General features: G+C 39.5%; 4 protein-coding genes across 4 annotated transcripts in view; 1 reads left to right on the top strand and 3 right to left on the bottom strand.

The window, feature by feature from the left end:
• Positions 1 to 28,848: 28,848 nt before the first annotated feature.
• Positions 28,849 to 29,166, bottom strand: LOC124310237 (secreted RxLR effector protein 161-like). Its single transcript, XM_046774049.1, has one exon. The coding sequence runs from the start codon at positions 29,164 to 29,166 to the stop codon at positions 28,849 to 28,851; it is 318 nt and encodes a 105-aa protein (XP_046630005.1).
• A 1,274-nt stretch (positions 29,167 to 30,440) lies between these two features.
• On the bottom strand, positions 30,441 to 31,103 carry LOC124310236 (dentin sialophosphoprotein-like). Its single transcript, XM_046774048.1, has 2 exons — positions 30,962 to 31,103; positions 30,441 to 30,898 (listed from the first exon to the last, which is right to left on the bottom strand). The coding sequence occupies exons 1-2, from the start codon at positions 31,101 to 31,103 to the stop codon at positions 30,441 to 30,443; spliced, it is 600 nt and encodes a 199-aa protein (XP_046630004.1).
• Positions 31,104 to 46,588: 15,485 nt separating this feature from the next.
• On the bottom strand, positions 46,589 to 48,368 carry LOC124310235 (KRAB-A domain-containing protein 2-like). The gene is made up of 2 exons (XM_046774047.1): positions 47,505 to 48,368; positions 46,589 to 47,446 (listed from the first exon to the last, which is right to left on the bottom strand). The coding sequence occupies exons 1-2, from the start codon at positions 48,366 to 48,368 to the stop codon at positions 46,589 to 46,591; spliced, it is 1,722 nt and encodes a 573-aa protein (XP_046630003.1).
• An 18,169-nt stretch (positions 48,369 to 66,537) lies between these two features.
• LOC124300699 (transcription factor SPT20 homolog) overlaps positions 66,538 to 72,089 on the top strand; it is an 8,131-nt gene continuing 2,579 nt past the window's right edge. The window contains exons 1-6 of the mRNA XM_046755025.1: positions 66,538 to 67,680; positions 67,842 to 68,110; positions 69,323 to 69,740; positions 70,516 to 71,022; positions 71,294 to 71,544; positions 72,067 to 72,089. The exon at positions 72,067 to 72,089 is cut by the window's right edge and continues 222 nt beyond it. Of these exons, the coding sequence (XP_046610981.1) occupies positions 67,567 to 67,680; positions 67,842 to 68,110; positions 69,323 to 69,740; positions 70,516 to 71,022; positions 71,294 to 71,544; positions 72,067 to 72,089 (1,582 nt within the window). The 5' untranslated portion in view covers positions 66,538 to 67,566. The remainder of the gene's footprint in view (positions 67,681 to 67,841; positions 68,111 to 69,322; positions 69,741 to 70,515; positions 71,023 to 71,293; positions 71,545 to 72,066) is intronic.

Here is a 72,089-nt window from a genome sequence, read left to right as displayed (position 1 = left end):
GTTGTAAATGACGCGGACAAGAATAATTATATAAAAATTGTAACGACGACAAATGCGCATCGAAAACGTTACCAAGCCGATGGAAGCCTTCGAGATGATTTAAAAAGTGCAAAGTATAGAAATTTCATTGCACAACACGTTGGCTCGCCGAAAAAATCAGGTAAAGGCTTACCCGACTATAAGATTGCGCGAAAGGAGGAGCAAGATGTCGATTACGTCTACTGGGATGATCCAAATGAAATTGTAGATCGTCTCCGGCTGCTTATGGCGTCACAGGCTGCAGGCAATACCAGCCATTCCAACGAAATAGTCTCCATTATTGAGGAGTTGCGTGAGGCTGGAATCGTTTATTAGCGGCGTGTAAACATAAAATCATCATTTGTTCAGCGACCGTCCAGTGATGAGCATAGACATATTCGGGCGACACTCGGAGCGTGGTGGGGGTAAAAAATTTATTCGAGGGCCTCCGGGTGTTGGATTCAAAATCACCAGCGACAATCAGTATGATTTGGACGGTAAACGATTGTGTAACATAGCTGATCCGCAGCACTCCACCGACGCCGTTTCCTTAAAAGTTCTCAATACTGCTTTACAGTCTATGGCTGTGGATATTGTGGATACTTTTCAATCAAATTTTGAGAGTTTCGCGCATAATCACAACGAGGAGTTGAAACAGCTACGCATAAATAACAAAATCATTGAAAATACGTTGAATCGCATCAAACATATTGGGGAGCAGGCAACACCAACGTTGGGACAGACCAGCGGGGAATTAGTATCGATTGAGGAACCAGAGTGGTTGGACAGCACTTCGAAAAATTGATAGGTGAAGAGTTGGGAACAATGAAGACTGTAATAGCTACCGAACTTCACAGACAGGCTCGACGCAACTATCCGCGCCGATTCGTAGATGTACGCGGACTGGATGAGACCTGGCAAGCTGATCTCGTCGATATGACCGCATACAGCTCGTGCAACAAGGGATACAAATACCTACTAACAATCATCGATATATTTTCCAAGTACGCGTGGGCGGTGCCGATAAAGTCCAAGAGTGGGAAAGATGTTGCCGCTGCCATGAAATCTGTACTGATCCAGAGTCGTATACCCACACATCTGCACGTTGATCGAGGCAAAGAATTTTACAACAGCGAATTCAAAGCCCTCATGAAGCATCACAATATCAACATGTATTCGACATTTAGCAACTTAAAGGCGTCGATATGCGAACGTTTCAATCGAACATTGAAGAATAAAATGTGGAAGCGGTTTACTCTCCAAGGATCGTACGAGTGGATTAATATTTTGGATGATTTAATGAAGTCCTACAACAACACCAAACATCGCACGATTCGGATGAAACCGGTGGATGTTAGCACGGAGAATGAAAAACAGCTGTATCGTAGCGTGTACAAGCCTCGGCAAATCAAACGAAGTGATCGAGCGCGGAAATTCAGTGTAGGCGATCGAGTTCGAATCAGCAAGTACAAGAATGTATTTGAAAAAGGCTATACACCCAATTGGACGACTGAAATATTCACTGTGAGTGAGGTGAAAAATACCAATCCACCCACCTACAAACTTACCGATTATCAAGATCATCCCATCGAGGGGGGCTTCTACGAGGAAGAGCTCGCCAAAGTGAAATATCCCAACGGCTACCTTGTGGAGAAAGTATTACGCAAGCGGGGGAATCTGTTCTATGTGAAATGGTTGGGTTTTGATAATTCGCACAATAGTTGGATAAATAAAACAGACATGTAACATAATTTGTATGTATTTTCCGAATTACAATAAAAGATTTTGAATATACAAATATTTCCACATTTTATCTCCTTTGTGCGCACATGTGCCATACTCTGTACTACGAAAATAATGATAATAATAATAATGATAATAATAATGATAATAATAATGATAATAATAATAGTGATAATAATAATAATGATAATATGCAATTTTGCCATACGATTATTACACATTTTATTTTTTGGAAAACTTTTTTTCATTTTGTGAAAACTTTTTTTCGTTTTCTGAAAAGTTTTTTTCGTTTCCTGAAAACTTTTTTTCATTTTCTGAAAACTTTTTTTCATTTTCTGAAAACTTTTTTTACGTGTTAATCAAATGGGAATAAAATTTTCTGAAAACTTTTTTTCATTTTCTGAAAACTTTTTTTCGTTTTCTGAAAAGTTTTTTTCATTTTCTGAAAACTTTTTTTCGTTTTCTGAAAAGTTTTTTTCATTTTCTGAAAAGTTTTCTCGTGGTAAACGAATAAATATGAATAATTGCTTGATATATCAATAATAAATGAATAAACAATTGTTGAGTATATGAATTCGCATTTTGAAACTTCAAATCCATTAAATATCGTATTGATCATGAAACGTTTCCGCCCGATGGTGGATCGTTCGAGGCGTCAAACATCAAATATTTACTCGTACATCAATTCTATGTTTAAAGTTTATCCTATAGCTATTGGGGGGCTGGGACAAACCCCCAAGGTACGGTGTCGGTCTGTCCAGGTATCAATTGTCGCTTGTCATCCTGCCAACTCAGAGCCAATTTTTTTTGTACGATCGTGCTTACTTCGTGTTTTTTGCTGCGTATTAAACACTGTGGAAGAGTCAACTCTCGGTAAGCCGTCAGACAGCGCTTATAATCATCAAACGTGATGCTATTTATCGTTGAATTTCTTACACCCTTGGCACGCTTACTCACTTTTACGCCACTGTCATATTTTTCCCCATCCTCACCCATCGTAGTAAATGTGTACAGCTTTGCTCGCAGTCCCACAAACTCTGTCATAATTTTACCATTATTTTCATCCTTCATTAGCCCTAGTTGTTTTTTGTTTTTAAGGGGAATACCATACACATTGTCGGGCGGATAGTCAGAGGTGTCAAACATTGTATCTACATCACGTTTGATGATATCGTAGATATTAGGCACATTGAATTGATAAATAAGGCTGTCTGTGTCGGTATACATCAATTTAGCCTGTTTATTCGAAAAGTTGGTTTTAATATAATTATAGTGGAAATCGTAGAGAAAGATTTTTGACAGATCTAGAATTGATGCGCCGACGTAAATAGGTTTGGCGAAGTGAACTTTGACACGATTCATTTCAATGATAACCATATCAGTGTCAAATACGGTGCAGCTGTGAAAGTTTGCTCGGGCAATAAGCGTTCTCACACCACCTTTTCCCTCCCATTTTGTAACCAATTTAACATCTTTATGATTTCGCACATTCTCCATAGTCTTGCCGAACACAGCGTTATTCATGAGTTTGTAAAAGTTTTTCTCAAATTCATTCCTAGATTGCTTACGCATGTCTGTATTGAGCGTGATGTAAGGCTCGAGCCATGGAGATTGTGCAAACTTCAAAATTCTGTGCACTTTCGTTAATTTCAATCCTAAACTCAAACACTGTTTCAAATTTCTATAGTGCAATATATACTTTGTTTTGGGGTGAAGGGTGGTCGCGAGTTTGGCATTTTTACTACCTGGAGGAGTAAAATGTTCGGGACAAAGAGGTAAGTCTTTGTGATCCTCGTGGAGTTCTACAGGGTAGTCCAAATCCACCTCCAGAAAGTAACCGATCGGCGAATCGTCCGGATGGTTCGTTATATCGATGTGCTGATATTCCCACTCGAACGAACCGATTGGTAAATGCACGCTCATAGCTGCACCGTACAGGTTATTCACATCAAAATACATGAGATACGATTCCGCTTTGTTTGGATCAAAATCTGTTCCCATGAATCTATTATTGGCCCGAGCGTGTCGATTGGAACATTGCGCTACGCCACCTCGAATGGCTCTTTCAATAAATAACACCATTTCAGGGTTGTCTAAAAGTTGCAAATTTACATTAGTATGCTTGAGCATCGCGTCAAAAGCAAGCCCCGGTGCGGTGTAGTAGTGCAACGGATCTAAATTGTATGTTTTGAAGCAGCTAGCGCGGAAATTTTCGAAAATATCGGCAAGCAAAAGAACATCGGTCTTTAAATATAAATCTGAATAGCTCCCCAATGACTCTAAATGGAATTCCCTCCAAACAGTTTTCGCGTGCTCGTAATCGGTGTCTGAAATATTTGCATCGCAGAGGTGCGAGTAGAAATGCTTCTTTGCGGGTAATCGCGGTTCATCGAGTTTCCCCCAACAATCGACGTATTCATAGGGAAAAACGCCTTTGCGGGTCATCAAACTGAACTGAGTCGGGTTATTATAAAATCTGCGTGTTATGTGTTTATCGGTATCAGTCAAATATTTGGAAAGTTTATCGATGCTGCTAGCCATAAATCGGAACGAATCGATGAATCTCAAGTGCATCATTGTTCCATCGACGCGTTTCGTGAAGGATATATATTTTTCCTTATTTATGGGTAGCAGTGTAATTTTACCGGGAAAAGTTGACGCGAGGGATTTTATTAAAAAGTGAGAATCGTAACCGGACAAATTGTGGAAAACTATTGGAATTGAGTGCGACTCTCTGAAATTCAAATTACACCGATTATGAGCAGGACCACGATATTTACCCGTGAAGTGACAGTGATCGTAACACTTTTTCTCCTCAGGGGTAAACGGTTTTTCACAAATATAACAATTCTTTGCGCGCATGTGACGATCGTGTTGCACTTGGGTAAGAGACTTCATCGGAATTATGTTTTTGATGCGTGACTCTACTTGAATTGATAAATCTTTAAGCTGTTTCATAAACCAATCTATGCAATCGACACCGCGTTTACCATGGAACTCCGATAAAGTCTCATCGTACGCGCAATGTACATAGTACGCTACACTGTGCGGGATATGCTTTTGAATTTCACAAGTCTTACGAGTTTCAAATTCTTCTATAGGTTCAGGGATTAATATACATTCGAGATCGGCGTATACGACAAATGGAACGGTGCCTTTGTTTTGAAAATTGGAAAATACTAAATCTTTACACTCGGGAAATTCCATGCGTACTTTATTTAGCATAATACAATCTTGCCGATGATTGTCGTAGGCGTGTTTCACGCTAAAGTGGCACAAACATCTGTCACATAAAAACAGCTGGCCATTATGATCAGACAATTGTTTGCTCACCAATCGGGAAAGATCTTTAATCCAAGCAAAGTGGAATCTCGGTGCAAACTCACCAGTCATATCGTCTTCCGGATTACTCTCAACCATTAGAAGATGAATCGTGTCAATGTTTACGCTATGCAAATTTTTACTCAAATAAATTGGCACGATGACGCTTTTATTTGATTTTGCATGATGCGAAAAAGTTTGAGATTCTATACCATATACATTAATACGCAAATTATTCAATCTCTCAAGCTTTTTCACATCATGTAGAGTAGCAGGGAAATTGATACCTGTACAGTCCAACTCGGAAATATATCGATGATAACGGCTAGTCCTATCGGTGTGGGTGTTGACCGGGTGGAGGGCTGCTGTGACGGACCAGAGAAGGCATCTTTCGTCCTCGTTCCTCACGTTAATCACAGCCTTTTTATGTCGAATGTCTTGGGGTAGGTCGACGAATGTTGAAGCCCCCGCGGCGAGAGGCTGATAGCGATTGATATTTACAGTGAGGTTAAGGATCTCAATCATACTCCAGCCGGAATCGCGTTGCTCGAAATCTTCCACCTTTGACTGCAGATCACCCCGTGCACGTGTAAACCAACCATTTATATCGCTCGATGGGAGGAGAATCGCCACGTTGGAGGTGTTGAAACTCTTAACTTCGGTGGAGATCTCTTCGTGCTTGGCATTTTCGAATTTGCACGATAATATGAGGTTAACCTTCACATTTCCCTCCTCGCGCAGTATCAGCTCCAACTTCTCGGTGACGACGCGCTGCACATCGTCCAGAAAGGCGTCCAAATTTTTATAACGGAGATTTGTGACAACCCCCGTTCTGATTCGGCTGGCAAAAGCGCTATCCACGTCGTCCCATTGTACACCCGCAGGAGTACCGATATTTCCACCCGTCACCACTGTGCGCTGCTGCAACTGCTTGATCTTCGTCACCCAAGATTGCAGGAGTGCGATCGTATGTTGGATCCGTATTTTCGCACCAACGGTTGTTCCTCGTTGCATGGAAATATCGCGCAGAACTTGGATATTCGCAATTCCAATATCAGTCCAATGATTGATGACAGCGTCATTCTCTTCTCCGGGTGGTTGCTCTCTCAGCAAATTGTACGTCCCCTCCATCTGCTCCGCAAGTCCCATATACGCTTCGACTGCCATGACTTTGACGTTGATATACGCTGAACTTTGTATAACTTTTTTGACTTGCACGTATCGTGTAAGACTGACGAGTCTGCATCGGATGCGTTGAGCTTATGTGTATATAGACCGATAGATCGCAAGAACTTGGGAACTGTGCGCACTGCGTTCTGCGCATATCGGAGGGTAAAATGACGTCAGAGATGCGGTGCGCACTGCGTTCTGCGCATATCGGAGGGAAAAATGACGTCAGAGACGACTGGGCCCGCCCTTTATCCGACCCGCCATCCCTAAATTCTTGGGTTTTATCGCTCTCCCGGCTCTGCAGAGATGATGAAATTCATGTAAAAAATGACGTCAGAGGCGACGGGGTCCACAGTCCCCCTCCCACCATCCCTAAATTTTTGGGTTTTATGAGTCGTTAAGCAGCGTGGGCCATGTGGTGGGAAAAATCGGTCAACGAAAAGCGGGTGGCGAACAGTGTTTGGTGTGAGACAAATCTTATCTTGCCCGCTCTTCACCGGATGGTATGTGTACACACAGTTTTGGGTTTTACGACTCTTCACAGCGAGCAAGTCCGAGCCTGCACATCCCCAACCATATTAGCGTGGGGTATGCACAGCCAATATTATATAAATTACGGTGATATATGTATGCAAATAATTGTAGAAAAATGGGCGAACGAAACTATCGTAATAATTATAGATGTCGAAAATAGCGATGATGATGATAATGTTAACGAACAGGATAGCGATAATGATTTTATGGATTATTTCGAGGAATAAACCACGCTAAATTCATAATTATTGATTATATATTTTTCACCAGTAAAAATTCATAACATTTACATTTTGTATGAGGAGAATGGGTAAAAGTTATAAAGATATATATTTGTAATGTATCCTATTTCTAGATTATAATTTTATTGAATAGTAAATTTTTTTAATTCCATGTATAAGCTATGATATAATTGAGATTAATTCTATCGAATATTCTACATATAAACGCGAATATAATTGTATATATCGTAATAAATTCTATTGTTATTTTGGTAAATATTGTCCATATTATCTATACACACGATTGCAAGCTAAACAGTCTTTAATTAGAGGATTCGGTCCATCCACGATATCGCCATCGGGTCCTGGTGTATAATGTATGCTACATCTGCGGAACCTTGCGACGGCGTGGTCCATTTTCATATTCTCTGGTAGTTTATCCCACGCATCATTGATCGAGTTTGATGCGAACGTGCAGATAAATTCTTTTGGTAAAAAAGCTATATCCTCGGACATCATTGCCCTCAAACCGTCCAATTCTTTGTACAGACGGAAGGATTTCTCGAGGGAGCTGGTACACTCCTTCGAATACCAACTCTTTAGTCGCTGCACATTTTCAAAGGCGCAATTGTATGCCGGGATGTATTCAGAGTTGTCATCATACCAAATTGAGCCTGGCGCTGCTGCTTGCTGGAGGTTATTCGCTGGAGAGTATCCATGGTTCACGTCGTGCCACGATGCCGCTTCCATATACCTCAATTTTTCCAGTGCAGGGGGTATGATATGCAAATCTTCCATATTAATAACCCTCGTTGTACCATCGACGATCTCCGTCAGCCATGCTTTCTTCTCCGCCCCTTTGACGTATACGTAACACGCATTTTCAACCATTTTTCTCACAATCTTCGTCACATCCTCGTGAGATTTGTTGCCTGCATTCCATGATATTCCGTGGTGATTGTGCGTCAACCATACATTGGTAGCTCTACATTCAAGTGGTAGGCTTGCCAAATCATAGGGCGGCTTGAAAATGATGTAATCCAGACCCGACCCGTTTACATTCACGACTGCGACTTCCTTGGGTACAAACTTCATGTTATGACCGATAAAACATTGCACGTCTAGGATCATCGCCATGTTGAGGAGTGGGAATGTTGCGCTCGATTATATACTGACGGATTGTATGTGGAAGACTGACTATTCCATCTCCAGCACACCCGCTTTTACCCCCTCGTGGATGAATTTTGTGGAAGTAGAGGGGGATCGCATAGTTCATTTAAGGCGCATAACTGCATGAAAATTCGAACTTGTTGAATTCTCCACCAAGGTATTTCATTTGCAGACGATTTTCTCCGGCCATGCTACACATTTCAGTCAGCTGACTGGAATCTTCTTGTAGAACTCTTGCGATTCTCGGTGGTAAGAAGACGTTGTATTCTCCATCGATTGTCGCCACAACACGTACCCCGAATTTTGTTTTGACCAGTCGTAACCCGATGACGTCATACACTCCCCCAATTTCGAGTTCCGACATCTTCTTGGTTGGCAGATTCTCCAGGCGGCTGACGTGGTTAACTTTTGCTAGATCCATCGCGTTTCGAGGTTATTTCACGAGCGAGAACAGTTCACAATGAGAATACGATGAGAACAGAGTGACGATCACGATAGACGTACGCTTTATATACCACCCACCCCCACTACAATTTTTCCATTGGACAAGTCTCGGCACGCATATTGTGCGAGGAATTTTTATCGGGACCACTCCCCCACTATCCCAGATTGGTTTAAGTGCATTGTCGGTACCATCTCAAAGAGCAATTTCCTGGAATTTTTTCAATAGATCTAGCGGATGTTTACCCTATCCGATTTATGTGCGGCTTTCCGGCGCCAAACAAGTCTCGACAGGAATTATTGTGCGTGCGCGCGCGCGCGCGTGTGTGTGTGTGTGTGTGTGTGTGTGTGTGTGTGTGTGTGTGTGTGTGTGTGTGTGTCAAATCCTATGGAAATAGCCGCCGAAAATGACCGGGGGGAGGGGGGAGCCGCGGGAGGGGGGGCGCGGGGGGGGGGGGGGGGGGGGGGGGCGAGTTGCGGGGGGGGCGCGAGTCGCGGGGGGGGGGGGGTGCGCCGCGAGCCGCGCGGGGGGGGGGGTGCGCCGCGAGTCGCGGGGGGGGGGCTAGGGGGGAGCTAGGGGGGAACTAGGGGGGAACTAGGGGGGGTGGTGGTCCAGAACTCTCATATATACACTACTGTCAATTTTCCTTTTCCGCCCATTTTTTTATCTTTCCTGATGTTTCGGATCCGAGTTCCCATCCTTTTCTGAACATGGCCTATACATTCACTTTTAACAACTTTCAGTTCATTACCGTAGGGATTCAAATTTAGAATTGCTGTGAACGTTTTCGAATCTCCATCACCGTTATAATTACCGTGCGCTTCTTCACAGAACCGACGGGCGCGCGCGGGCGGTCACTTAAGTGCTCATTGCATTCGAACTAATGGGAATTTTGCTTTGAAATTTTGACCACATATTCTTGAATAGTTATACTAACGATTCATGCAATAAAAAAAAGACGATTTTTCGATCGGTCTAAACTGGGTTCCCCCCTTAAGGTAGATGTCTTTTTTTCTTATGAATTTTATAACTCTTCAACAAAAAGTCGTTATAATACGCGCAACTCATATTTTCGTAGGAAATTGAATTCTCTACAAAAAAAGGTCTCTTACAATTTTTTTCTATACCTCACTGTTCAGAAGATATTTACCGTCAAACTTCAATGCACACTATTTTTAACGGTGGCGTTAGTTGCACAAGACAAACAGACGAAGTGATAGGATTCAAAACAAAAATCCTCTCGAGCAAAACATTTTATGTGTAATTTGTGAAAAAAAGTTCTAAAATGTTCTCTGAACCAAGGCCATAAAAATAATTAAGAGAATGATTGGGATTTCAAAATATTAAAAATAAAAATTTGTAAAAATACTAAAAAAAAAGATAAATTACGAGAAGTTTTTGAAACAGAGAACTTCTATAGTACTTACTTCGACGACAGAAACTGAAATTTGTACAAATTTTCCCGAAACTCATGAATTGAATTGAAATTGTTTGAATTATTAACAAAAAACTGTTAAAAATAGTGTGCATTGAAGTTTGACGGTGAATATCTTCTGAACAGTGAGGTATACAAAAAAATTGTAAAAGTTCTTTTTTGTGGAGAATTCAATTTCCTACAAAAATACGATACACGTTTTTTTTTATAAATAGTAAATACCGAGATATGTATTTTTCTTCCTCACCATAAGAATAAAATAGAAAACTGCGAGGCGGAGGACCTTCCTATTAAAATTAAGAGCTCATACTTGGAGAGAATGTTTTTGAGGTCTCTACCAACCAAGTTTTCGGAGTACCAAGTGAAAAAAAAAATAGTCAATTTTTTTGGCCCACCCTAATATGTATGTATAAAATGCGAACATTAATTATGAAACTCAAGACATATGTATAAAAAAGTTAATAAATAGTACTCAATAATCAAAATACTATTCATATTGTAGACAGAAACTCAAACACTTTTTACGCTCCGATGACGTTGTCTGGACCAATCGTCACGTATAACCTACGCAGTACTCACCGGTAAGATGTTCCGTTTTTCTGAGAAAGCATTCAGGTGGGGAGGGTGGTAAGAAATCAAGATGCTATATTTGTGAAGTTTGTCACTTATCTTTTATACTATTGTGTTCAAAAAAACTATTTTTGATGTTTTTCATTTTACGCATACGTTGCACACGAAATGGTATTTACGTCTGTAAACCGAGGCGTAGAGTCGACTTTAATGCAGACATATGTCAAAAAGTCTATTTGATTGAGCGACTATTAGTTGGCCGATAAATAATTTTTCCCACCAAACTCCTTAGTGTTCAGGTTTGATTTTCTTTATAACAAAAGAGTGTTTAATGGAAATGATTAGTTATAATTACATACGTAGAAAACGTAAGATTTGATCTCGAATGTCGATGCGTCATTCATTATGTCGAAGTTACTTTGGTACACGATATTCTCTTTTGTGTAGCATAGTTGATCCATGTCAATCCTTTTTGTACCACAAGCTCGAAGAATACCATTCTATTTTTTAAAGCCAATGCAAAAAAATTCACTATGACATTCGCGTAAGTGGAACCTCGGTCAGCTAGCACAAACAAACGGCTCGAGGGTCGTGTGATCGTGACTGGTGCACGGCTACTGAACCAAGTCACGTTGATAATCTCAAGAATGAGCTTTAAGAGCGGATCAGGGGACGAAATAAAAGTGTGACCCGTAGGTATAATTGATGTTGAATAAAAAGAATTGTTTATTGTCTTGATCATTGCACGGAAAAAAAAATTCAGCTCGTGGAACTAAATATTAGATAGTTACTTGTAAACAGTTCGTCGAACTAAACGTTCTGTTATTGGAAGAGCACTGCATGGTTCGTATAACTGACTGTTAGTCAGCTGTCATAGCTGTACGTTGTTCAGCTCTCTCAGCTAAACAGCTTCGTTCGAAGAGCTAGACCAGAATTTTTCGGCTCCGCTCACAGCGCTTATTATTAAATAGTACAATTATATTGCTATTAGTATTATTTTTCATCATTATTATCATTATTTATTCAGTGTCATTGACATATTTGAATGGACTATTTAAACAATTATCTATCAACTGTATTTAAATCATACTCATGAAATTTGAAGGTTATGAAATATGTCAACGCACCAGAGCACAGCGCAACTTACAGCTCTTAGAGCAAAACCATTCAGCTGTGAGAGCTGAACAACTTGCAGCCATCAGAGCTGACTAATATATAGTTGCTGTAACTACAAGATAGACCGTAGAGTGCGTATAGTTACTGGAGCTGTAGAATACAGCTCGCCGAACAGAATTTTTTTTTCTCGTGTGGTTAATCAATCAAAATCCTATTTATTACTGCGTTCGCCCGCTCGCGTTCACTCACACACTTACACTGATTTGGCCCGCGGACTTGGTGACACATCTTTTGTATTGTAATGGGTCGAAATAAAATCGCTCGTTACACCTCTTACATCCACCACGTTTATTTCTCGTTTTCTTTAAACAGGTAACAACTGCACACACCAAATTCGCTTGCATTTCATAACGCCATCGTACATACACATATACACACAGAATAACCTGATCTGAGAGAGCGTTACAAGTTCTGCGTGCGATTTTGCGAGTAGCAATACAAGGGGGGTTCTGGATAGAAACACCTTCTTTACCGACCAAGCCGACCAGTCCGCCTGTTATCGACGGCAGCCATTTTTTTTTTGATGGCGGCCATTTTGATTTTTTCGATGGGCGGGCAATTTTGGCGATGGCCATTTTGACGGCGGCCATTTTTAATGGCGGTCATGATTTTTTCGATGGCGGCAATTTTGGCGATGGCCATTTTGACGGCGGCCATTTTTGGCAATTTTGACGATGGCCATTTTGACGGCGGCCATTTTTGATGGCGGTCATGATTTTTTCGATGGCGGCCATTTTGACGGCGGCCTTTTTTTTTTTGATATATAACCAATAGTTTGCCTCAGGCGAAAAATAATATTTTCCACGTACTTCGAATACATTCTTTTACGTTAATGGACCGGATGGTGACATCGCGATTAGATAGACACAAAAAAACAATATTTTCCACGTACTTCGAATACATTCTTTTACGTTAATGGACCGGATGGTGACATCGCGATTAGATAGACACAAAAAAATAATATTTTCCACGTACTTCGAATACATTCTTTTACGTTAATGGACCGGATGGTGACATCGCGATTAGATAGACACAAAAAAATAATATTTTCCACGTACTTCGAATACATTCTTTTACGTTAATGGACCGGATGGTGACATCGCGATTAGATAGACACAAAAAAATAATATTTTCCACGTACTTCGAATACATTCTTTTACGTTAATGGACCGGATGGTGACATCGCGATTAGATAGACACAAAAAAAAAAACAATATTTTCCACGTACTTCGAATACATTCTTTTACGCTAATGGACCGGATGGCGTCATCGCAATTAGATTTCGCGCTAATAGTTTGCCTGAGACGAAAAAAATAATATTTTCCACGTACTTCGAATACATTCTTTTACGTTAAACGACCGGATGGTGACATCGCAATTAGCATAAAAGAGACCGGGTCAGCGTAGAGCGGTCATTCTAGAGGAAGCTTCACAACTCTATCTTTGTCAAGTGTGTGCGTGGTCGAAAGAAGAAGAAACATGGATTCCGAAAAGTGTTTGAAATTAATACAAATTATGGAAACGGCGTTCAAGATTTTATCTGAAAAATCGTCACCGGCAGAAATTGCAAAATGGATTCGATTCGGAACCCAAAATACCAGGCTTTTGAATAAAATCTTACGCAACAACGCCTCAACGATCGGGGAGAAGACAAGAATTTTGACTACAATTGGAATTCTGAAATCGTTGACAGTCAAATTTCAACAATTTCAAAAAGTGGGTGACGGATTACGAAGCCGACGAAGAAGCGATCGAGTACGGTGGGAAGATTTGGAGACAGCTTTCGAGAGTCGAATTCGAACGGGAGCCATTATCAATCTGCGGCATAAAGATTTGAACAGGTTTTTGGAAGATGCGAAACACCTCGTCGTTGCAAGACTGAAGAAAATGCTACGAAAAGTGGGAAGTTTAAAGGCAAACTGTGTCTTGTGTTGTAAATTCAATGTAACGAAAAACGCTGAACATGTTGAGGAAATGAAATATTTTAACACCAGAAACCAAATCATCCTCCAGCCAGCTGACATACACGGGTGGTTCGAAGAGAACGTAAAGCAAAAAGTGTTGGCCAAGGTGGAAGATTTTCAAGAGAGAGACTCTGGTTGGTCGCTGACCGAAATAATCAATTTGACTGTAAATATCAACAAGTACGTGCCACTGCGAGGCGGTGTGTTCACATACACACCACTACCCAAAGATATTCAAGATAAGAAGGCTGTCGTCAACATCCGCAACGGAGACGCGTATTGCTTTCTCTGGTCGGTCACCGCAGCCCTCTTTCCAGCCAACAACAATCCCAGCGAAATCACTTCGTATCCGCATTTCAGCTCAGTGCTACAATACGGAGGTTTGCATTTTCCAATGTCTTTAGACCAGATTCCAAAATTTGAGAAACTTAACAAACTCTCAATTAACGTTTACGGTATAGATAGTGCGGAAAAACAAAAGCGTAGTGAAATTGTACCCATTTATTTGAGTCGAAACAAGTCTGATAAGCCTACAATCCATCTTTTAGTAATAGAGTCTGAAAACGACGACGACGACGATGATAGTATGGAAAATATTGAAAAGAATGTAACACATCATTTTGCATGGATTCGGAATTTATCGCGGTTGACAAGTTCCCAAATTTCTAAACATAAATGTCGTACATGGTTGTGCGATAGGTGTCTATCACACTTCCAATCTGAAAGGTGTTTGATCAAGCACAATGTAGATTGCATGAATTTGAATAAAACCAAAGTTATCTTGCCAACAGAAGAGGACAAGATTCTCAAATTTAAAAATTTCAAGCACAAAGAAACCGTTCCGTTCTGCGTTTACGCAGATCTAGAATGTTTACTGCAGCCCACACATGAAAGTTTTGGGGAAAATAGAACAATTTATCAGAAGCATCTTCCGTATAGTATAGCTTACTATCTGCATTGCGCGTTTGACGATTCGCTTTCAGAATTCAAAATTAATCGCGGAGAAACTTGCATCCAATGGTTTGTAAACGAGTTAAAGGAATTGGCACTTTCGTTAGAGGGATATTACAAGACTGTTGTACCGATGGAACCACTAAATTTCAATCAGATCAACGAATTTGATTTGTCGGCGGTCTGTCATATTTGTGAAAAACCGTTTACGCCCACAGACGTGAAACATCGGGATCACTGTCATTTCACGGGAAAGTACCGTGGTGCTGCTCACCGCAGCTGTAATCTAAATTACCAAAATTCGCACACCATCCCAGTGATATTCCACAATCTTTCGGGTTACGATTCGCATTTTCTGATCAAAGCCCTGGGTACGTCATTCGAAGGTACTGTTCAACTATTACCTGTCAACAAAGAAAAGTACATTTCCTTCACTAAATTCGTTAAGGGAACGGATGTAACGTTCCGTTTCATAGATTCATACCGTTTCATGCCTAGCAGTCTCGATAAATTATCATCGTATCTGGACGATTGCCGAAAAACAATAACACGTAAATTCTACAGTAGCTTGAACAAATTTCGGTTATTGACTAGGAAAGGTGTCTTCCCGTACGAATACATAGACAGTTGGGAGAAGCTCGAGGAGAAACATTTACCAGCCAAAGAACAGTTTTATTCAAAATTAAACGACCGGAATATATCAGACGACGATTACGCACACGCGTGCGACGTATGGCAAACTTTTAACGTCCAAACTTTGGGAGAGTATTCGGACTTGTATTTACAGACGGACGTGTTTTTACTGGCTGACGTTTTTCAAAATTTTCGACAGAATTGTTGGACGACGTACAAACTGGACCCGTTACATTACTACACAGCGCCCGGTCTGTCGTTTGATGCAATGTTAAAATGTACAGGCATCGAACTCGAGCTTCTCACCGACATAGACATGGTTATGTTTATCGAAAAAGGTATTCGTGGTGGTGTATCACAGTGTTCGAACAGATATGCAAAGGCCAACAACAGGTACATGGGAGAGGAATTCGATCCTGAGATCGAAGAATCTTATCTCATGTACTTTGACGTTAATAATTTGTACGGTGCTGCTATGAGCTTTGCTCTGCCATACAGTTCCTTCGAATGGGTATCAGACTTCAGACAATGCGACGTTCTTACCATCTCGGACGATGCAGAGTTTGGTTACGTGCTGGAGGTAGATTTGGAATATCCTGCGGAACTGCATGAAACTCATAAGGATTTACCATTGTGTCCGGAGCACTATGTACCTCCGATTTCGACCAATAAACAGCCAAAATTGACGCCCACGCTATTTTCCAAGAAAAACTACGTTGTTCACTACAGCGTTTTGAAACAATGCTTACAATTAGGCTTAAAATTACTTCAAATTCACAGAGTTCTCAAATTCAGGCAAACCCCGTGGCTCAAAAAATATATAGATTTGAATACCGATTTGCGAAAAAAATCCGACAACGAATTTGAGAAAAATTTTTACAAGCTAATGAACAACGCAGTTTTTGGTAAAACTATGGAAAACGTGCGAAAGTACAGAGATGTTCGATTGATCACCGAATGGGATGGACGGTACGGTGCGAGAGCTACCATAGCCAAGCCTAATTTTCACAGCTGCACCGTTTTCGACAAAGAGATGGTTATCGTCGAAATGAATAAGACGAAAATCAAATTGAATAAACCATTGTATGCAGGTTTTTCCATTCTGGATCTATCTAAAACATACATCTATGATTTTCATTACAATTACATTAAGCAGAAATTTGGCAACCGAGCAAAATTAATGTACACGGATACCGACAGTTTGATTTACAATTTTACCGTTCCCGACATATACGAACACATGAAGGAGGACTTGCACAAATTCGACACGTCGGATTATCCTCTGGACAACGTTTACGGAATACCTCAAGCAAACAAAAAAGTTCTCGGCTTGATGAAAGACGAGAATAACGGGAAAATCATGTCGGAATTTGTAGGGTTACGAGCTAAATTGTACGCATTCCGAGTCTTGGGAGATGAAAAAGACAACAAACGTGCCAAAGGTGTTAGAGGATCAGCGTTAAGAAAAATAACCTTCAACGATTATTTGGACTGTGCGTTGAAACGTGAAAATCTATCCTCAAATCAGCATTTGATCATGAATCGAAAGCATGAGGTATATACCGTAGAACAGCAGAAAGTAGCACTGAGCTGGAATGACGACAAGCGGATCGTGTTTCAAAACACGACCGATACGCTTCCGTGGGGTTACAAGCCTGCACCGTAGCTTTATAAATTACCGTAATCTGTGTAAGACTTAATTTATAACTGTACCATGATGTATTATTATGTAGAGCTTAATTTTTTCAACTGTACCATGATGTATAAAATATTATTATTATGCAGGATGGTTAATAAGAACGCTCCGAAGTATAAAAAAAAAATTTGTACAACGATGCATATGTCTGTTGATTGTCTAAAAAAAAAAACAAAGATGTATACTTGTCATGTGTCGGGTATGAAATAAAGAGACACATACCTTTTTTACAAAAAAAATATATTTATTCAAAAGTTACATGTCCGATTCGTTTATCCAACTGTTGTGTGTATTGTCAAAACCTAACCATTTAACGTATATTTTTCTTCCACGCTTCTTGAGCACCTTCTCCACCAGATAGATATCCGGATGCTTAACCTTGAGGAGCTCTTGTTCGTAGAAACCACCAGCGATGGGTTGATCTCGGTAGTCTTTGAGCTTGTACGTCACAGGATGAGTATTTTCCACTCGGCTTATCGTGAATATTTCAGTCGTCCAATTGGGAGTGTAACCTTTCTCGAAGACATTTTTGAATTTGCTGATTCGAACTTTGTCGCCAGATTTGAATTTTGCCGATATGGTAGGTATCGCTCGAAGCCCTCCGTACGCCTGACGTAATAACAACCTCTCGTTTGCAACGGTGACATCCGACGGTTTCATTCTTATGGTTCGGTGTTTGGTGTTGTTGTAAGCCGAAACCAAATCAGATAAGATATCGAGCCACTTGAAGCTTCCTTGCATGCTGAACCGTTTCCACATTTTACCTTTCAGCGTGCGATTGAAACGTTCACAGATCGAAGCCTTCAAATTACTGTACGTGGAGTAAAGTTTGATTCCGTAGCGTATCATAAGCGATTCGAATTTCGAGTTGTAAAATTCCGTTCCTCTGTCGACGTGTAAATTTTTCGGCACCCGTCCTTCGACAAGCACAGATTCCATTGCCTTCGTAACATCATCTCCAGACTTGCTCTTTATCGGTACAGTCCACGCATACTTTGAAAAGATATCAATGACTGTGAGCATGTACTTGTAACCTTTGTTTTGTCCAGCGTACGACGTCATATCAACAAGATCCGCCTGCCAGGTCTCGTCGATGCCGCGCACGTCTACACGTCGACGTGGGTAATTCCGGCGTGCAGGTTTATGCAGTTCCGTCACCAGTGCTTGCTTTTTCTCGTTCATATTCCAACGCTATTAGTCTGGTGTCCAATTTGGAAATGATTTCCGCGTTTCGAGTCGACAAGTCTCTGTCTGTTTTAAGGTCTGTGTAGAAGGCATCCAAGGCTTTCTCCGTGGCGATCTCCAAAGTTTTGATCATTTGATCGAGGTTGTCGATTTGTTTTTGCAGCACGTTGAATTTTCGTCTCAAGATTTTTAAAGTTACAGCACTGTTCGGTGCTGTGGGTTCTGCGACGTTGCACAGTCTCCTGTTCCGTATATCGTAATGCCCATCCGCTGTTATTTGAAACCCGACACCCGGAGGGCCGCGAGTGCTCGCAGCTGTGTTTTTATTCAGCTGACGTCCAAACACGTCGATGCTCATCTCGTAAATGATTGCAGAGTCGACGAGAATTGGCTAATAAATGATTCCGGCTTCCCGCAATTCTTCCAGAATCGACATAATTTCATTGTTGTGACTTGTATTCCCAGCTGCTTGAGATGCCAGGAGTAAACGAAGACGTTCCACCAGCTCGTTAGCGTCATCCCAGAAAATATAATCTGTTTTAACACCTTGTCGAGTAACCCAAGCCTGAGGTAGCAGAACACCTTTGCCCGTACGCTTCGACATCTGTGACGATGGTGATACGTCTTTGCCTGACGTAGAAATATTCAGCAGCTCAGCAATTAAATGTTTGAATTTGACGCTCTGAGCGTTTCGGATAGGCTCGGTGGCGCTATAGTACTTTCTGTGAGCATTTGTTGCGAGAAGGATATTTCTATAATTCTCCCTGTCGTTGAGGCTAACGTGAGCGCTGTTGGGCATCTTTTTAAACAGCAACTCCAGCAGTCCTTGAGTTTTCGGATAGAGCGTGTTGCCTATGCGAACGGAATCGCGCTCGAAACTTATCGGTGAATCACCAACCATCAGCCCGACAGTAGAAAGACTTCGTACCCCGTACACGGTATCCAACTCCTGCTGTCTTTGTTTATCGTTGAGCATCTCAAGATATTCATCCTCTGATCTCACCGTCGATTCCGTGACGGTTTGATTCTCTTCCTCCGCAGTTGCAAAAGAATCTTCCATTTCGTTCTTCGGCTCATCCTTCGTTTCAGTTTTGAGTTCTTCCTTCACCTCTTCCTTGACAAGTTTCGTACCTCGAGAAACATTGACTAATGTCTGCAGCGGGGTTACCACAGGTTTGAAGACATCCTTCATTGTTTCCTGCAGCGACTCTTTTCCCGTCTTGAGGATTCTGTGCTTACGGCGAATCGCATTACTCGCTTGAGCGATACGATGCAAGACTTCTTTTTCCTTACGAATTTCCTGCATGTTGACACACCTAGTTCTGGAAAGCTACTGTTCCGTCGTCTTCGAAGATCGTGTATTTTATTCTTTTGTCATGTTTATGAAATTGTCAAAACCTCTCCTATACCGACCATTACCGAGCTCTCTATCCTTGTCGATCACTACGAAACCATATTTGTCACCGTTCCAGCACGCCGCACACAAGTCTTTAAACTCTACGTACGACATATCGGTGTTTACATGATCGTTGTACACATGTCTCAGATTCATCTCGTCTTGTTTGAATAAGACCAGCAAGTTGGTGTTGTCGCGCACGAGATGCTTAGGGATTCGAGCGTACGTCTGACAAAGATAGAAACAGTCTACGTCGTGATGTCTACCCATACAAAAGTACGCGCGTATGTTATCCTGCTTCTCGCACGCTACGTCATCGAATATCATGATCGAGTTAGGTCGCGTCTCGTTCGGTGCAATGACGTGCTCATGCTCGTTAAAGGGGTAATACTCAACACCGTCGACATTTTCGAGCACTTGACTCAGAAACTTGTATTTCGGCTGATTGAGAGATTTTGAGTAAACGTACAGGTTTTCGAACCTCAAGCCGTTCGGATGCGTTATAAGCGCAAATAATGCGTTGGTTTTGCCGCAGTTGGATGGTCCGCAGAATACCGCACGTACACTACTCGGCAACAATTCGCCATTACGTTTTTTCCGTTTTGTACTCTGCTGTGTAAATTTGTCAAAATTCATCACGGGCAGCTTGGCCGATTGTGTCTCGAACCTCATCTCAAACGTGACTGACTGGATTTTTCCATAAATGCATCGTTTATAACAACTTTCTCTCAGTCGCGGAGCGGACATGATTGTGCACACACGTGATCGTAAGCGATCGTCAAAAAAGCGATCAAGTGGGAAAGGTTTGGTAAATAGCATTATCAACAAACTTCCGATCGAGTTGCATGTTCCCGGTTACCAGTACTGCGGTCCTGGCACCAAGTTGTCGAAAAGACTCGCGAGAGGCGATTCCGGTATCAATCCTCTCGATGCAGCGTGTAAGGAACACGATATAGCGTATTCGAAAAATCGTGAGAACCTTGAAGCTAGAAGCGTTGCGGATAAAATATTAGCTGAAAAAGCTTGGAAACGGGTTCTCGCAACGGACGCAAATTTGGGTGAGAAGGCAGCCGCTTGGGCTGTAGCTAACATGATGAAGGTGAAAACAAAGTTAGGCATGGGGTTTCGAAAACCTAAGAACGTTTTCTTGAACAAAATCATACGAGCGGCAAAACAGTCTATGATTCCAAGCTATGACGCGAAAACGAGCATCAAGTCTGCACTCAAAGGTGCTCGAGAAGCTGTGAAAAAAGAAGGTGGTAAACATAAAGTTCGATCACCGCGCGTTCTACCGGTACCCTCAAAAGTTGGCGGATTTCTACCTTTTCTCATACCTATTTTTGCCAGTCTCAGCGCTACGGGTGCGTTAGCGGGAGGTGCTGCGGGTATAGCAAAGGCTGTAAACGATGCGAGCGCGGCTAAACGAGAATTGGAGGAAAGCAAACGGCATAACAAAACGATGGAAGCGATCGCCTTAGGTAAAGGTCTCCATCTCAAACCTTACAAAAAGGGTCTTAGTCTTCATCTTTCAAAAAACTAAATGTCAAGCTACCACGCCGAGCGTTGACCAATTGGGATTTGCTGAAGTATGCAAAAATCATGAAAATTCCATACTTCCGAGGTGTCTTTATGCGCAACGAAATGCCCAAAACCGGGCCGCGTAAAAACGAAACAGCTGTAGTCAATCTCGACAATAAAGATGGTCCTGGGACACACTGGGTTGCGTATAAGAAACGCGGCAGCGATGTAGTTTACTTCGACAGTTTCGGTCATCTTCAACCGCCGTTAGACCTCGTGAAATATCTCGGTGTTGGTAGCGTTAAGTACAACGACGAAAGGTATCAAGATTACGGTACATTCGATTGCGGACACTTGTGTCTGAAATTTCTAAGCGATAAGCTATATAAACATGACACGTAATTTAATAACGTCAGTCGAGCACTCGCAGTCATGGATGATTCGTTTACATTAACGATATCGGGAACGTCGTCGATTCTCGAAGCGCAATATTTTCCTCCGATCGAACTTGCTCTGAACAAAAATTATGTTCTCGGTCTCGTTGAACTGTTAACCTTCAATTCCATTCCCAACGTCGATGTCGGTCGCAATAAAATTTACGTAGCCGACAAGGTAGTCACTATATCCACTGGCAGCTACGAAATTGAGGATATTGAAAAGTATGTTCAAGACGCGTTAAAAAATACCGACATTGAAATCAGTATAAAGCCTAACAATAATACGTTACGCAGCGAAATCAAATGTAACCATATCGTAGATTTGGAACCTGAGGATTCTATTGGTCAGCTTCTCGGATTTACACCGCGCGTATTGGCAGCTAATCAAACTCACCATTCGGATATGCCTGTAACTATTCTCAAGGTCAACGCGTTGCAAGTCGAATGCAGCATTACAACGGGTGCCTACGTCAATGGACATAAAGTGCATACTATTCACGAATTTTTCCCTATCGTTCCACCGGGATATAAGATCGTGGAAGTACCGTCGCACGTCATTTACCTTCCGATCACCGTCAAGACCATAGATCACGTGCAGCTTCGGTTAGTCGATCAAGACGGAGATCTGGTTAATTTTCGCGGAGAAGTTATAACTGTGAGACTGCACATCAAATCGCAATAAAAGATGGGTATTGTATATAACAGATTGACCAAAAAGAGTTATATCAGTAAGTCAGCATGTCCCGATCAAGTCAGTCATCGATCGATTCCCGAACCGCTAACACGTCGAAACGTGGAGTTCCTGATAGCTCTGGGTCTAAAGCTGACACCTTTTGGAAAAGGAATTTCCGACAAATAAAACTGCGATTCTGCTGTTTCGTTGTATGCTCCGTACCATGGAGGAGGAAATATTGAGCATTCAAACACCTGTCGTCTTTGACGAATCAATCGCACACCAAGAAATACATGCACACAAACCGTACGCATCGTCAACTTTCAACAACAGCGATGAGATTCGAATCACCGTTCAGCATCAGGATTTATGCGTATTACCGAGCAAGAGTTCGCTGCATATCTCTGGAAAATTGCTCAAATCGGACGGCACCGCAGCAGCGATCACAACTTTGGTCAATAACGCCATCTGCCATTTGTTCGAAGATGTACGGTACGAACTCAACGCCGTAGAGATTGATAAATGTAAAAACGTGGGTTTGACCAGCCTGCTGAAAGGTTTCGCTTCGCTCAACCCTGGTCAAAGTTGGCTTATGGAAAATGCTGGATGGCTCGATGTTCAGGAAACGAAAAAATTAACTGATGCCGATGGTAACTTTGACGTAGTTATTCCCTTGAGCATGATATTGGGCTTCGCTGAAGACTATCGCAAGATCGTCGTTAACGCGAAACACGAGCTGATTCTTACAAGATCAAAAAGTGATTTGAATGCCATCGTTCAAAATCAAGACGAAGACTTTAGAATCGTGATCGATCAGGTGGAATGGTTAGTACCCTACGTGAAGCTCTCGGATCAACGAAAAATCGCACTGTTGAATTTCATTGAGAAAGATACACCAGTCTCCATGAGCTTCCGCAGTTGGGAGTTGTACGAATATCCTTTGCTACCGGCAACCACGAAACACGTTTGGACTGTGAAAACGTCCACCCATTTGGAAAAACCGCGATTTGTCATGCTCGGTTTTCAAACGAATCGAAAAAACAAAGCCGGCAAAAATGCCAGTCATCTTGATCACTGTAACATTACTGACGTCAAGCTCTTCTTGAATTCCGAGTATTATCCGTACGGTAACCTGAACTTGGACATGAGTCACAATCGCTTTGCATTACTGTACGAGATGTACGCAAACTTTCAAGCCACCTATTACGGCAAAGAACCCGAGCCTCTGTTGACGAAGAGCGAATTTCTACAGTACGAACCTTTGATTTTCATCGACTGTTCGAAACAAAACGAGGCTCTGAAATCTGGACCGGTAGATATTCGTATCGAATTTGAGGCGAAGAATAACTTTCCTACCGGTACATCTGCCTACTGCTTGATTTTACATGATCGTATAATTGAATATAACCCGCTGAGTGGTGGGGTGAGAAAATTGGTATAAAAACCTTGAACGTTGTGACAATCGATTCAGTATTTTTTTTCACGATGGAGTTCATAGTCGACGTACAAGGATTCAGAAGACAGGGTTCCGGTTTTACACCAAAAGAGTTGGCAGTTGTGTCACTCGACGAAGAGGCCAACCCGTCAATTTTTCTCTTCGAACCTCCGTACGATTGGAATTGTTTACGTGCTCCGTTCAAAAGCGACAATTTGTGGCTGTCACGGAATTATCATGGACTATCCTGGGAAGGTGGTGATTTACCTTTCGAGAAGCTCGACTTCATCATCGAATGTACGCTGCTGCGTAAGGCTTCAACAGTTTACGTAAAAGGTTTGGAGAAGAAAAGTTGGCTGCAGAAACTTCTGGGTGAAAAAGTTGAAGTCGTTGAAATGATGGACTTGAGTTGTCCGTCGTTGCAGAAGTTGAATGAAATGTCGGCCACGAATTTAAACTGTACGCATCACGCTATATTACGTCCAAACTGTGCAGCCCAAAACGTATTGTTACTGCGAAATTTTTTACTCAAACACAAAAGACAATCGGTATCTCCTCGAACAGTTATTCATTCTCATTGTCTAACGCATGGATACGATACCGTTGAGTAAGAACACTCATACATTAGCATTACGAATTTCATGTAAAACTGTAATCTTGAGCTGTTTTTTTCAATAAAATATTTTGCATCGTCAATAACAACCGTTTATTCAGAACCTCTGTCCCGCTAGTTAAGAGTTTATTTCAGAACCTTCCAGAATTCAACGTCGAGACTCATCAGTCTTACACGGCACATGCAAGTCAAAAGTTCATCAAAGTTCTACAAATATCAGCGTTAAAGTCATGGCTGCTGAAACATACTCAAATATCGTCAAAACGATGGAGAACGCACGGGATCGAAATCGCAATCGCTGCTTTTCTCTGTTTCAGATCATTAGTGAACTAAAAGGGTGAAGAGAGCAAAAAAAAAATGTATACGCATTTTTTTTGTTTATTCAATAAAACATTTCATTTTTTTTTGTTTATTCAATAAAACATTTCATTTTTTTTTACATCGATCAATGTTAATTATTGTAATTAGTTCTTCTATACATATATATATATGGAACAGTGGTGTAAGGAGACGCTGTACACGTTGTCCTGGTACGGTGTACAAGTTAGACGACAGCCGACGCATCTTTGAACTCGATTTGCCCATACTGGCCGCCCAGATATTGCAAGAGCAGCCGCTCCTCCTCCGTCGCCTGCACCAATTTCTGGTACTGAGTCTCGTCCTCGTTGAGCATTCGCGCAACCCGTGCCGGTAAGAAGATGCTGAATTCGTCGTTCAGATCTGTGACGACACGCTTTCCAAACCTCGTTTGAACTCGTCGAATATTGGTGACGTTGTATATTTTGAAAATTTCCAGCTCGGTCAATTTCTTCGTCGGTAGAAAATCGGCCATGCTTGCCACTTTGTTCAATTTTGTGAAATCCATTTTTTTAATGTTCACCAGTTACGTGTTTTTGATAAATTTAAATTAGCAAACTTTTTTGTCACTGTGCTTAGTTCTGACTTCTGATTCACAATGGTTTTCAAGTCGCGAATATTTTTTAGGAACAGATCGATTCGCTGTTTTAGTTCTGCTTTACTTGGAGTTCTCTTCATGAGAGCTGAAGGTACAAGACTGTCTTTCGAGCCTGAATTTCAGTCTTTTATACCCGTATTCCTTGAGAAACTTCTAGAATCTGGAATTCTATTAATATTTTTTTCGAATGTGAAATTTCCGCTCTGCCTATCTAATCGCGATGTCACCATCCGGTCCATTAACGTAAAAGAATGTATTCGAAGTACGTGGAAAATATTATTTTTTTGTGTCTATCTAATCGCGATGTCACCATCCGGTCCATTAACGTAAAAGAATGTATTCGAAGTACGTGGAAAATATTGTTTTTTTGTGTTTATCTAATCGCGATGTCACCATCCGGTCCATTAACGTAAAAGAATGTATTCGAAGTACGTGGAAAATATTATTTTTTTGTGTCTATCTAATCGCGATGTCACCATCCGGTCCATTAACGTAAAAGAATGTATTCGAAGTACGTGGAAAATATTATTTTTTTATGCCTATCTAATCGCGATGTCACCATCCGGTCCATTAACGTAAAAGAATGTATTCGAAGTACGTGGAAAATATTGTTTTTCGTGTCTATCTAATCGCGATGTCACCATCCGGTCCATTAACGTAAAAGAATGTATTCGAAGTACGTGGAAAATATTGTTTTTCGTGTCTATCTAATCGCGATGTCACCATCCGGTCCATTAACGTAAAAGAATGTATTCGAAGTATGTGGAAAATATTATTTTTTTCGTCTGAGGCAAACTATTAGCGCGAAATCTAATTGCGATGGCGCCATCCGGTCGATTAACGTAAAAGAATGTATTCGAAGTACGTGGAAAATATTGTTTTTTTTGTGTCTATCTAATCGCGATGTCACCATCCGGTCCATTAACGTAAAAGAATGTATTCGAAGTACGTGGAAAATATTATTTTTCGCCTGAGGCAAACTATTGGTTATATATCAAAAAAAAAAAAGGCCGCCGTCAAAATGGCCGCCATCGAAAAAATCATGACCGCCATCAAAAATGGCCGCCGTCAAAATTGCCGCCATCGAAAAAAATCATGACCGCCATCAAAAATGGCCGCCGTCAAAATGGCCATCGTCAAAATTGCCAAAAATGGCCGCCGTCAAAATGGCCATCGCCAAAATTGCCGCCATCGAAAAAATCATGACCGCCATTAAAAATGGCCGCCGTCAAAATGGCCATCGCCAAAATTGCCCGCCCATCGAAAAAATCAAAATGGCCGCCATCAAAAAAAAAATGGCTGCCGTCGATAACAGGCGGACTGGTCGGCTTGGTCGGTAAAGAAGGTGTTTCTATCCAGAACCCCCCTTGTATTGCTACTTTTGCGCTGCGCTCGATCATCTCGCTGTTTGTTCAGGTGTACCAATCTTAAAAATTAGCCTCCCCAGGTACGGCCTTACACTCTCCAACATCTTTATTATTGAGATGTTATGAACTGACTAACTACCTGTGATTCGGCAGAAGGCAATTAAGGTTGCATGCATGCCCTCCTTACCCGCTATTCTCCTCACGTGTGGGGGTACACGGTCCCGATATTCTTTAAATCGCTCTTTACGTTACAACTTATTTGAATGTACATTGTCATTTTTGTGTTTTCTAAGTTGCAAAGTGATTGTTTGTTCGTAGTTTCCGCTTTGATGTACTTGGTGTAAGGTTTGTGCACCACAAGTGCTTTTCGGAGATTTCACTACTTTTTGTATTGAGGATGAGGACTTACCGTTGACACTTTAGCGCGATTCTCCAATTACCGTGAACAACTAAACTATAACAAAATCATGTACGTTGGGCGCCAGAGGCTTTGGCGTTCAATTTCAAACAACAATACGAATCAATACGAAACAATACAAAAAATAACTACAGAACCTGTTGTACGGATGGCTAGGCTCAGGTACTCAGACTATGGTGGCGTGACGGTATTCAAGGCAGCTAACGATAATTAAATAATTAAAGAAATAAGGGATAAACTCAAGTCAGGGAAAATTAACAGGTCAATCAGTCGTATATTATCGATTAGGTTTACAGATTCAAGTCAGTCAAGTTAGATGGCAACGATAGCGGTAGTTAATAAATCAGACAATAATAGTTCACGGAAATTTCTACAGATTAGAATTAAACGGTAGCTTTGAAACAAGAGACGATAGTTAACAGAGAAAACTGAGCATAGGTCGGGAGAAGCGATATAATGCAAGAATTTACTTAAAACTACACGTCAGTGGGCGACGTGATTTTACCCAATTGCCAAAGAGTGACGCTACGAGAATTAATATTCTATGTTAGTTTAAAGCGAGAGTGAGAACTTTGTTGCAAATCGATAGATAGCAAAAATGACAATAGTTCGGTAGATAATAACGAAAGAATAATACAGACGTTACCATAGATGTTAACTAATAAGAAAGATTGCCATTCATTAACAATTTACAAAATCGGTTGCTTAGACAAGAGAATAGCAAGGACTGTAAAGTACCAGAGACAATTCACGAGAGGATTATTCGCAGACGATAGAATTAATGATTTACAATATTCAGGAATTCGTAAAATTACACAAAGAAATCATATAATATAGCTTCCGAGAGAATACAAAATGATGACAGAGTGAGAAATTCAGAAAATGGTTTGTAATATAAATACATTAAATACACCTTATTATATCAAAGTCAGAGATAATACGCAGAACTTAAATTAACAAAGCAATACGGTACTGCAAAAAAATACAAAGAATAGAATAGCAAGTAAAAACGATACAGAATTGCCAATAGCAATAGGAACAGTACGGTAGTATTTAGCGGCTAAATCTACGCTCGGGTATACTCCAAGGAACTCGATTTACGATACAATAGGCACAATATAAATAAAACATCACAGGCACTATAAAGCATAAAAAGAAATAATAATATAATAAGCACTACTAGCACAGAAAATTAATGAGAAAGCGAAGCATGGATAGCTCAAGATACGATAGAATTGTACAGAAGCAGACTAATAGAAATTTACAGATAATCAGAGAAATTCACAAATACGAAAGAGTGTTGAGATTCGGATCAGTATTCTTATTAGGAATACTTGTGATGTAATTACAACCTGAGAAGTAAAAGACGGGACACGCGGAGACACAGCTTTTATAACAACGCGTATTTTATTCAAGAGAGAGAGCAGAGTGGCCTACTGCCTAATACAAAATATAACTATACTCAATCTGGTTACAAGCCTTATAGTAAGTCGTTCTCAATATTCCAACATCCCCAATAGAACATATAATACTGTATTACTGTAACCCCATATGTTGATTACAAAAGTTTTGTTTGCTGCTAAACAATGGTTTCGTTAAGATATCTGCTGTCATTTTTTCAGTACCAATATGTTCTATCTTAATATATTTTTGAGAAACTTTTTGGCGAATAAAATGGTGTCAAACATCTGTATGCTTTGTTCTAGCATGATAACCATCCGTCTGTACTAGACCAATTGCACTTTTGTTATCACAATAAATTATAATTTTTTTTGGTTTGGCTATTTGGCCAGAGTTCTTCTTTGAATTACTTCAGCCATATCGCTTCTTGAGTCGCTGAACTGAGCGCCATATACTCTGCTTCCGTGGTAGATAACGCAACTGTAGCTTGTCTTTTACAATTCCATGACATTGCTCCACCTTGTAATATAAACACATACCCGATGCAAGATCGTCTTTCGTCAATGTCGCTGGCCCAATCAGCGTCACAATACCCAATAACCTCTCCAATTTCTTCAGCTGAGAATTCCAATCTCATCTTGGATGTTCCTTTTAAATACCGGAAAGTCCTTTTAACTGTAGACCAATGAGTTTTTCCTGGATTGTTGTTAAACTTGCTCACCATGTTGATTACATAGACGAGATCTGGCCTTGTTCCTTGAGTTACGTATAGAATGCTTCCAATAGCTTCCTGATATGGTACTTGACTCGTTTCTTAGGCTTCGTCCTCATTCTTCGGTGTCATGTACTTTGTCAGTTTTTGGTTCTGATCGATTGGTATAACTGCAGATTTGTAGTCAGCCATGTTAAACTTCTTCAAAATTTCCACGATGTATTTCTCTTGATCCAAGTAAATTTTTCCGTATCGACGATCACGTGTGATTCGCAGTCTCACACAATGATGCGCCTCTCCCATTTCTTTCATCTTGAAGCTTTTCTTCAACTTCTTCTTCAGCTTTTCTTTGCCAACTTGATCATTCGTGAAGATCAACATATCATCGACATATACTGCCAAAAGCAACATCTTTTTGTTCGATGTTTTATGATAGATACAAAGGTCTACTTTGGATCTCTGCATAGCAGCATTCTTTAAGTCTGCATCTAGTTTAATGTTTCACTGCCGGCTCGCTTGCTTCAAACCATATAAGGCCTTGTTCAAGCGCCATATTTTATTTCCATTGTAGAATTCCTTGGGTGGTACCATGTATACTTCCTCGTGAAGATCTCCTTGCAAGAATGCGGTGACAGCATCCATTTGGTCAATTTCCAGGTCGAATCTCGCTGCCAGGCCATCAGATATCTAATTGAACTGTACCTGATGACACGTGAGAACGTTTCTTTATAGTCTACACCCCTTTGCTGAGCACATTCCTCAATCACTAGACGTGCCTTGTATTGAAGAATATTTGTGAATATAGAAAGTGTTCTTCCTCTTCGAGCACAACTTGTAAGAATGTCTGTAAGTGTGTTTACATTTTGGAATCTTACGCTTCTGATGCGAAGCTCGTAAGACAGTCAATGACCGTCTAATATTGAAATGCGGATATGCATTGTCAATATTAATATTAATCACGAGGCATTTTTCATTGTTGAAACGTGTAATTTTGAAAAACTGGTAAATTCGAAAAATTAACGACGGAGCCAGGAATCGAACCTGGTATCCCCTAGGTGGCCCTAGGTGGCGGCTAGGTGGTCTAGTGGAGTAAGGCTCCGGTAAAGCATCGCTAGATACCAGGTTCGATTCCTGGCTCCGTCGTTAATTTTTCGAATTTACCAGTTTTTCAAAATTATACGTTTCAACATTGAAGAATATTACCTTTGTCATCTGTCTTCGTCTTGAATATCCAATTGCTGTTAATAGGTTGTCTATTCGGCGGTAAGTCTATGAGTTCCCAAGTATCATTTTCGATCAACGACTGATACTCTTCTTGCATGGCCTTTTCCAGGATTTTCAGGACTGTTGTGACCACTCAAAGCTTCTTCTGCTGTCGAAGGATCAGCTGCTTCACTTGTTTGTGCCAGGTATAGTACGTAGTCATCCATTCGTGGAGGCTTTCGCTGCCGTCGTGATCTTCTCAAATCCCCACCGATATTGGATGACGTTGTTTCGCTTGAAATTGAATCTCTTTCCATAACCTCTTCTGCCGTAGAGTCTTCTAGTGTTAACGTGTCTTCTTGAGGATCTTCTGTCGTCGATGCTGTGTCACAATTGGACTCAGACCGCACTTCATCTTCTTCGCTATTTTCACCGTCGTCTTCTGAGTCAGAATCTACAGAGTCCGAAGAATCGAAGTCAAGTGATACTGGAGTAAATTGATTTTCTTCAACGGATGTCGTCCCAGCTTTCTCTAAGTCCTCTATGAAGATGACATCTTGACTCTTATAGAGTTTGTTTGAGTTTGGTCAAATTAATCGATAACCTTTAGTCTCTTCATAGCACCCGATACAAATCATTTCCTCTGATTTAGCATCCCATTTACGAAGTTTTTGTTTCGGTATGTAAACCATAGCATTGCAACCAAAGACCTCAAATGGCTCAAATCCGGCTTGTTCCCTGACCATACCTCTTCTGGAGTTTTTTATAAACACTTGAGTCCTCTACTTGGCGACCGATTGATGATATACACTGCTGACGAGACTGCTTCTGCCCAGAAATCAATTGTTAGTCGAGGCTGCTCGAAGCATAATTCACGCAAAAGACATGGACGTGAAACTGTGGGCAGAAGCCGTCCACACAACCGTGTACGTACATAAGTAATATTCAAGGAAAGACGCCCCTCGAGCTGTTGTTCGGTGAACCAGCAAAGAGACAAGAATACAAGGTTTTTGGCACCGAAGTCTGGACGCATATACCGAAGCAAAAGCGTACCCAGTGGAACGCAAAAGCCAAAAAAGGATTATTTGTCGGATACAATGACTGTTCTAAAGGATATCGCATCTGGTTTCCTTCTGAAGTAAAACTCGAGATCCTCCGTGATATCAAGGTTTTGTCTGAAGGTCATCACGAAGAAAAGGAAGACAAAAACGTAGAAATTCATGTAGCGTTCCTTCAAGACAACGAGGAGACAAACGATGAAGAAGAGAAAGAACGACACGATCAGTCCGACGAGGAAGAAAATCAGGATGAAGAACCTCCGGATCAACCTGACGAAGAGGTAGATCTACATCAGAACAGAGTCGAACAACCTGAACCACCAGCTCGCAGGTTGCGAGATCGAGGCTTTTGAACTAAATATCGAAGATTTTCTCATCGCGGAAAGTCAAGAGCCTACAACCTACGAGGAAGCAATTAAAAGTCCGGAACACGACGCTTGGAGAGACGCCATGGGTGCTGAAATGGAATCTCTGTACGAGAACAAAACTTGGCAGCTCGTGCAACCTCCTCCAAATGCAAAAATACTACCTAATCGTTGGGTATATCGTTATAAGCCAGATATAAGCAATCACACGGGACGATACAAGGCGAGACTAGTTGCAAAAGGTTTCTCGCGACGACAAGGAATAGATTACGAGGAAATTTCCAGCCCTGTGGTAAGATTTGCATCAATCCGAGCAATTTTGGCTATAGCCGCTACGAGAAAACGGAACATCAGCAATTCGACGTCAAGACCGCGTTCCTGAATGGAGATCTCACAGAAGAAATATTCATGGCACAGCCTGAGGGTTTTGAGGATGGCACAAAGAAAGTCTGTCGACTCAGAAAAGCTCTATACGGACTCAAACAGGCAGCAAGATGCTGGAATGAGAAATTCGTAAACTGTTTAAAAAAGTTTAATTTGATAGCAACGTCGGAAGACCCGTGTGTATTTTCTTCACATGACAATAACGAACCTTCGATTTTGGCCATTTATGTAGATGATGGTCTAATTGCTTCAACTAGTGAAAGTAAAATTACAAGTCTTTTACAGCATCTGGTGGCGAAGTTCCAAATAACAGTCTCACCATTGGGGGTGTTTCTGGGCATGGAAATAAAGCATCTCGACGACGCGACGGCTCGATATTCATGAACCAAGCATCGTACGCCCACAAAATTCTCGAGCGGTTCCGTATGACCGAAGCAAATTCAGTATCCATCCCGGCTGATCAGCACACTGATTTTGGTCTCCAAGACTCAAGTTTGGACGAAGAAGACGCAAAGGTTCCCTACAAGGAAGCCGTGGGAAGTCTACTCTTCTTGGCAACGGTAACAAGAGCAGATATAGCTTATTCCGTCAACGCCGTAAGTCAATACGCCGTGTCTCAAAAAAGGGTTCATTGGAACGCGATAAAAAGAATTTTGAAATATGTTGAGGGTAAATCGACCCGTGGAATTTCGTTTTCTAGTCAATGTAAGAATTTAAGATTGAATGTTTATAACGACGTGGATTTTGCTAGTGACAAGAAAACGAGAAAATCGACTACCGGGTTTGTAATTAAAGTCGCGAACGCGCCAATAGTGTGGGGGTCATTAAAAAAAAACCGGTAGCAATAGTATAACAAGGCCGGTTCTACTCACAGATTCCTGTTACCGACACTTACCGACATTCTCCCCGGACTCAAACCCTTTTCCGCGATGACGTCACAGTCCACCGTACCGACTTGAGGTCAAAAACGTGCAACCTTACCGACAGTTGTATCGGTCGAAGGTCAAAATCGTGCTCTTTTACCGACAATCTTACCAACCGAAGGTCAAAGTCTCTATGTAGTGCTCGCCTGCCAACGGCAGAGGGTGCAGCGGGGGGCGTAAACTTTTTTACCGACCTGGATGTCGGTTACCGTCCCGCATTCTTTTCCCACGATAGGAGTGCTGATGTGTAACATCAACCACTCCAAATTATTTTCCCACGGTAGGACTGCTGATGTATAACATCAACCACCCTACATTCTTTTCCCACGTTATCAACCACGTGGCATTCCAAAATGAATGGTTCTGAGAATTGTTTCGTTCACTTTCATGATATTAATCATGTGATATTCTTCACCCCCACCAAATTTCAAATGCAATTAGAGAGCGGCATTATAAAACGTTGAACCGAAAACTTCAACATCAGTCCGAAGCCGTTCTTCCTGCAAATAAAAAGTGTTCTCCAACAACGCGAAATCACATCGAAAAAGCTCAACATCTACTGCAAATTAGAACACAACTAAATCAACTCGCAAGAGATTTTGAACAAACACGAATTAACAGTAACAATCATGGACTTCTCAAAACTAAACGAAATCGCGCGGCTGGAGACGTTTCTGCCGTTGAAAAACTTTCGGACCTTGAAGCCTACTTCGAATACAGAGTTAGCGGTGTTCGTCGAGTAAAGACGAAATTTGGTGATAAAATCGTTCTGGATTTGGAGGACTCTGTCACGATTTTTCTACCGAACCGGTTGACCAAAGCCCTCCAAGAAGATGATGATTTCTTCTAGAAGGTGACGACAGCCAGTAAGGAGATACGGTTGCATCTACGCTATCTTGGTGGACCGTACGGTCAAGTTGAATTCATATACGTATATGTGTTTGAAAAAATGATCTCGACCTTGTAGTATACGTGCTGTTGTAGGATCTTGGAAATGTAGGTCATTAATTTAACAACAAGTTTTAGTTGTCAACATTTCGAATCTGATTGGAGTCATCCTCAGAACAATTTAATGCATCTATTGAAAACATCTGATTGTAATACATTGTTGGTACCGTCGGAACAACATTGTGATATATGATAAGAAATTAAAATAATAATAAAATTAACCAAACTGTGTATATAGAAACAAAGGAACACTAACCTTATATAAAGTAGTCAAATGTTACAAACGGTGAGAAGTAATTCGATAAAATAATAACACAGTTAAGATGTTTATTGTCACTTTTCTCTCCCTTTCTTTATCTTCTGTATCCATATTTTATTGATGGTCAAAAGATGGTCTGGTCAAAAGGCAAATACTCTGTCAAAGAACGTTACTGAAAGGAGTTGGAGACAGTGGGTGGGTAGAATATAAACCCTTTACTTGTGGAGAATGAGAGAGGATGAGAAGAAGAGAGTAAACAAATATGTATATAAACATGTGAGATATGTGGGAGGTCGTTCAAATCCTGTGAATAAGAAGGTCGTTCGAATACCTTGTTGATGATTAAAAACAAACAATCAAATTTTTCGAATATAATAACACTCTGTTATAAAAACATTGACGAAAGAGACGCATCAGATTCACATCATCCCAGATCGTTCAAAATCGGAACAATAATTAATTTAGTTGATAGGAGTACGAGATTAGCTAGCAGCTGTTATCACGATAAAAATCTCGAATTAATCAGAGATGTCTTAATTAAGAATCATTATCCGTCGGGCCTTTTACATAGAATCATCAACCAAAGGTACAAAAAATCTGTGAACAAGACAACAATAACTCCTTAAACCCAACAAATAAAGAGAACTTGATCTTTATTTCTATTCCATATGTTGAAGGTTTGTTTGAATCACTAAACAGAACGTTTAAAAAATACAACGTACAATTTGTAGGAAAAAATGTCAATGACTTAAGCTTGTTTTTTGATACAGGGAAAGATAAATTACCACTGGAAAAACAATCAAACTTAGTATATAAAATCTGTTGCAAGGACTGCAATAAGCTGTACATTGGACAAACTAGTCGTTACTTAAATGTAAGAATCAATGAACACAAAAACAACTTCAAAGATTCAGACGACCATTATACGACTTTAACAAAACATGCAATGTCCTTAAACCACCATTTTGACTTTGATAATGCTAAGATATTACATAAAGAACCTCGATATTATAATAGACTAGTGTTAGAAATGTGTAACATCGCCAATCACTCCGATGCAGTCAATCATAGACAAGACATCGAAAATTTAAGCGAAATTTATATCAAAGTAATCAAGGATATGAAGGCGTAGGCAGTTCAACGACCTCTTCATCGTATAGTTAAGAACGACCTTCTCACTTATCTCACATTTTTCATACCTCTGTTCTTATCTATGTTCAATCAGCACAAGGAACGGATTATTTTATTGACCCATTGTCCTTCAACTCTCTTGCGTCAATGTTTTTATAACAGAGTGTTATTATATTCGAAAAATTTGATTGTTTGTTTTTAATCATCAACAAGGTATTAAATACTTTATTAAATACAAGGTATAAAATAATAAATTACCCACATTTTTACCCCGAATCCGAACAATTAAGAGACAAAACACAAGAATAAACGCTAACAAAGTACACATAGACTCACGAAACAAAGCTACACAGTCACGAAAATTCGAATAAAGACAGTTGAACACACACACTCCCAAACACGATACACACAATGGCAGACCAAGGACACAGGGAACCGCAAGGCCTGGCGCGCGAACACGTAGACATACACACACCCGAACGAAACCAAAACAACTCGACACAGAGCGAGCCGCGCGTGACACGAGACCGACAAACGCCGATCCAACCACAAGAAATAAATAGACGACACACGATAAATTCACCAAACGCAATAAATATAATCGATGCAGCTATCATAGAGAATACCCACAACTTGCATAGTACACAAATCCAACCACAAGAAAACCCAGAACCAACAAACCCCACACAAACATACAATACAATCCCAACACCTACACACACGCAAACTAACACGGTAACAAACAATCAAACGAACCGACACTTCACGGGAACAGACACATTTTTAGCCACCAACACACATAACATACGACTTGTACAAAACCTTATAGACCTCGGAGCACTACCAAGCGACAGAAACGAATACGAAGATCCACACCTATACAGCACGCAGTCAATACACCCCACAGACAACCAAAACACGACACACCTAAACCACACACCAAACCCGAACAGTACATACTGGAATCAGCCAGCAATGGCAATGAGAACAATACAAACATGGAACATAAAATACTCGGGAAATACAAACGAAAACATACACGAATTTTTACAAAATCTCCGCGACTACCAAACGGGATACGAAATACACGACACACAATTAATCAACAACCTCAACCCGATACTCGAAGGTGACGCAAAAAACTGGTACAGATTAAATAGAGGCAAATGGCGAACACTGGAAGAATTCGAAAGAGACATTACACACGCATTTCAAGACATACAACACAGGGACAGACTGGAACAAAAAATCAAAAACTACGTACAAGGACCAACACAAAAAATTACACAATTCCTCATACAATTTAGAACACTACTATCACAACTAAAACCGCCATACCACCCACGAACACAATTAGACTTGGCATACAGAAACATGAAAATAGAATACAAGGCATACATAAAACCATACGACTTCACGAACTTCGACCAGCTGGAAATAGCCGTGAAAGAATGGGAAGCAAACATCGAATGGGAAAACACAAGACAAACAATATTAAATAACTACACACACCCACAACAAACCTACACACACCAAACACACCACAAACAATACATCCCATACAATTACGCACAAACACAACCCCGCCCAGCACTACTCCCAACACCAAATATAACACTGGCACTCACAGACAACATACGTCAAAACCAAACAAACCAAAACACACAACAAACTCGATACCCCGCAATCACCCATAACTCACCACACTACACTCAGCAACAAACACAAACGAACTCGAACACAGGCACAACACCACGCAGATGCTTTAACTGCAACCAACCCGGACACCTCAGATGGCAATGCACACAGGTACAGAACCAGGGAAACGAGTAAGGGTTGACCCAGCAAGGGTGGAGGGCAGCCCCACAAACAACACAAACACACCCGAGACAGTAGCACCGACAACAGATAACAACAGAACGGAAAGTAGATTTCACATCAGAATCGAAATACACGGTCACGAATTTAACGCGTTAATAGACACAGGCGCGACACACTCATACCTAGGCGCAGAAGTAATACAAATACTACACAACACAGACACACCAATAGACGACACGCCCGACAGAACAGCTACAATGGGAAACGGAACACAGGTGACGATAGAAGGAGCAGTAACACTCCCAATACGCCTCGGTAACATAACAAAAAAAATTAATTTCGGATTAATACCAAACTTAGGCTCGCAATGTATCATTGGGAACAGCGGCTTGATGAGATTTGGGATACAAATAAATTATGGAGAAAGCACATGGTCACTTATAGACGACCCACAGACACACTACGGCATGCGAGCCAGACCGCAAGAACTACCTACACCACTCAAAGAATACACACAAATACATCAAACAAGAAAAATACGACATCAATCAACACAAACACACACAAAACAAGCAAAAGCAGCAGAAAAACTAGAAGCAACGAAACAACGAACGCACCCGAAAACAACAGAAAGACATGAAAACACAGAAAAAACAACCATAAAACAAAAACCACCAACCCCAACACTACCCAGCACAAAGACACCACCGGAAAACACCCCCCCAAAAGACAACCCACAGAACACACAAATCACAAATCAAAAAATCATACCCATAAACGCACACACAACAGACGACACACAAACGGACGAAGAAACCGAACCACAGATATGCGTAGGAATACAAGAACTCACACAATCACGCACACACAACTACAGACGACAATACAGCAGAAAATCTCAACACTACCGGGCCAACTCGGCCTAACACACCTAATCAAACACAATATAGACACACAAGGACACGCACCCATAAAACAAAGATATTATATGGTATCACCAAAAATTAGAGAAGCCATCCACACAGAAATAGACATAATGTTAAGAGAAGACGTGATAGAACCATCAGAAAGTGAATGGTCGAGCCCAATCGTCATGATAAAAAAGCCAAATAACACATATCGTTTCTGCTTAGACTTCAGAAAAGTAAACTCAGTATCAAAAAAGGATGCATACCCACTACCATACATGACAGCAATATTAGACAAACTACGGACAGCACAGTACATATCAAAAATCGACTTGAGCCAAGCATACTTCCAAATACCACTCGACGAAGACAGTAAACACATAACAGCCTTTACAGTCCCGGGAATGGGCTTATTTCAATTTAAAAGAATGCCATACGGATTAACAGGCGCACCGGCGACATTCCAAAGACTACTAGACAGACTCATAGTCCCAGAATGCGAACCATATGCATTCGCATACTTAGACGACATAATAATAGTAACACAAACATTTGACGAACACTTACAAAGACTAGAACAAATACTCAAAAGGATTACAGACGCGGGACTAACAATAAACCCAGAGAAGTGCGAATTCGGATGCGCACAAGTAAAATATCTCGGATACATAGTAGACAAACACGGACTACACATAGACCCCGACAAAACACAACCCATAGAAAACTACCCAAGCCCAAAAACAATAAAACAATTACGGAGACTAATTGGCATGGCATCATGGTACAGACGCTTCATACCTAACTTCGCACACATTACAGAACCACTAACACGACTACTGAAAAAAGACCAGAAATGGCACTGGGGAGAATAACAAGAAAACGCAATGAACACAATCAAACACGCACTCACATCACCACCCACACTCGCATGCCCAGACTACACACAAACATTCACACTACAAACAGATGCTAGCGGAACAGGGATAGGTGCCGTACTAACACAATCTCTCGATGACGAAGAACATGTCGTAGCGTACGCTAGCCGTGCGCTAAGCGAGGCAGAACGGAAATACTCCACCACTGAGAGAGAATGTTTGGCGGTAATCTGGTCCATAAAAAAATTCAGACCCTACGTGGAAGGATACCACTTCAAAGTAATCACAGATCACCACGCACTTAAGTGGCTAAGAGAATTAAAAAACCCCACAGGCCGACTTGCACGATGGGCACTAGAACTATTAGAATACGACTTTGACATTACACACCGAAAAGGTACAATGCACGACGTACCAGACGCACTTTCAAGACGACACGAAGACGAAGAACACATAGAGACAATAGAAGACACGACAGACAAATGGTACACATACAAGAAAACACAAGTACAAACACGCCCAGAGAATAACGAATCATGGCGAATTAGAAACAAACAACTATACTTCCACCGCCTTAACCCCCTACACTCAAACCTCCAACCAGACACAAACCCATGGAAACTAGTAATACCCAAAGACAAAATAACACACATACTACACGAAAATCACGACGTAACACAAGCAGGCCACTTAGGCATCGAAAGGACATATCAAAGAGTAGCCAAAGAATATTATTGGCCAGGTATGTACAGAGACACAGTAAATTACATAAAAAAATGTGACACATGCCAAAGAATAAAAACAATACAAACGCGACCGGCAGGGTTAATGGGTACAAGAATAATAGAAGAACCGTGGATAGTAGTAGCCTCAGACATCATGGGCCCACTCCCACTATCAAAACAAAGAAACCAATACATCATAGTTTTCGAAGACCTATACACCAAATGGGTGGAAATAATACCGATACGCAAAGCAAACGCAAAAACAGTAGAACAGACATTCCACTCACACGTAATATCACGATGGGGTACACCACGCATACTACTAACAGATAACGGCACACCATACATAAACAAACTCATACGCGAACTGACACAAAAATTCAATATAAGACACGCAACAATCCCCCCATACCACGCACAAGCCAACCCCGTAGAACGAGTCAACAGAACCGCTAAAACAATGATCCAAGCCTACGTAAACAACGACCACACAGAATGGGACATACACTTACAAGACTTACAATTCGCAATCAATACATGTACACACACATCAACTAAACACACACCAGCCTTTTTGAACCTAGGAAGGGAATTAAATCCTACACAATGCCTAAGAAATCAATTAGAGAACGACGACGAAATAGAATTACAAGACACAGACAGATGGACAGATCACCTGAGACGACTACAAACACTTAGAGACGAAGTACAGAGGCACTTAATAGAAGCAAATGAAAAACAAGCACACTACTACAACCTACGAAGACGAGACATACAATTCAAGGAAGGAGACAGAGTACTGAAAAAGAACCATACACTCTCATCCGGACCAGAAAGAACGGCAGCAAAGCTAAGTAAAAAATTCACAGGCCCATACATAATAACAAAGAAAATCTCACCCACAATATACGAATTGACAGCAGAAAGCGGTAAAAATATGGGAAAATGCCACATAGAAGACCTAAAATTATATACATGATTAAATAAGCAATAAAAGAACCACGCCCGATAACACATCTCGAAAATAAACTAACATGTGTATTCACCCCACAGAAAGACAACATGGCAGACAGACGACCAAAAATACCGGCCCTAATGACACTACGACTAACGAGACCGACGACAACAACAACGGACACACAAACAAACAGAGAAAGAACACCACTACTACAAACACCAGGACAGGCCCCACAACCACACAGATACGAACGCGACGGCACACACCAGACAGAGACCCGACGAACTCTACTACCGACACCCACTACACACACACAGGTAACAAAAAACGCCACGACAGCAACACACACAACAACCACCGCACCCACAACCACCCAGAGACACCCACGAACACACACACCAATGATCACACACACATTCACACTCTCCGGACCAGTGCAATGCCCAAAGTGCAACGGGCTGGTCTGGGGCACAAAATACTTACAACACATACAGACCTGCACACAAACAAACACAGACACACAACACCCACCAACAGTCACGCAAACTACACGAACCACAACCACGCACACGATGACACACCCACTCACCAACAAACAAACACCCCACACAACCACACACCCCACATCGACACCAACACCACGACACACACAACCTCGACACACACTACTCCCCGCATCACCCCCTTCATGGACACGCACCAGACTCAGAAGACCACAGACAACGGAAGAGAGAATTATAGAAGCATTTGACAACATGGACACACTCACAGAACCAACGCATACAAGACAGACAGACAGAAAACACTTGGGACCAACCCCAGAAATAATTGCCATCATCGCAAACTTACAAGCCGTAAGCACTCTGGACGAAGAACTACAAGCAGACAGAGACAAATACATGATCAGACGGGCACACCAACGTACGAACACAGACGTGACAGAAGCCAGCACCTCCACACACCAACCACACATCACACACCAGACAGTACCACACAAAACACACCCCTCAAACACACCAGACACCGACACCGACACAGACTCCACCACCTCCACCGCAGACACAGTCATACATATCGAAACAACACACACAACCACGCAAGAGACACAAACGACAGACGACGACACAGACAATAACACCGACACCACCTCACTCACCGACACAGACAAACAGACACAAACACCCCAACCAACCACACACACAACACGGGACGCGAGACGATACAAAAAAAGAAAAACAATACGTAAACAGAAAAAGGAACAAAACAGAAAACACTAAGTAAACTGACAACACCAAACCGACGGACGAACAACGACAGACGGAGGCCAGAGAAACAGAGCACAACCCAAAAACACCAACGCAGAACCACGGAGAAGCAACCACGAGCCACAAGGAACAAGGAACAACGCAGAAACTTATCAAGACCCACACCAACGAGAGCCAACGAAACAAAAACAAAAATTTAAGTACAAGTAGAACACATAAGAAAATAGAATAAGAAAAACAAAAAGTACAAAAAGAACACCAAAGTTCCTACAAAATAGTATAAAAATAGTATAAGTTAGTATAAGAGAAAAATCATAATTTTGATAAATACATACAGGAGACCACGTAGAATAGGGTAGATTAAAACACAAACAAAAATAGGCTAAGTAGGATAGAGTAGGGTACAAATAAAACCAACACAACCACTAAAAGCAAGTACAAAACATAGAATAAGTAGATATAAAACAACCAACAACCCCAACACACAACACACACCCCGGCAAATACAACCCGACTCAAACCCCTCAACCCCGACAGATCGGAGCAAACAGCAACCCGGACAACGGCAAAAGGATACGACAGCACACAGAAACGACGGAAAATACCAAAAGGAGGATACGCAAAAAGGAGAATTCCAACCCCAAAGGAAAAACACAGACGAAATGACCACAAAACCCGTCACAAATTGACAAAAACGTCACGAAGCCGGCTCACCCTATAGACGTTACACCTAGAGTGCAAGTCACAACAAACCCCAAACCCGCGGGGAAGAGCCGAACGGGTGAGTCCCGGCCCGTCGGGAAACACCCGAAGCTACCCGAAGCCCACCGACGCTCGGCTGAGCCGAGCGCCAGCCAGCAGTACGACTGCGTCTCGCAGAAAGGAACGACGTAACACAGCACGAGCACCCGAGAAAGAGAGAGAGAGAGAGGAGAGAGAGAGAAGGAGAACGAAGCGGGAAGCGGGACGTCCCCCTCCACCCAGCCACACCGACCGACGACACCAGGTTAGCCTGCGATCTACAGCCGATCTGCACCTCCCCCCATTCCCCCCCCCCCCGCAATACCGACCCTTCCTCCCTCATCATCCCCGTCGCCCTACACCGCCCCCTCCCCCAGCGCGCGTACCTTTAAGCTAGAATTAAGTAACGCTAAGGGCTGAGGCGTGATCAGCCACATCCAACGTCTACAACCACTTTATACATATCTTTTATAGTTTTAAGTCGACTCCCCCCCCCCCCCGATCTCAATACATCTATGCTCCCCAAAAATACGCACGCAAAGTTTTACCTATTCACTCAGTCTTGACTTTCTCGCCCCGTCTCTAATTGTTCCTCCCTTCCACATATTTAATGCGGACTCAAAACCCGTCACATAGCATGGTAGTCAGAAGGACTTTGATAGTGATTCAGTTTGCGTATGGCAAGACTGGATATTACTAGCGTGGTAGTTAAAGGCAAGGGGATTCTACGCAAATGCACCTTCACCTGTATTAAGACTTTCAGTCGCTATGACCGTGACTCTCTACGGGTTCAGGTGTCCTACCTACGGCTCGGGGGATTGTGAGACGATCACCGTATCTGAGCTATGAGGTCAGACGCAATGCTGTTCTTCACTCAGACACGGCTCCCTGGTACCTAAGGAGTTTATTTTATTGAAAACAAATAGGATTTATTAGTACGCTGAATGCCCTCCTTTGACGGGAAGTGGTGTTGAGGATTCCTTGCACAGGTATTCCACGTCTCCTGATCGTGGTTCCTTGGTGTCCAGCTCCTCGTGGATGTGGGAAGTATGGGTCTTCTCGTGGAAGTCTTCGATAACACCGGCACACAAAAAAAAAAATTCTCTGTACTTTTGACCGGACCCATCCATCTCTATGTATTTTGACCCGCTGAATCCGAATCCGAGGTCCGTTTTACCCCTATACCCTCAGATTTCGAGAAAACTTTGAAAAACCGAAAAAATAACGAAACTTGGCAGTTTTTGTGATATAAAAAATTCTGCGGAGCTGAACTAAGCATGATTTTCATGTTTTTTAATCCGTTGAATACGAATACAAAGTTTACACAGACCATCAACTGTTTTAAATGCAAGAAAATTGCAAAAAATTCTTGAAAATCTCGAAAAATTGCAACTATTTTCAAAAAATTCAAGGTTGTATGATGAAAATCGATTTTTAAATTTATACAAAGTATATTTTACATATTACTTGATTTGTGAAGTATGAATTTAAAATTTATTTCGCTTGAAACCTCGAAAAAGTTGAAGTGACTCACAAAAAATCTGCAGAAATCACGAAAAGTGCGGTGAATCGCCTTTATTTCAATCCGGTCTTTGCTGATATCGAACCGTTTTGTCTTAAAATGCTTTATGTACAACGTTTTCTTTTCGCTTTCGGTTTTCATCGGGTACATCTCTCTTCGGCGTCCAGCAAAGTCAGTTATACAAGAGTAGCTTTCAAGCATTTTTGATTCCTTATTTGGATGCTTGTGTCTGTAACCAGGCATTTTTTATCTCTATAAGTGCGGTTATCCGAAATTTTTGTAATTTTACAGATTTTTCGCGATTTACTTAAATTTATTTGGGTTTGAGGCCAAATAATCTTCAAATTTGTGCTTCAAAAATTCAATCACATGTGAAATATATTTTATTTTTATAAAATAATTGATTTTTACCATAACAACGTTAGGTTTTCGAAATTTTGAGAGGTTTTTTGCTATGTACATAGGTCCCTACGGACGTCTGGGCCGAATACGTTAGAGATTTATATTCAGCGGATCATAATACATGAAAATCATCATTGATCTAGCTGCATACAATTTTTTTTCATCACAATAACTAGATTTTTTGGAGTATTTAAGAATTTTTTGCAATTTTCTTGCATTTAAAACAGTTTATGGTCTATGTAAACTTTGTATTCGTATTCAACGGATTAAAAAACATGAAAATCATGCTTAGTTCAGCTCCGCAAAATTTTTTATATCACGAAAACTGCCAATTTTCGTTATTTTTTCGGTTTTTCAACGTTTTCTCGAAATCTGAGGGTATAGGGGTAAAACGGACCTCGGATTCGGATTCAGCGGGTCAAAATACATAGAGATGGATGGGTCCGGTCAAAAGTACAGAGAATTTTTTTTTTTTGTGTGCCGGTGTAATCTATCCTGGCGGTTGCTCAATAGGTAATAGATTGATTGATTCGCGTTTGCGCTCGTCTTATATACTCTTATTGTCTAGTTACGCCGTTTTCGCGGATAGAGATTGGTCGCGTTCCCTGAAGAAGGGGTACGGTAAATCGTGTGATTTGATTGGGTTCCCGGTGTGTAGCGGGGTTATCGAGTAGACAGTTAGATTTGGCTTGGGTTTACCAAGCAAAATATTAGGGGGCACGCGCTGAACCCGAGGTATCTGTACGCCAGCCAGGCGTCCCGTCACAATATATACATATATATATATATATATATATATATATATATATATATATATATATATATATATATTGAAACGTTTCGAGTTTGTTCGCGGGCTTTATTTCGTCAGAACTTCATACGTACGTGATGTGTGCTATTTAGCGCAAACTCGAATGTATATATATATAATATATATATATATATATATATATATATATATATATATATATATATATATATATATGTATTAGGGTGGTCGTTAAAAATTAAAATCTTTGCGGTGCCCGAAAAAATCCTTCCTTCTGATGAGAAACTACGGGGAAAATTTTGCTTTTGCGATTTAAACAAAAATAACACGTGCCGACGGCCAATTGAAGTTAATTTTTCGATAAAATTATGGTTTTTTTTTTTAATTTGTCTCAGTAGTTAAGTTTGGGTAAAAATCATCAAAAACGGCTTGTAGAAAATTAAATTCTCTACAAAATTTTCAGCAGTGATTTTGATAATAAGTTAGAATTTATAAATTTGATATTGAGATTATTGCGATGGATATGAACGTTATCAGAAACTTAAAGGAACATTTTTATAGAGAATTTAATTTTCTATTAGCCGTATTTAATGATTTTTACCCAAACTTGAATACTGTGACGAATTTAAAAAAAAACTATAATTTGATCGAAAAATTAACTTCAACTGGCGGTCGGCACGTGTTATTTTTGTTTAAATCGCAAAAGCAAAATTTTTCCCGTAGTTTCTCATCAGAAGGAAGGATTTTTTCGGGCGCCGCAAAGATTTTAATTTTTAACGACCACCCTAATATGTATATATATATATATATATATATATATATATATATATATATATATATATATATATATATATGTATATATGTCGTAGGCATCTAATAAAATCGGCCATTTAATTAAAAGCCTAGTCATCTAAATAAATGCCGGCATTTAATGAAAATCGTATTGATGTCTTTCATTTACCATTATCTGCCTAGGGATTTACTCAAATGCCGGCATCTAATTGAATGCCGGCCGGATCTCCAGGCAAATAATAAAAAAAGCAAATGTATATCCATGAAATATATCAACGCGTCATATTTATTAAACTATTATAGTCAGCGAGACAATCATATAACATAATAATATTATATAAGTCATTTGAAAATTTGTTATAATTCATTTAGAAAAAAAATGTAGTTAACAGTCTTTATTCGCACAAGGATTAGAATTGTGGCACCGAGATCCGCATTTCATATTGGCTTTGAAGCAAGAACACCGCTTTGTCGAACATTGCTCTTTTGTCATTTTGCAGTTACATTTTTTGTAACCTTGGCCCCCGCATTTTGATTGCGCCGCCGCTGCTTCTCTAAGGGTAAGAAAATTATCTCTCCGAACGTCCAGAAGAGTAATCATACTGGCTCCTGATTTCTGTATCTCCGGTCGAGAAAACCAACCCTTTATTATTCCTGCCTTAGTTCCGATTTGATATACTTCATTTTGTTTATCTAGAACAACGCCCAGGATTCTGCTGAAGTCAAGGGGGGCTCGATCTACAGTTGGAACTGCTAGTGTAATGCAATCTCCAGCAGCCAATTCTGGAAATTTCTCAGTAGAAAACGTCACCATTTTATTTGCTGCCAATTTCTGCCTCCTATCGCAATCTTCCTGTACATCATGGATATGTTTTTTTCTTGAGCATAACGAGCAAAAAAATGTATCTTGATCGGCCAAGGTCCCACAATTAATGTGCGTTTCCAGATCACATTCCTGACATGTGACTGCGTCTTCAAGTGATACACCAGATTCACAAACAATACAAATATGCTCCTGGGTTTTTTCCTGTGTACTCAGTACCGTTGGATTATCTTGGTGTTGTTGTTGTTGATCCGAATCGCTGAGCAATCGGAGAGCGTTTTCCAAGTCTTCTTCCGTATTTAAATTGGCGATAACGTCGCGGGGCAAATTAAAACTCGCCACGCCATTTTTTATAGGTCCGAACATAGCTTCATTAGGCGTCCTGTTAATTACCCGGTGTTTCGAAGTGTTTTTCAGCCACTAAAAAGTAAGAATATTTTTCGTAATAATTAATAATAATAAAGTAAGAATATTTTACCTGCCCTTCGTAACAGCCTCTTGCCCATTCATTCGATTTACTATCAATCATCCACGCTCGCAACATATTTTCTACATCAGCGTTAGCTCGTTCCACACTTCCTTGTGTTTGTGGATGTCTGGGACGACCGTGAACCATCTTGCAGCTCGGCCAAAGAGAAACAAGTTCTCTGACAACATTTGCAGCGAATTCTCGGCCATTATCGCTCTGTAAGATAGCTGGAGCTCCAAACGTGAAGACAATTTTTGACAATTCTTCTGCTACATTAGCCGCGTGTTTGGATTGTAAAGGACGTAGATGTATAAATTTTGTAGCGTGGTCCTGGTAGTTCATAAGCCAATTGTATTCTCCATCGGGGCATGACTGGAAATCAATCAAGTCGACCTGACCGCGAGCGTTAAACCCCCGGGAAAGAATTGGCTTGACAACTACGCCCTTTCTTACCGTTGACTTTTTTCGATTGCATGTCTCACAACAACTAATAAATATCTCACATGCACTCCTGGGGATGCGCCATTTTTGTTTCATGTAGTACAGCATCTTATCTCGACCTCCATGGCCAGTTTGATTGTGAGCTTCTAACAATTTCTCGAAATAACCTTCTACTGGAACCATATAGACTAAATCGTCACTCTCGCTACTCCGCTTCAAGACAATACTACTCACAGACCCGATTTGCAACAATTCATATTTCTTGAAGTAGTAGTAGTGAGACATATCTGCTTTCGCTTCCGTTGTGCTCAAAATCGTTTTCACTTTTTCAAAGTGCTCACAATCCCACATCACTCTTTTTCCATTATTGAAATCCATGATATGCTTGATTTTTTGCAAAAATGTTTCTTCACAAACACCACTTCTCTCCATTTTCAAGAATTTCCAATCATTTATAAATTGGCGAATCTGTATACTCAATCACGGTTACTGACCGACTGCTTCTATTTGAATTAATTGGGCATAATATTTGTTTTCAAACTGTCGCTAGGTGAACATGCGTGGTAAACACGGGCGGATCGTGCGTGGATATACATTTGCTTTTTTTATTATTTGCCTGAAGATCCGGCCGGCATTCAATTAGATGCCGGCATTTAAGTTAATCCCTAGGCAGATAATGGTAAATGAAAGACATCAATACGATTTTCATTAAATGCCGGCATTTAATTAGATGACTAGGCTTTTAATTAAATGCCTGATTTTATTAGATGCCTACGACATATATATATATGTTGGAGTATCACAAATCTCGTTAAATAATTCCATTACGTAATGTATGAAGTGAATAAAAGGATATTTCTTTTGAATATGAAACTAAACTAAATGAGCGTCAAGCGTTATTAGCAAGCTAAGAGTATAGCTGAATGACTGAACCTTAGCAACAAACAAATGGTTTGTTTATAACAACGCTTGGACGAAATCGACAGTTGCGGGTTAGCTAGAGAGCATACCAGACGTGTCGGGATCGTCACGCTGAATATGAATAATCAACGCCCAAAAGAACGCTTTACATCCTCTCCGCCTTTCCGAGGCTTTACGCCGACATATATATATATATTGTGACGTGGATTTTTTCCGCTCCTCGGTCACTCGGAGAAAATGACCGAGAACTTACCGCGTGCACAATAAATCGGCGTCCACGATGTACCCTGGACCTGAAACAATATCGCGAAATTTGTTGGGCGCCTGGCGTGATCAACACGCCTTGAAATCGATAATACGATATACTGCGACCATATACTCGATAGCTCAGTACCGCGGAGAGAGGAGGGGTAATTTTTGGGTAGAGAGAAACACGTCACACGTACGCCAACACGTTATTTCACAAAGCAATAATGAAATTAGACAATATATTTCCAGCTAGCGATAATACAAAAAAAAATAAAAGAAAAGAGAGAACAAGAACAAAAAAAAATTTAATAAATCTAGAAGACCTCTACGGCCTACGTGCGCTAGTCGCTGTCTTAATCATAACCGCTAATTTACAAAAACCAAAAACAAAATAGGACCCGACACGCTGCCCACGATCGTCCTCTACAGAATGGCGCTAATCGCCAACTTAATAATAAACTCCTCGACGGAAACGGAACCGACTTCTCGTCTCGTCGAAAGTAGGCTTCCGCGCGGCAGTTTCAGCATGCGCGCGCCGCCACTATAGAGAGTACTGCACATATAATAATTTTTTTATGTCATTTAATGTTTTTTTAAAAATTTGAACAAATTCAGGGGTCATCTAGAGACTTCAAAGAATACGGTCCCGTTGGAATTTTATGTCTATCTCAATTTTTCAAAAAGTTATGCAATTGTTAAGTAACTAACTTTTTCCGGGTTTCCGTTATTAAAGAACCCGGTATAAAAGTTTAAATAATAAACCTAAAAATATTTTGCTTCTTGGAGCCTTTTTTTATAAGCATGCTGAATAATATGACGTCATAAAACTTTTATAAAATTTTTTATTTTGTTAATTATGAATTTTCACAGTAACAAAAAATGGAAAATTCAAAATATTGTTGTTAAAAAAAATTTTTTTCCAATATGTTAAGCTATCACTGATTTCAACTCTACTTTAGACATCAATCAATACCAGTTTTAATTTTTTTATGTCATTTGTTTATAAATTTTTTATAAACAAACTTATAAATTTACAATTTTTCAAAATTTTTTTTTTACCATATGGTTGTAATGTAGAAATAATGATTTTTAAAAAAAAAATTTTTTCTTAAAAACATTATCTTATTGTTGTTAATCGTTTGTCTCATTTTTTCATTACTTTAATAAATTATTAAGAAATCGTTTTTTTTCTAAAAATCATCATTAACATTTCTCAATAGAATAGCAAAAAAAATTTTTTTTTTAATCAACAATTTGTTCATTTATTTATTTAACAATTTATTATAAACTATTTTTTTTATTTGTTATAATTTTTTTCTAGAAGATCAAAAAATCACAAAAACAGCTACCTGCAACAATATGGCAAAAAAAATTTTTTTCTATTTTTAAAAAATTATCTTGTTTTTTTAACACGGCTAAGTCCAGCGCTGACTCGATTTGTTAACTAACAACTTGCTGTAACTTTGCAACTATTGCAGATACAGTTTTCGACCTTCAAGTCATTTTTGTGCAGCATGAGTTGAGCTTCCTAATAAAATTTTAACCTAACGTTTATCAATTATAGTTTACTAATTACACGCTTTTATTTACAAAAGTTTACATTGTCTATTCCTTACAACCCTTATATCTCATAAACAATTAATGTTACGACAAATATGCTTCAAGGCATTCTTATCACCCGATTATTAAACTATTCGAACATATTTTTTTTATATTTTTAATCTTATTTGTTTATGAGATTTTGGAATTTTTCTTCAATTATAACATATTTTATGGTCTTTTTTAAGATTTCGAAAGTACATAGTAATTGAAATTACACATTTTTTTTGTTTATTGTATCGTTAAATTCAATGTTACCATTTCTTTAATTATTATTTATGTTGAGAATATGTAAATTTGAACAACTGGTGAATTTGAAAAATTAACGACGGAGCCAGGAATCGAACCTGGAATCTAGCGATGCTTTACCGGAGACTTACTCCACTAGACCACCTAGCCGCCCTGACTCTGTTGTCTTTAATTTCTCTCATAACCAGTGAGTTCAAATTTGTTTTCATGTGCCCGATTTGTATGAGTAAGAATTTCTTCTCTGCATGCACGATGTAAGGAGACTGTAGTGTGTAGATGTTATGTTTACCCTTTCAATCCTTTGCTTCCGATGAGAAGCCCGTAAGACGGCAATGCCGTCTAATAAATGAGATGCGGGTGTGCAAATCATTAATCTACGAGAGAATTTTGTTGAAAGTATTGTTTTGTTTCACCCAATCTCATTTATTAGACGGCATTGCCGTCTTACGGGCTTCTCATCGGAAGCAAAGGATTGAAAAGGGTAAACATAAACATCTACACACTACAGTCTCCTTACATCGTGCATGCAGAGAAGAAATTCTTACTCATTATTATTTATATTGGAATACAGAATATGATCGTTGTTTTGTATTTGAAAGTATTTATTTGATGTCTTACAAAGTAATCTCTAGCTTGCTTTCTTTAGGGCGATCGTCATTCGGTAGTGAACTCTTGTAACGTTCAGTAGTGTTTCGTGAGTTTTTGTACTTGTGACGGAAATATTTTATTTTCTTTCTTAAACTTTGCATGTGTTTTTATATTGTGTTAAACTTATAGTATTTTATTTATTAATTGCTACATTACGACATTATCTATACAAGTTATTTCATATATTATACTGTTACAAACATGGATACTTCCAAGAACTGTTTTATTTGCAAGAAAACGTTAAATGTCGGCGACCTTAAAAATGTTAAATCGAAAAGGATTGAAACTCTTACCGCTCTCAGTCGACAATATGGTGACAAGAATTGGAAATGGCTTGAAAAACAAACCGAAATTGTTATTCATCAACAATGTAATTTACAATATTCTACTCTGGCAAAAAAAATCCCGAAAGGAGTTGGTTCTCCACGTTCAGGACGAACTTCACGGTCTAGTTCAATCGAAGGTTTTGACTTTAGTTCCTTGTGTATATTTTGTAATAAAAATTGGGCTAAATGTTCTTCAGATAAGTATGTTATATCAGACGATATAATGAAAGAAAAACTTATAGCAATTGCTCAGGAACGTAACGATGAACTAGGAATGAGTGTTATGTCTCTAATTGCTCCTATCCCGTCTCTAGTTGAAGTAAATGCTCGTTATCACAAAAATTGTTTTGACAAATTTAAATATAAACCACGGCAATCAGCATCCAGTAGTACATCCGATCAAGTTGTTGAAAATACAATGCAGGCAATTTACAATTATATAGAGAATCATGAAGAATGTCAATTTACAATCAAAGAATTACAAAAAGTGGGAAATAACATCTTATGCGATAAAACTATTTTGAAGTATTTGGAAATAAAATATGGCGAAGATATAACCATAGTGACACGCGCTCGGAAAGATACCATTATTTGTTATTCTGGTACCGGAACGTTTCCTGTTGACGAATATTGGTATTTGCATCAAGAAGAGAAGAAAGAAGATGAACGTTTGAGGATCATTAAAACTGCTGCGGAATTAGTGCGAAAGCAAATCAAAAGTACCAATTATGACAACAAAACCTATCCTTCTTCGGAACATTTCTTAAACGACGTTGAAACGGATATTCCTAGTTATTTAAACACTTTTTTAAGTATCGTTATGTTGGATAGATTTGTCCGAAAGAAACGGAATGAAACTCTCAGCACTGACAAATCGATTAGTATTGAAATCTTAGCAAGTGATCCTCCGGTACAAGGTATGTTTATAGTATCAACCTTAGTTTTTCTGTAGGTAGTAATTACTTTACTCTGTTTTTATTAACTTATAATGATAATCTTTTATTTCATTTTCTAGATCAAAACACTGCAGACGAATTTTTGTCTTACGATAACAACGAGAAGAAAATTAAAGTGAAGAAAAATTATCTTGCTCATTCGATCATTTCTGCAATTCGGCCAAAGTCATTTATCTCCAGTTTCCATCACGCAACTGGCCTTTACATAAACCGTAAAAGCGGATCAAAGCTAATAGTTAATCTTCTTTCTAACTTGGGCGTTTGTGCTACATATTACGATGTTGCGCTACACGAGATGTCAGCTATAAAAGCAGAAGTTACAACAATAACACCACCAGTTTTCGGCCAGTACGTGTATGATAATGCCGACCATAATGCGCAGACATTAGATGGTAAAAATACCATACATGTAGCCGCTGCTATAGTTGCTCTCCACCCACCATCAGCATTAGGAACTGGCAATCCAGTGCGAAAATTGCCAAAATTGCCCCGCGCTGCTGAAGTCGCTTCTTTTGGGAACGTTCCGCTTGAAAATTATATCGATCACGGAACATCATTAAAATCAATAGTGTACGAAGATGTTCAACAGTACAAGTTTGGAACCATTGTGCCAGGATTAACACCTGTATATACAACTTATCTATGGGGTCGTTATTTAAAAGTATGGGAGTTACCGAGTGCCAGAGGTTTCCTAGAAAAAGTTTCGGAAGATAGTCAATGTCACGTTTCTAGAATTCTTCTTCTACCAATTATTAATCAAGACCCATCAAATCACCAAACAATATACACGGCTTTACACTATGCTGCTAATCACGCGAAGAAAATTCATATGAAGACTTGTTTTGTTACTTTCGACTACGCTTTATGGATTAAAGCTAAGCAAATACTATGTAATACGCAGGATAAAGACTTGAACGCTGTGCAACTTCGTTTAGGCGGGTTTCACTTATTAATGTCATATTTAAAAGCAGTGGGGACGATAATGGGTGGTTCTGGTCTTAAAGAACTGTTTACTACGGTATTTGCGCCGAATTCGGTTGACAAAATCTTGAATTGTAAATCCTACTCCCGAGCTATACGCGGTCATATTTTAGCAGCAACAGCCATCGGTGAGTTGATTGCAGAAGCAGCCAGTACTGAAGAAAATATAAACAGTCACTCTGATATAGAAGGTATTAAATCTTTCGATCCTCGCAGAGCTGCGCCGTCAGTTATGAGCATACAACGGGTCATCGATGGAAAATCAAGAAAATTGACAGATTTATTGAAGAATTTTAGAGAGAATCCACCAAAATCCAACGTAATCGACGATGACAATGACTGTAAAGCTATGTATTACCTATTTTTAAGTGCTATAAGCACATTAAAACTAAGAGGCCCGACAGCTGAACTGTGGATACAATTTTTCCATATGGTTATGACAGCTTTAAAGTTCATTGATGCCGAGAGAAACGGGAACTGGAATTTACATCTACAGTGTATCCGCGAAATGTTGCCAGTTTTCCATGCTGCTGGTCATTTTAACTACATCAAGGGCGCTCAGATATATCTTCAGGATATGGAGAAGTTGAAGAATCTTATGGATGTTGATGAATACATGGCTTTCACAGATAAAGGTCTATTTACTATCCGGAGAACTGAAAAACCGTGGTCTGGGGTATGGTCAGATATGACGATCGAGCAAACAGCTATGCGTTTTTTCGGGACTGGTAAGGAAGGAACAAAGCATGGTCGAACAATGACTGATAGTGTAGTTTCGCGGTTTATTTTGGGATTGCCATATGCTTTCGATGTGTTGGATCAGCTGGAACAGATTGCAGACTGCAGATCTTCGTCGTCAGATCAGCACGTTGAGTTGACGTATTCTCGCCAAAAGCAGGACAAAGAGGATACTCAAACTTTTAAGGATTGGCTACATGAGCATGGTGTTTTTGAGTGTCGGCCGAACAAGTTAATTTCTCTCCCAAGCGGACTTGTTGCAGATTCAACAGTTGATTGTCACCAAGCCATTGCAAAAGGCCTGCAAAGTATGAAGAACATGATCGGTTCCAATGCCGATACATACAAACACAGTAAATCAAACAGCGTAAAGACACTAATTAGTACGACACCGGTTATTGAAATCGAAAATGAGAAAGTCTCAGTGAATAAGACGCTGATTTTTCAAAGAATCGCAGCTGGTCTCATTGACAATAAAAATCTAATGAAAGATGCCATAGAATACGAATTAGCACCGTATCCTATAGCTCTTTTTAACGAACAGGGCATTATGCGAGAAAGCCAAAAATCTGAATTGTACAAATCACTAAAATCTACCTCGTACATCCAAAAGGACTTTGCAGATGCAAAATTTGTTGTTGACGGAGGTTATTTACTCCATAAAGTTTGTTGGCCTAAAAATTTAACAGTACGAGAATTATTTGAAACTTACGAGACTTATATTATAAAGCATTACTCTCCCAGTGCAACGATAGTTTTTGACGGTTATGATCCTGAAAGCATGGGAATTAAGTCCTATGAGCGCTACAGGAGAGTGTTTAAAAAAGTTTCTCCAGAAATTAATTTTACAATGGATATGAAAGCTCCTCGTGAAAAAGATTTCTTTTTGTCTAATAGTAAAAATAAAGCCAAATTTATAAAGGACTTGATTTTTTACTTAGAAAATCGGCATGAATTAACAGTTTTCCAAGCGCAAGAAGACGCGGACGCTCTCATCGTTCAAACGGCCATCGATGCCGCTCAGACGACTGATAAAAAAGTCGTTATTGTTGGGACAGATGTAGATCTCGCGGTACTCATGATTGGTCTTACTCCAGAAGATGTTACAGTCAGCATGTTGAAGCCACGAATTTTAAAACAGCCGGACACTATAATTTTATCTACAGACAATAAGGTGTTCAAAAAATTCATCCTGTTCTGGCACGCTTTTTCCGGCTGTGACACGGTGAGTTCTATCTTTATGAAGGGTAAAAAGTTTTTATTAACATTATTGCAGACAGATTTGAGTACTGAAGGGCTAGTAGAGACTTTTTATAATCCGAGTTCCTCGCAAGAAGAAGTCAAGGCAGCCGGAGAAGCAATAATGTTGAAGCTATTCCGCTCAAAAAAACAAACTATGAAAGAGGCACGGGTAGAAAAATTCGCTGGTGTCGCACGTAAATCGTCGGCTCTAAACTTAGCCTTGTTGCCACCAACATCAGGCGCGACTTACCAACATTCGCTGAGAACTTATTTACAAGTCCAAATGTGGCAAGGAAACTTCATTAATCCTGAAGATTGGGGCTGGAAGAAGACCGAGACAATGTTTCTTCCACTTCGCACCAATGAGCCATTAGCACCGCAGGAGCTCTTAACAATGGTCCACTGCTCCTGCTCTACCAGTAACTGTGGCTCAAGATGCGGCTGCAGAAAAGCAGGACTGCAGTGTACTAGAGCCTGTAAATCCTGCCATGGAGAAACATGTTTAAATTCAGCCGATATTATCGGAGGAAATGATGATGACGATGACAACGACGACAGCGTAACAAAAGATCAGGATCCAGAGGCATCGGCAAGCGAATTTATTGTCAAACCTGGATACCTTCAAATCATCCGAGGTATTTATGGTACTGACAGTGATGATAACGAAGATGAAGATGACAATGATGATAATGAAGAAAATAACTCGTTGACTGATCAACAATCTCGCGATGTTCACAAAAAATCAACCCCTTCCACATCCACATCAGGCGACCAACCTTCATCAAAGCGCAGAAGGAAGAAATAATTAATAATTAATCCAATTATTTTACAACTTGACACATTTGTCATCTGTAATAAATAAAAATGATTTTTCACGTAACTATTGCTTATTATTTTGACGATTTATTCCTCATCTCCTCTATCCAATTTTCTTTCCAAAAAGAAGACCATAAAATATGTTATAATTGAAGAAAAATTCCAAAATCTCATAAACAAATAAGATTAAAAATATAAAAAAAATATGTTCGAATAGTTTAATAATCGGGTGATAAGAATGCCTTGAAGCATATTTGTCGTAACATTAATTGTTTATGAGATATAAGGGTTGTAAGGAATAGACAATGTAAACTTTTGTAAATAAAAGCGTGTAATTAGTAAACTATAATTGATAAACGTTAGGTTAAAATTTTATTAGGAAGCTCAACTCATGCTGCACAAAAATGACTTGAAGGTCGAAAACTGTATCTGCAATAGTTGCAAAGTTACAGCAAGTTGTTAGTTAACAAATCGAGTCAGCGCTGGACTTAGCCGTGTTAAAAAAACAAGATAATTTTTTAAAAATAGAAAAAAATTTTTTTTGCCATATTGTTGCAGGTAGCTGTTTTTGTGATTTTTTGATCTTCTAGAAAAAAATTATAACAAATAAAAAAAATAGTTTATAATAAATTGTTAAATAAATAAATGAACAAATTGTTGATTAAAAAAAAAATTTTTTTTGCTATTCTATTGAGAAATGTTAATGATGATTTTTAGAAAAAAAACGATTTCTTAATAATTTATTAAAGTAATGAAAAAATGAGACAAACGATTAACAACAATAAGATAATGTTTTTAAGAAAAAATTTTTTTTTTAAAAATCATTATTTCTACATTACAACCATATGGTAAAAAAAAAATTTTGAAAAATTGTAAATTTATAAGTTTGTTTATAAAAAATTTATAAACAAATGACATAAAAAAATTAAAACTGGTATTGATTGATGTCTAAAGTAGAGTTGAAATCAGTGATAGCTAGACATATTGAAAAAAAATTTTTTTTAACAACAATATTTTGAATTTTCCATTTTTTGTTACTGTGAAAATTCATAATTAACAAAATAAAAAATTTTATAAAAGTTTTATGACGTCATATTATTCAGCATGCTTATAAAAAAAGGCTCCAAGAAGCAAAATATTTTTAGGTTTATTATTTAAACTTTTATACCGGGTTCTTTAATAACGGAAACCCGGAAAAAGTTAGTTACTTAACAATTGCATAACTTTTTGAAAAATTGAGATAGACATAAAATTCCAACGGGACCGTATTCTTTGAAGTCTCTAGATGACCCCTGAATTTGTTCAAATTTTTAAAAAAACATTAAATGACATAAAAAAATTATTATATGTGCAGTACTCTCTATAGTGGCGGCGCGCGCATGCTGAAACTGACGCGCGGAAGCCTACTTTCAGCGTTAAATTAAAATTATAAATAATGGAGCTAGAATTCCGGGAGTACGGAGTTTTTCATCGGAAATTTCCTCCTCTTTTAGGATCTTTTTTTTAAATTTCGCCATCACTTATAATTTTTGAGTTAAAGCCAAAAAACGAAAGGGCGTTTTTTTTTTTTAGTTTTTTGTTAATCACAATCGTAATTTTGATCGGCAGAAAAAATCCAAAAAACTCCTTTTTCGGGTTGTGATTCCGGATCGAATGAGCTATCGCTCATATTTTTACGAGTTACCTGTAACTAACTTTCGCAGAAAACTCACTTCTCGACTAGACTAACCACGCGACGCCACGCTACGCCACGCTACGCCACGCTACGCCACGCTACGCCACGCTACGCCACGCTACGCCACGCTACGCCACGCTACGCCACGCTACGCCACGCTACGCCACGCTACGCCACGCTACGCCACGCTACGCCACGCTACGCCACGCTACGCCACGCTACGCCACGCTACGCCACGCTACGCCACGCTACGCCACGCTACGCCACGCTACGCCACGCTACGCCACGCTACGCCACGCTACGCCACGCTACGCCACGCTACGCCACGCTACGCCACGCTACGCTACGCTACGATCACAGACCAGCACGAAGACTTTTGACAACTGCATGACGTTCTCTGTTCAACTGGCAACAGCCAGCCCAACCCAAAAGACAAGTTCACACAACCCACCAGCTCCGTGGGTGCTTCACCGTGTGGACCTCCCATCAAGGCCTCTGACTAGGCCACCAGCGATCCTGCTATCACTGTGGGACGTAAGAAGAGCGAGAGTAACGTCACCAAGCTACTACCGCAGCATTCCGGCAGCGGTCTCTCCGTTTCCATAGCCTCAAAGCACCTACGTGTCAACGGCCACCCAGACGACACCGTCTGACAGCGAGTGGGAGTCTCCACAACGAGCAACCGAACCGGAGAATCACCGCCCTCCAACACCGCCTAGCTCTCCGGAAAGCCGATATACGCCGCCACCAAGGACCGCACCAATTCATCGCTGCACTTCATCCCTGCAGCCTCCACCGCGGTGCAACAGGACTACGACCACACCTTCCCTCGCGTGGCAACCATTGAAATAACTACCTTGTATATATTGTGACGTGGTATTTCGTACCCCGTCACATTGTTTAATTATCGCACTCCCCTAGGTACAAATATCGCTAAAAATAACGAAAGCATGTCTAAGGCTGTTCACAACAACATTGTGAACGCAACTCGTTGGTCGCGCGCCTTCCAACCCACGCGAGGCAACAAGCCTTTCACACTTTCTAGTCACGCGACCCAGAAGAAAGTGTGACGTCACGCGCGACGCTCACGCCACCCACGCAGCCGAGCGCGTTGCGTAATCAGCCAACGTGGTCTCCCGCTGCCAAAGACCAACCGAGGCTGCAATAAGAGACGACCGATCAGACCGATCGGCAAGACACTTCGGGTTCACCTCGACTTGACCGACTCTACTGACGCTGACGCTACAACGCCACGCCTTGCCTACGCTTCAACGCCACGCTGACGTTACGCCACTACGACGTTTTACTGACGCTACGACGCCACGTTCTAAGACAGACCGGACAGCAGACTGATTGCATGACGGATCCTGTTTCTCTGGCTGCGGCCAGCCCACATCCAAACACAGCAGCTTCGAACCCTCCAGCTCCTTGGGTATTGCACCCTATCGATATCCCGTCGCGGCCTCTCACCAGACCCCCAGCTGTACTACTTTCCTTGTGGGATGTACGGAGAGCTCGACTAACATCACCTAGCTACTGCAGACGCATCCCGGCTCCAGTTTTCCCGTTTCCCGAGCCGCAGCGCTCATTCGTGTCGACTGCCACCCAGACGACCCAGTCAGAGTAGTGAGTGGGAGTCTCCAATAAAGACGACCGAGAACCGCCGTCCCCCTGACACCACCGAGCTCTCCAGAGAGCCGGTATACGCCACCACCAAGGACCGAGACCGACTCCCCTCGACGCCCAACATCCTCTCTACAGCCTCCACCACAATTCAAGAAGACAAAGACCTCTCCTTCTCTCACGTGGCAACCATTACTCTAACTTTGTATATACCCACCATCTCGCACAATTCAAAGATGGAGGTTATCGTTGACATACAAGGCTTTCGTAGACTATACAAGGCAGTTAGTTCATTGGTTGCCACGCGAGTGAAGGGGTGGTCGTAATCCTGTTGCACCGCGGTGGAAGCTGCAGCGATGAAGTGTCAAAAGTCTGCGTGCTGGTCTGTGATCGTAGCGTATCGTAGCAGTGTAGGTCGTACGTCTGGTCAGTTTCGGCGAGACCGAAGTGTCCTGCCGATAGGTGAGATCGGTGGTCTCTTATCGCAGCCTCGGTTGGTCTTCAGCAGCGGGAAACCACGTTGGCTGATTGCGCGACGCGCTCGGCTGCGTGGGTGGCGTGAGCGGCGCGTGTGACGCAACGCTTTCTTCTATGGCGCGCGACTAGAAAACGTGAAACGCTTGTTGCAGTGCGTGAGTTGTAAGGCGCGCGACTGACAAGTTGACTTCACAAGGTTCTTGTGAACATTGACCTTTCAACAATACCTTCAGATTGAAAGAATTGGTTATAATTTCAATCTACTCGAAAGCATCTCCATCAATTTTTTTCGTCAAGCCACCTTACGAATGGGATTGTCTGGACGTCAAATACAAAAGCCAAAATTCTTGGTTGGAACGCGATTTTCACGGTTTACCTTGGAGCTGTGGAAATATACCGTTTGAAGAAGTTGAATGGACCATTGAAAACAGGCTGTTCAAAGCTGAAACCGTGTACGTAAAAGGAGAAGAAAAACAGGATTGGTTGCTTAAAATTATCCCCAAAGTACAAATCATCAATTTACTGGACTTCGGTTGTCTGTCACTTCAAACCTTGCAAAAAACTTCAACTGTGTCTCTAAGATATGACGTGCATACATTACCCAACGCAATCTGTGCAGCACAAAACCTTTTGTTACTTCAAAACTGGCTACAAAATCACGATACTGTTCGGATGGTGAGGGTATACGACTTCTGTTACTGCGCAGAAACATCTACAAGAACGGTCACGCATTCCTGGTGAATATATCATCCTGGTTACGATACTGTTGAATAAAATTGCTGTACTATCGTTGTGAAGTGATTTTCAACTGTACCCTGAAAATTGTACTCAATAAAACTATTTTTTAAAGGATATTCATGAATTAATTTCACACATTCACCTTAGCTCTTAAGAGGGATTTTTTGTTTCAATATGAAGCTTATGTAAGATTCGAACTTGCTCTCCATCCTTGACCGAGCTGTACTCAAACGGAGTCATGTTTTGCATTCCTAGAGCGATAGTAACCCAACACCGCAGATCCATAGCTCTAAATGTATACTACCGCAGCTATCGGTCGACCTTGCACTCTGGCCTTGACTGAACCCGTCCAAAATTCATCGTAGAGTTCACATTACAGTTACAAGCCAAAAAGAATGTCACGTTGATGATAACGTACTGACATCCAAGTTGGTAAAAAACAATGCTCAGAACCAATAATTTTGGAATGTCGCGTGGTTGGTAACGTGGGAAACGAATGAGGGGTGATTGATGTTACACATCAGCAGTCCTATCGTGGGATAAGAATTTGAGGTGGTTGATGTTACACATCAGCGCCATCCTAGTGAGTAGAAAACAATCCTCAGAATCAATAATTTTGGAATGTTGCATGGTTGATAACGTGGGAAAGGAATGTGAGGTGGTTGATGTTATACATCAGCAGTCCTATCATGGGAAAAGAATGCGGAACGGTTACCGACATCCAAGTTGGTAAAAACATTCACGCCCCCCGCTGCAACCTCGACCGTTGGCAGGCGGGCACAACATTGAGACCTTGACCTTCGGTCGGTAAGATTTTCGGTAAGGGCAGCACAATTTTGACCCTTGACCGATTAGAATTATCGGTAAAGCAGTGCAATTCTGACCGTCGACTGATACAATTGTCGGTAAGGTTGCGCGATTTTGACCTCAAGTCGATACGGCAGACTATGATGTCATCGCGGAGAAGGTTTTGAGTCTGGGGAGGATGTCAGTAAGTGTCGGTAACAGGAATCTGTAAGTAGAACTCTCCTTGGATTGATACTCTCATGCTCCTCTCAGTACCCTAAGGCTTCCAGCTAAAACACTTTTGTGTGAACTTCCCTCGCCCTTATGCTAGTTTGAGGATGAAATGGAAGTACCCTACCCAACCTATCGTACATAAATAATAATAAGGAATCATCAGAATGCTAGAAATACGATTCTGCAGTTCCAGAATTGATATTTCAATTTTTGGAAACGTAGTAATCAGCAGCTCAAAAGAAAATGTAAAAAACTAACGAAAAAAAATTCTTTTTGTTTTGTAACGATAAGTATTTACGTATTTCAAGTAATGGACTTTTGGCATAGAGTTTCGCGAACTATAAGACTTCCGCCTACAAGTGTTAATCATCCCGTATTAACATATTAACAGATGCAATAAGTGAAACAAAAAGCCCTAATTGTAAACTTTTCATTATGTACCGATAAAAAATTTGAATATCAAATCAAATTGGAAAAGAAAAAATATGGGATAGTGGTTATATAAATGTGAAAATATATCTTTTTGGATGATATTTTATGTCTATGTTTTTGATAGCGAAGCGTACTTCAAAAACTGAATTGTCGCTTCTGCCATGCGATACGATTAAAATTCGAAAATAAATTTGTTCCAATGAGTTGAAAAATTAATCAATGTATTGCTCTGATTTTTTCATACTATTGTCAGTGTAGTAGTACGTACTACATTATACCAAAATAGCAGAAAAATTCTAGCCCCCGATGGTTTACCGATACACGGTGGACATGCCCATAAATTTTCGATACGAACAAAAAACATAAATGGAAAAATTCGAAGTCTTAGGGTATAACCAATTAACCTTCAAAGTAACCTTTCTACAGCAAAAAGTTGGGATTCATTAAAAGCAACATTGCTTTGACAAGAGCCCTGAGTAGTTCAGAGGGCTATATTAATGATATATCCACGAAACTTTTATCTGATCTACATTAAAAAATTTTAAAGAATGCAACACGAATTTTAATTCAAACACAAAATTGTAGTGAACATCGACTCGCTGATATGATCTAGAACATGGTTACACGTTTCTCAAAGTTGTCATTCCGTCCTCAATAGTGCTGGACAAAAGAAGATCGAACTTGGTCTCGTCTTGGTCTTCCCCTGATTTTCAAGACGAAACCAAAACAAATTAGAAACTATACTAAGATTACCCTGAAGTTTCGACAAGATTCTCGTCAAGATTAAAGTTACAAATACTTTATATTGAAATAGTTTTTACTTGAAATAGATGTACCAGGTTTTTCCTCGTCCACTTTAATAAACCTGATACATTATTTTGAAAATTCAACAATTATATCGAGTGTTACGAATGAGCCTTCAGCTCCGTTACTACGCGGTCGTGGATGGCCCAAGTCATCCCGCACTGCCACGTCAGCAAATTCCGCTAGCAATCAGAAACAACTTAAAAGGAGCAGGTACCTAAAGCTGCTTAAAAAAAAGGCCGAATGTAGGTCCTGCAAATGATGCAAAAGATGTAATAGATGAAATTCAACAAGCGGTGACAGAAAATTAAACCGACTAAGGTTGAGAAAAACATTTTGATGATAATATTTTTCTTATGTAATTAATCCTCCGCCGGCCAACATAAACGATATCCTCTATCCTGACTTTCTTACTTATCGGTGTCTCGGGAATTTTGCATTGTTTAACAATTTCTACTGATTGACTAATTGAAAATTTCGTAATGCAAACTATTGGAATATTTAGTATGCGCCTGAATTTTTGAAAAGCCCTAAGTGAGGGAAATACAGCCCAAGTGGAAATTGTACACTAGGGTGATTCAGAAAAAAAAAATTTTTTTTTTTTTTTTTCCAAACAGGTTCAAAAGTTTCATTTAGGTATACAAAGACACCAGTTAAAATTTTAGATTTTAATAATAATATTTAGGGGTGGCTCATCGCACTTTTCGATTTTCCATAAGAATAACATAGGAAAAATGTTGTTTGCTTCTTATAGTTTTTATAACTAGCTAAAGAAGCGTTGTAAAAAAAATCTAAAGACATATGTTTGTAGGAAATTGAATGCTCTACAAAAAAGGTCTCTTGTCGAAATTTCGTAAAACAAACTGTGTCAAAGTTACAGCCTGTCAAAAGTTGAGTTACTTATAATTTGACCTTTTTTGAATGTTATAGCGTAACTACCGGTCTTATAAAAAATTGTACATGAGTTTTTTTTGTGAAGCATACACTCGACTTTAAATAGATGATAAATGATAATTCATTTTTGCAACAATGAAAAAAAAACTATCTATAATGTATATATGTATATATATCAGGGTGATTCAGAAAAAAAAAATTTTAAATAACTGATAATTAATTTTTGCAACAACGAAAAAAACCGTACACTTTAAAAAAATTTTTAGCAGAAATCTGCTCTAAAATTGTTTTTCTCGTTTTATTATTTTTTTTTTTTTATTAATGGTAAAAGATAGTTTTTTTTTCATTGTTGCAAAAATGAATTATCATTTATCATCTATTTAAAGTCGAGTGTATGCTTCACAAAAAAAACTCATGTACAATTTTTTATAAGACCGGTAGTTACGCTATAACATTCAAAAAAGGTCAAATTATAAGTAACTCAACTTTTGACAGGCTGTAACTTTGACACAGTTTGTTTTACGAAATTTTGACAAGAGACCTTTTTTGTAGAGCATTCAATTTCCTACAAACATATGTCTTTAGATTTTTTTTACAACGCTTCTTTAGCTAGTTATAAAAACTATAAGAAGCAAACAACATTTTTCCTATGTTATTCTTATGGAAAATCGAAAAGTGCGATGAGCCACCCCTAAATATTATTATTAAAATCTAAAATTTTAACTGGTGTCTTTGTATACCTAAATGAAACTTTTGAACCTGTTTGGAAAAAAAAAAAAAAAAATTTTTTTTTTTGAATCACCCTATTGTACACGTAGGCCGGCAACGTCAGTAAAAAACCACACGGCCGGCGGAGGGTTAGGTTTGAGTACACATTAGAGTGTATCAAAAAAACCGACTATTTTTTTTTTTGTGGAGAACATTGAAAAATCTTCCGAGTGTCCCTCAAAAATGACCTCGGTAAAATATGAGCTCTTAATATTGATATTTAGAGGCGGCGATTCTCAATTTTCTATTTCCCGTTTAAATAACATGGGAAAATTTTTTTTAAAAATTTAGAATTTTATTGCTCGAAAACGAATCAGTGTGAAGATATAAACAAAACATATTCTTGTAGGAAATTTTACGCTCTACAAAAAAGATCTGAATAAAGATTTGCATAAGGTAAGTCGTTTCGGAGTTATCAGGCCTCAAACATCGAACCGTTTGAAATAATGATGTTATTAATTTATAAATGCTACAAAACTGACTCATATCGTTGATTAATGAAATTTACTAATTAACATTTCATTGGAAGTCTATAGTTTTAATTTTAAAATCAATAATATTGTGTATTTAAGTGATATGAGTCAGTTTTGTAGCATTTATAAATTAATAACATCATTATTTCAAACGGTTCGATGTTTGAGGCCTGATAACTCCGAAACGACTTACCTTATGCAAATCTTTATTCAGATCTTTTTTGTAGAGTGTCAATTTCCTACAAGAATATGTTTTGTTTATATCTTCACACTGATCGTTTTCGAGCAATAAAATTCTAAATTTTTAAAAAAATTTTTCCCATGTTATTTAAACGGGAAATAGAAAATTGAGAATCGCCACCTCTAAATATCAATATTAAGAGCTCATATTTTACCGAGGTCATTTTTGAGGGACACTCGGAAGATTTTTCAATGTTCTCCAAAAAAAAAAAAATAGTCGGTTTTTTTGATACACTCTAGTACACATATAAAATAGTATTGCACAAGGAAATACATTATTATTGCGATGCTGAGTACTTATATTTCATATTTTTTCATTCTCTCAAATTGGCAAAATCATGTGTCACATTATTCAAATCTGAATAACTTCTCTCCACTGCAATTTGTGACCGTCAACCTCAGGTAACATTTTACTGCGATACCGATGTTTGAATTAGGCACATCTACTTTCGTTGCCTTCCTATTTTAAAAATTTGAGAATTCAATGTTGAAAAATTTGGATTTGAAAATTAAAAAGTCCAAAATTTCGAAGGCCCATATAGGCTATAGCCTTTTCAGCCCTACGGTTAATTTGCGTCTGCTAATAGCTTACAATGATAGCGAATGAATTACCGCAAGCATGTCGACATGCCGGCGAGCGAGCTGAGGGGAGGGCATAAGCATTCTGGGTCAATACAATTCCGGCGAAGGTACGCGAATTTTCCCGACGTAACCCGGAATAACCTTGCTCCAGGGTATTCGGTCGTCATATCGTATCATTGAATAGATACGATATTTCATGGTATATCTTACACTCGACATACCTGAAGTAATGGAACGATTATGTCAATTTCTGAAAGTTGTGAAAGAAAGCTGCATTCAAATTGAATTTATGATTATTCTGTCACTCATAGACTGACTGTACTTCTCCTGTCGAGTCTGGTACAGTCGTTCAAATAGCTATTGACGGTGTGTTGAAGCTGCAAAGTCGAGCAGAATTTAGCAGTGCGAAGATGATTGGGTGTGATTGAAATACCCTTGGAAGGAACGGACTATGATTTAAATCTGTATACTCAGTAAACATAGATTTATCGCTTATAGTGTTTACAATAACTAGTGCTTGAGCGAGCAAGCAATGAGTTGAAATAGAGAGAGAAAAGAGAGAGAGGGAGAGAGTGAGAGGGAAATATTGGGTGAACACGAGGTGGTAAAACCGGTAGATAGCGGACAAAAGTATTTCAACGGACTCTGTGGGACTCTGCAGTTGAAATCATATTAACAGGAAGAATTTTCACCGTCTACCTGCTGCATTGCGCTAGAAATGGTGCTTCTTCATAAATTTGTTGTAATAATATTGACCAGTGTAATAAAGAGAGGTATTAATGGGTGAAACGTCCACATGACAAGGCTATACAGAACGTAAAATGGAGGAAATGTTCAATGGTCAGTTAACCAACGAGATTATCTTTGGCTGGCTGGAATTGTCGATGCACCGAACGAAGTAAACGCGAACACAGCGTTGATTTGCTGAATGAAAAGGTTACAGACGGCAAGATGAATCAGTACGTAGAATGCTTAGAGCTGTATATGAACCATGAATGGGACTCTAAACGAGCCAAATAATTATAAAAACGTCCATTCGACGAACGTAATTACCATATTAATAACCAAATTACAAACATTCTGGCATTTGTCACGTGGTTTTATTTTCCTTGTGACGTCACGGTGGACTCTAGTTTGAATTTCTTACGGCAAACGTAAAATACAAAATCCATCATTAAAATGGGGAAAACAAGAGGTGTACACGAAACTACTCCAGAATTAAGAAATAGAATGGTTGGGATGTACGAAGCTGGCTTGGGCCTTCGAGAAATAGCTGCGGCAGTCAACTGTTCTGTAAGTATATCATATACGAACTTTTGTAGAAGAGACTTTAAGACAGTTGATCTCAAAGTGAAAATTTTGTTTCTCTTCTGTACCACTAAAAAAAAATTTTACCAATATTTTGCCATCATTTTTCAATTTGATAATCCTTCATGGGTCACTTTTTTCTCCAGCAACGAACTGTCAAGAGGTGGCTCAATCGTTTTGATAAAGAAGGCACTGTTGAAACGAGAGAACGATGTGGCCGCAAAAGAGCTACGACCTCTGAGCAGGATGAAGCGATCATTCGTTTGGCTACGCAGACACCCATAACTGCAGCAAAAGCTGTCCTACCAGCACTGGGATTGTCCTGTTCTGTCGATACTGTCAGAGAAAGACTTCATAAAGCTGGAATACACAATTGGAGCCCTTCACGAAAACACATGCAAAGAATTCCTTTAGGGTTGGTAGACAATGATTATTGTTATCGTTATTAAACCTAATTGTATTTCTATTTGGACGAAGAAGTGAAATTGTGAAATCGATGTTGAAAGGATATCCTTATAAGATGAACAAAATCTTGGCACTCTTAATATAGTCTTGTGGAAACCGTTTATCTGAATACTATAAAAGAGCCTAAAGTCCTAAACACCTAAGTGTATTTACAACGTTCACTTGACTCAAAAACTGGTGAATTAAAAATTCCTCAGATACACATTTAAATGCATATACATTATTTTATTTATATACATATTTTTTGTGCAAGTCCATGCTCATGCTTTATAAGTTTGGGTAAACTTTTAATAGTATTTATGTATTTTATCTGAAGCAAAGGCTTATTTTAAAAAGGATATAGTAATTTTATGTATAATGATTGTTGTTCTTATCACTATTAGCCGAAACAATATACTTTTCCATTTTAGACTATATATACATATTTGACTGAACATTGAGTGCAATCTTCCCAATTATAAACCAATAAAACGGCTGATAAGCCAAGGCACCGTCTCTTAACACTGAGTGCAACCAGACAAAAACGCTATCACTTGAGAAATGTAATATTTCTTAAATTCTTAATACTCATCTTTTTTTTGCATTGCCATTTATATTTTCGTCCCATGTTGAAGAGGAATTGATTTCATTTTATTTAATTTTATTAACACTGTTTAAACTTCTAAAGTTTCTATTAAATGAGTGACTTTTAATGCACACTTTTTTTGAAAGCTCTTATGTTGCAACTATTACTAAAAATACCATTTCATATTCAATTGATATAGCAGTCCTTACTCTGTATATTCCGAAAAAAATGTTGGATTTTCTTTAATTAAAGTTAATTTGGCAGTTGCGGCCTTTGTATGAAAAGCTCAAATGGTGATAAAATATTAATTATACATTTATCACTGACATTCTGTTCCAAGTATATTGCTAAACTCAAGTTGAAACAACTCTCAACATTATTAATGTATTTTGGAAAATTTATCTTTTTATACACATCTGTAAACAATTAGTAAGAATGGAATATTATAATTTAAATGGTTTTGATACTGAGTTAACGAAATCATTGCACAGAAGAATCTATAATAATTTGGAAAATGCGGCAAATAACTACCATGGTACTCTATTTCTGGGTTTTAACATAGCTTTCCATCGCTTGGTACACTTGCGATGTTTCCAGCAGTGAAGCGGATAGCGTGGTGATTCAACAATCGGTATGGCGGCCTACTGGTACACAGTTAGGAAGGAAAAAGTCTTCTAAAGAAAGAAGGAAAGAGAAAAAAGGTACAACTGCAAACAAAAGAAAAACCCTTTCAAGGAAAACCAAGTCTAAAGATCTGTACATCGGTGATGGCGCTCCAACCGAGGCTTTGAGACAACCCAATATACAACCTGGATTTGTACTTCCGTCACAGCAAAATGTTCAGCAACCACAAAATAACAATTTACAAATATCTAGTCAGGCTATACAGGCGAGTCCAATACCATTTAGTAGCTGTCTCACCCTCGCTCAACAACCGATTTACCAGCATCCTGGCCTCAATGTTGCACAGAACTGGCCCCTGGATCTGGTTCAAGGCAGCCATCATTATCCACAAGTTAGTTACTAATGTTTTATCATAGTATCTTTCGTGACTGAAATTTTATCGACAACTGCAGGTTAAGTGAGGCGATTGAATTGACTTGGACAATCTTTTGTAAAACTACTAGCTGCTATTTCAATACAACTAAACATACATAAGTAATCATGCTCAAGAACTACAGATATTATGACAGTAATGAAATGTCTGAGGTGTCGTTTTATTAGTACTTTGACAAATACTATAATTTCCCTATATATTTCATTCTAAACATAGCAATTAGTAATCTGTAATTAGCGCACTTTTCGAGGAAATCATTTACATGTGATTTTTTTACGTAAAGAAAGTATTGTTGACAAAGTTACGAAGCGATGTGAGACAATAGAAAACTAAAGGTTTATCTATTTTGTAGGACGCTAAATGAGTACTAGAGGCTTAATACTCAGACCATTTGACAACAAAGTCACATACAAGAAGCAAGTTCTGGCAAATTGTGTGTTACTCTAATATAAAAAAAGTGTGGTCTTTGATTGGAAATTAATGGTTAAATGCAACTTTGCTGTCCAATGATTTGATCACTTGGCTTTTGGTTGTTCTTATCTTACAAGTAAACGTCTGTTACGAAATGTTCCAGAATTTTATTTAATTCTAGTTTGAAAGCTATAACTGAATAATCAGATGAAAATTTTTAGAACACTCGCCGAGTGAATAGGAATTCTTCCGGCACTTTGTAACTTTTTTAATTCAAAATTCACCAAAACTTAATTATTAAGATTTCATTTTTGGCCAACAGGGACAACCCAATGCTGTAACTCATGAGCATCCTCAACAACAACAACAACTACAGGAACTTCATACTCAACAAGAACAACAACGCCAACTGCAAGAACAGCAGATTCAGGAACATTCCAGACAACAGAATTCCCACCATCAGAACATTGAATCACAACAGCAGCATCAACAACAATCCCAGCAGCCATCAGAAGGACTTAACCAACAACAGCAGCAAGCGTCTCAAACCAATTTATTGCCTACCCATCAAGAAGCAAAAATTTCGAGAATCGATAGTTGTTCAAACTCAAGTAATTCAATCAGCAATAGTCATGCATCTGACGAAGATGGAGAGTTGAATGAAAATACTCTGAAGAAAGATAATAAAAGATCTCTTAAGCACAGAAAGAAAAAAGGTGGCAAAGCAAAGGGTACTTTGGAAACTAGTGTTGAAATCAGGAATCGAATGATCGGAATGTCAGAAGCAGGACTGTCAACCTTGTCCATAGCATTGGCTATCAACAGATCGGTAAATTATTATTAATGACAGATTGAATGAGGATTTTCCAAATATAATTCAAAAACTTTTAAACATTCATTATTAGTATAATTCGTGGGTATGTATATTTTGCTGAAGTCTGAAAATGCGTACATTTTTTTATGAAGATGCATCCATACTCGAAAACAAGCACCCTAGAAAGATTGTGTATGTCAATATAATACTTATTAAGATTATTATTTTTATTCGTGAATTATACAATTATACAGTACTTATCAAATAGAATATTCCTACCCAATAGGAACGGACAGTAAAACGATGGCTAGAAAGATGGCACAAAGAAGGCAATGTACAAACAAAAGAACGCAAAGGCCGACGACGTATAACAACGAAAGAACAGGATGAAGCAATAATTGCAATGGCTACTCAACACCCCTTGACTGCAGCAAAGTATGTTGCACCCGCATTAGGCTTGAGGTGTAGTGTCGATACAATTAGAGAACGGCTACACAAAGCTGGGATTCACAGTTGGAAACTTGGAAAGAAACAAGGGTAAACAATGCCATTTCAAATGGTTCCTTATTTCATTAATTGGAAAAGTATTCAAATAATCGAAAATCTGTATTTAAGTTAAGCTGAATACAGTTCATAATCTGACCTTTCAAGTCTTAAAAATTTGAAATCCTAATAGAGGATTTACCTTAAGAAATTGATAGAAATTAATTGTAACTATATTAGGGTGTTTGGCATCTAAAAAATTTTCCGTTTTTCTACAGGCGCATGCAAAAATGCTTACTTCTGATCCCAAAAGGAAGCCTCAAAAACACTGTAATATCAGTTTTATGGTGTGCGAAAACAATTTTTTTTAAATATGTAAAATCTAGATTAGCACCCCTTCAACATTCTTCTATATCAGCATTTCACCCTGAACTGGTTTTACAGTGCCCAGTCTTTTTGAGACTTATTTTTAGACGAGAAGCAAGCATTTTTTGTATGTGCCTGGAGAAAAATAGAAAAAATTTTTAATCTGAAACACCCTTATCTATGTAATTGAAACATATTGTTTTTTCGCAGAGAGGGAAATGCAGTGCATACTG

The sequence above is a fragment of the Neodiprion virginianus genome, chromosome 1 (assembly GCF_021901495.1).
Source record: "Neodiprion virginianus isolate iyNeoVirg1 chromosome 1, iyNeoVirg1.1, whole genome shotgun sequence".
Taxonomy (NCBI): Eukaryota; Metazoa; Arthropoda; class Insecta; order Hymenoptera; family Diprionidae; genus Neodiprion; species Neodiprion virginianus.
Note: the sequence above shows the minus strand (reverse complement) of the source record. Positions and strands in the feature narration are given on the sequence as shown.

What these genes read in the sequence shown, in the direction of transcription:
- LOC124310237 (XM_046774049.1), bottom strand. Translation starts at nt 29,166, where the DNA reads ATGGTGAGCAAGTTTAACAACAATCCAGGAAAAACTCATTGGTCTACA.
- LOC124310236 (XM_046774048.1), bottom strand. Translation starts at nt 31,103, where the DNA reads ATGGTCAGGGAACAAGCCGGATTTGAGCCATTTGAGGTCTTTGGTTGC. An exon ending in GTGCTATGAAGAGACTAAAG is followed by an intron (nt 30,899 to 30,961) that starts GTTATCGATTAA and finishes TCATCTTCATAG; the next exon opens with AGGACTTAGAGAAAGCTGGG.
- LOC124310235 (XM_046774047.1), bottom strand. Translation starts at nt 48,368, where the DNA reads ATGGAGAGAAGTGGTGTTTGTGAAGAAACATTTTTGCAAAAAATCAAG. An exon ending in GAGGCTGTTACGAAGGGCAG is followed by an intron (nt 47,447 to 47,504) that starts GTAAAATATTCT and finishes CTTACTTTTTAG; the next exon opens with TGGCTGAAAAACACTTCGAA.